Source organism: Spermophilus citellus (assembly GCF_964194105.1).
Source record: "Spermophilus citellus genome assembly, chromosome: 8".
NCBI lineage: Eukaryota > Metazoa > Chordata > Mammalia > Rodentia > Sciuridae > Spermophilus > Spermophilus citellus.
Genome location: NC_138189.1, coordinates 66897559 through 66968280, shown reverse-complemented (window position 1 = coordinate 66968280; position 70722 = coordinate 66897559). Strand labels below are relative to the sequence as shown.

The 70722-nt window shown below is 38.6% G+C and overlaps 2 protein-coding genes and 1 pseudogene across 3 annotated transcripts; all 3 read left to right on the top strand.

The window, feature by feature from the left end:
- The first annotated feature begins 306 nt into the window (after positions 1 to 306).
- HPSE (heparanase) lies at positions 307 to 36412 on the top strand. The gene is made up of 12 exons (XM_081304507.1): positions 307 to 627; positions 7578 to 7723; positions 9859 to 9984; positions 20340 to 20513; positions 21721 to 21889; positions 22422 to 22469; positions 23000 to 23093; positions 23560 to 23666; positions 24768 to 24882; positions 27473 to 27591; positions 28839 to 28985; positions 34529 to 36412. Exons 1-12 carry the CDS (start codon positions 413 to 415, stop codon positions 34686 to 34688), a joined length of 1620 nt encoding a protein of 539 aa, XP_081160633.1. The 5' UTR covers positions 307 to 412; the 3' UTR covers positions 34689 to 36412.
- On the top strand, positions 36120 to 38440 carry LOC308654686 (heterogeneous nuclear ribonucleoprotein A1-like; annotated as a pseudogene). Its single transcript has 2 exons — positions 36120 to 36202; positions 37461 to 38440. The product of its transcript is annotated as a heterogeneous nuclear ribonucleoprotein A1-like (transcript).
- A 13698-nt stretch (positions 38441 to 52138) lies between these two features.
- COQ2 (coenzyme Q2, polyprenyltransferase) lies at positions 52139 to 70466 on the top strand. Its single transcript, XM_081304267.1, has 7 exons — positions 52139 to 52434; positions 57834 to 58000; positions 60711 to 60832; positions 62172 to 62257; positions 64269 to 64402; positions 66724 to 66912; positions 68970 to 70466. Exons 1-7 carry the CDS (start codon positions 52182 to 52184, stop codon positions 69132 to 69134), a joined length of 1116 nt encoding a protein of 371 aa, XP_081160393.1. The 5' UTR covers positions 52139 to 52181; the 3' UTR covers positions 69135 to 70466.
- Positions 70467 to 70722: the final 256 nt, after the last annotated feature.

Genomic DNA, 70722 nt, shown 5'->3' with positions numbered 1-70722 from the left:
ACCCTGTTTCCCCCACAGGGCGCAGAATATTGTCCCTAAGGGAGCTCAGCTCCAGATGCTCAGCACTCCTTCCCGGGCGCTCCCTCCTAGCCATCTAGGCGCTTGGATCCTAGCCATCTGCGCACCCTTCAGGATGAGTGTGGGTGATTTCGTAAGTGGACGTGACCGCCACCGAGGGGAGAGCCTGCAAGGAAATGGGAGTGACCGGGGAAGGCAGGGCGGAGAGAAGAGGGAGCAGTGGGAGGGATGCAGGGGAGGAGTGGGAGGGATGTAGGGCGCAGTGGGAGGGGGGAGGGCGTGAGACGGTGGAGAAAAGAAGAAAAGGGTGCGGTGGCCAGGCGGGAGGAAGTGGGCGAACTGTCGACTCTCGCTGCGCAGCCGCTTGCGGGTGGAGCACCCAGGTGAGCCCGAGATGCTGCTGCGCTCCGAGCAGGGGCTGCTCCTGCTGCTCCTGGGGCCGCTCGGTCCTCTCTCCCAGGACGCCCTGGCGGGACCCTGGCAGGCCAAGGACATCGTGGAGCTGGACTTCTCCACTGAGCGGCCACTGCACCTAGTGAGTCCCGCGTTCCTGTCCTTCACCATCGACGCCAACCTGGCCACCGACCCGCGGTTCCTCACCTTCCTGGGGTAAGCGCCAGCCTCCTGGTCCTGTCCCCTCTCCTGGCCTCCCGACACACCCGCCAGTCGGGCCAGCCACTCTCCTCTCTTCTGCGGTGAAACAACTTTACATTTGGTCTTGAGAACACCCTCCCCCACGACACACACACACCCTCTCCAGCCGGTTGCAGACAGCTTTCGCATTTTTACTTCATTCATTCAGCACGTGTTGGCTGAACGCCAACCAAGCACAAGTATTATGGAAAATTTTGGAAAAGAAACTACCCACCTGCCTTAGCACCCCCGCTAGCTGGAGGGGACAGAAACAAGTGACCCTGGAGGGCTGTTTGAATTTTCTGTGCAGTATACAAAAAATAAATAAATAAATAAATAAATAATAAGCTCGTGGATCAGGTTTTGTGGTCCTTTAAAAACTGTTAGGAAGATTTTGTTTTTAAAAAATATTTTTTTAAAAAAAAATCAGACGGAAAAGACCTCAAAGGAGAATATGTGTTACTTATTTCTTTTAAAAATTTAAATGTTAGATAAGTGAGTCCTCGGAGACTACTGCAGCGACTCAGAGCCCTAATAAAAGGATGTCTCTCCAAAATGAAACTGCAAAATGTGGTGCTGCTTTAACAGTTGTGAATGGTTTGTTTGTTTATTTCCTCCTCACCTGTGGAAATGCACCTGTTGCAGGTTTACTGCCTTTGCCTCAGTCTGATCACAAGATGAACAGCTACAAGGACAGTCCTAGGTCATCTAGGCCATAGGAGCTTCCAGAGATGACCACATCTTGACCAGTCCATCATCTCACCATTGTCAAAGGCCTAGACTTGCCCTTCCTGAGCCCACACTGTTAGGCCATTGTTAATTTCACAGGTGGTCTAGTTAGTGGTTAAAAGATTGACAGGCAGAACACCTTGTCTTGACTCCCAACTGTGTAAAACAAGGAGACCCGGTTTTTATGGGCAGCTTGGCCACTCCAAATCTTTGCTTCTTTATCTGTAGAATAGATTTTCTAGAGCCTGCCTCATAGAATTATTATGAAAATTTGTTAATATGATAAGTAATTGGCACAATGTTTGACTTGGAGTATTTAAATTCCTTGTTTCTTCCTGGGAAATAGTGTCTGCTTAGCCATTCAGCAGTTTTCTGTGTCTCTTTTCCCCTTTGTGGGGAGGAGGGGCCCCGTTTTTTGCCCTTCCCCTTAAGGATAGAAAGTTGACACCTGGCTGCAGCTGGATGGAGGATGGGAAGAATACTCTGGAGAAATGCTGAACACAGGCCTCTGGATTTAAAGACCCCAAGCCTGGTGGGGGGTGGGGGAGCTCACTGAAAACATGATGAAGTAGGTGTCCATTTACTTAAAAGTGAGGACTGTAGTCCTCTTCTGCCACAGCTAGCAGATACCACGCTCCCTCTCCAGGAATGGGCAGGTAGGGATCCCCTTTGGAGAAACAGGTCCAAAAGAAAAAACTTATGGTATAACTTTTAGGATCCAGGGTCAAACACTCTGCAGTCAAGTTCACCTCAGTGAACTAGCATTTCCACCCTGAACACAGAACTTCCAGGTTACAATTTAGTAAGAGTGATACCTTTACTCTTCTTAACACATCTCTTAGCTTCCCATAGCACTCTTTCTTCCCTCTTACCCCAATCCCTTTTTGTTGGAGACTAGAGGATAATGAAAATCCAAGAAACAACTTGGTTTGGTGTTTTTATGTTTTGTTTTACATTTTGATTTTGGGTTGTGTTTGTGCGCATTTATAAAACAATTCCTCTCCATACAAGCTTCTTTCCAGATTACTCATCTGCCTGCAGTTCTCATCTGATTAGTAGAGGTAGGAGCGCCTTCTCCTGAGCTCAATCTTCACTGCTAAATCTCCGCAGGGTGGTTAGCATAGGGCCTGGGGTGTCGGACAGTCATCTCAGAAGGTGACACTAAACTTATTGTCTGTTTACAGTTGTAGAGAAGGGTGAGCTGGAAGTTATTTTATCCCAATTCCTTAAAAGTAAAGATGCATGGACAAGACTGGCAAGAGTTGAACAGCTGAAAACTCAGTAAGGAAGGAGAACAGTACAAAGAGCTGACCCCTCCTGAGCGCTGGTCAGTTTCCCAGGCCCTGTTCTAGGCCCTTCCTAATCTGAATTCATTTAGTCTTTCCTGTAGCACTATGAGATGAGTACGATTATCATTCCCATTTTAAGAGTGAAGAATTTCTGATTCGAGGAGATTAAATAATTTGGCCATGATCAGCCAGATAGCAAATGAAAGCAGAGTTTGAAAGTAGACCTTGATCACAGAGACAATAGTACACAAAAAGAAAGCAAAGCAATTTTTATTTTTTAAAGGAAATGGGACAGAACATGTTAGAAAAAGATTGTCCAGAAACAAATTGAGAGATGGAAAAGAAGCACTGACACAAAGATGCTGGGGAATCAGGACTGAAAAACCTCTAATGTCCTGGAAAGCAGAACTAAGTAAATTTCATCAGATGTTGCAGTTCTGGCTTCCCACGATGGCAAACAGGTTCATCTGTGTTCTAATACATGAAACCAAAAAGCTAATGATAGAAACAATTTAGAATTGAAAAACAGTAGTTATAATTTCTTCTCCCAGAGGCAATTAATCAACAAACCAGAATATTTTCTCAGCCTGACTTGGCACAGAACTCCAAAAAGGACCTGGCCCTAGAAATAGTATGTGGAATAGAAATCTAATGTGAGCTTCGTGTTGCAAGGCATTTATGGAATTTAAAATTTTCTAGTAGTCATATTTTAAAAAGTAAGAAGAGGTCTGGGATGTAGCTGCTATGTAAAACACTTGCCTCGCATATGAAATGCCTTGGGTTTGATTCCCCAGTTCCAAAAAAAAAAAAAAAAAAAAAAGGAAAAGACAAAAATAAATGAAGTAAAAAGAAACAGGTGAAATTAATTTTAATAATTATGTTATTGATTTGATTATTTTTAACATCATAACTGTAATTGATATAAAATTATTAATGAGGTATTTGACATTTCTTTTCTCAAACCACATCTCCAAAGTCTACATTTTATATGCTTACAGCACTTCTCAATTTAGACTGCTAACATATGTAAAGTGGCTACTGTATTAGAGAGTGCTTACATTTGAGTCAAGACACATGCAGAAGCATAATTCCCTCATGCAAGATAAAACAATACATAGCTGAGTACTGTGCTTCATAAGAAATCATAAGTATTACAAAGCAAAAGTGCTGTTGAATAGGAATAATATTAACATTGCAGATGTGCTTGCTTGTCATAGTAATCTGTTATTTTTCTTCAGCAAAGTTCATCTTTTTTGTTTTTTGCCAGTTTAATAAATATTCATTAATAATAACTTTCAATAATTAGATTTCTGCCGGGCATGGTTGTCCACACCTGTAATTCCAGTGGTTCCAGAGGCTGAGACAGGAGGATTCTGAGTTCAAAGCCACCCTCAGCACCTTAGCAAGGCACTAAGCAACTCAGTGAGACCCTGTTTCTAAACAAAATATAAAAAAAGGGCTGGGGATGTGGCTCAGTGGTTAAGCACTCCCAGATTTAATCGCTGGTATCAAAAAAATAAATCAAAATAAAAACAATTAGATTCCCACATCATTAACAAAGTTGCTTTTTTGTATTTGGAAAAATACTTATCACCGTGAAATGCACATTTTTATAACTGATATATAAAGAGCCACAGATCCTCCATGTGCCAATTGCTGGTGGAAATGACTATGGAAAAAGAGATAGAGCTAAGAACAATGACAGTTCTGATCCCTGAGAAGTGCTGTCCCCCTGAGTGAGCTCTTAGTGTTCCCCTCCTTCCTGAACCTTTCTACTGTGTTCCTTTGCACAGTGACCCCTTTCTGTCCTCAGAATATTCCCTCCACCCCCTTGCCCAACTAAAAACATGGCACTTCCCTGAAGACATTCTCTTCCCCTGTAACCCTTTAGAATTCAGGTTGCACATTCTCCCACTCTCCAGTCCTTTTCCTGTTCCCCCTCACAGCTTCTAGATAACAGCCCACTCGTTTGAACGTAGACTGCTGTAGTTCAAATTCCTTTTGACTTACTCCCTTGGACAAGTTAACTTCATTTCCTCTTGTTCAGGTTCTATATCTACAAAATAAGGATAATAATGGCACCCACCTCATTGGGTTATTTTGAGACTAAGTGAAAAAAAATCTATGCAACATGCTTAAAACACTCAGCTTGGACTAAGCTGACACATAGTAGAGATGATTGTCATGACACCAGTGTGAGGTTCTAGTTCTCATGCAATGCTCCTTGTCATAACACTCTGCTCCCCTCTTATTTCTCCTTATTGATTAAAGACTGGCACTGATCTCCCAGCTTCCTCTCTAACATCAAGTCCCGTCATCATCCTGGGTGCCTTTAAATCCATCTGAATACACTTCTCCCTTGATTTCTTCACCCTACACATTGTTTAATACTCTTCATTCAGTGTGGTAAGCAGCTTGTACCAGCTCACAAAATGAGTTCATTTCTTCTCAACTCTGCATTCACTGACATCATACTGCTGTCTTGAAATGGTGGGGATTTTTACATCACTGTGGTATAAACATCATGGTGGAAATTGCAAACAGTGAAAATCAGGGCACTTTCCTGAGAGCTGGCCTGGCAGCACACACTGATTCACACCACTTCATCTAGTGAATTCCATGAGCACACCTCAATGCTCTTCATCACTATTGATCTTCCAACATCCAGAAACTTCAATTCAGATTTCTCAGCTCCATATCCTCTCAGCCCCTTTATTCTATGGTAAAAGTAAGTAAGTTCCCATCATAATTTTTTTTCTTTCTTTTTTTTTTTTTTTTTTTGAAGTACCTCCACTGAACAATTTCCTCCTCTCTCTACTTCTTCCATATTTGATTTGGGCTTCTTTTTAAAAATATTTATTTATTTATTTATTTTAGTTGTAGTTGGATACAATACCTTTATTTTATTTATTTATTTTTATGTGGTGCTGAGGATCGAACCTCCAGGGTCTTGCAACATGCAAGGCGAGCATTCTACTGCTGAACCACAACCCCAGCCCCTGATTTGGGCTTCTTTTTTACTTTTTTTTTTTTTTTTTTTTTTTGGTGTGTGTGTGTGTGTGTACCAGGGACAGAACCCAGGACCTTAACCACAGAATCACATCCCCAGCCCTTTTTGTTTGTTTGTTCTTTATTTGAGGCAGGTTCTCACTAAGTTTCTTAGGGCCTCACTAAGTAACTGGCTCCTGCTTCAGCCTCCCCAGTGTCTGGGATTACAGGCATGCACCACAGCACCTGGCATAGTCCTTCTTGATTTATCACCCAAACTCCTCTTGTGATCGTAATCTCAAATCCTGTGCCATTGTTCTTCCTGATAAAACTCCCAAATCTGACTTGTTCCAACTATATTTTCTCTCTTTGGAATCTACAGTGTGGCCCCTAAATCTGGAAATGGAAAAATATTGCTTAATGTTTGGTGCATATTAATAAACCATCTCTGCTCTTTTTGTCAAAGATATACAACTTATATTTGCACAAAAGCTAAAATAAAAACAACTGCAGACTCTTGGGTTTTCCCCCTAACAAACTGCTCTGGAAACGAAATAGCTGCAGCTGCTTTTATATATTCTTTCATTATTTCCATATCATTGTAGTAGTAGCTATTTTTCCCTTTCCTTTTTTCTACATAAGATTGAAATACTGTACCTTTGATCAATTTTGTTTTTATGGAAAAGTTCTGCAGCTGTATTAAATATGTTTTTTGTCAGAAGGCATCAATATTGTATTCTCAAAACATGGAAATATTCCAGTGCAAAGGAGACTTAATACCAAAACTTTGAAACATGTGATTTCCTTTATGTAGCAACAGCCAAAGCATTGGGTTTTAATTTCATTTTGTTCAGAATATAATCTTTGTTTGGCCTCCTTCCTCTTTTATCAGACTAGCCTCCCTTGTTCTTTCACTTACCACATATTTATTAAGTAGCAGCTGTGTGCCAGACATTTGTCTAAGTACTGGAGAGAGTCTGATAAACCAGACAAACAAGGTCCCCTGCTGTCAGGGAGCTTGCATCAGAAGTGAGGCTGGGCTAGATAGGAAACCAAGGAAATACATGAGGCTGATTTGAGAGAGTGGTGAATGCTGTGAAGGAAATAAGGCAGGGAGATGTAGCGAAGAGCTCCCCAAGGTGATATAGTTCGAACCTCTGTGTACCAGCTCTGGCATTTAGGTATCTGACCCAGACTATCTTTCAATGCCTGGGCTCCTTTCCCAGATGCTAGTTTTTCCTTCCATTTCCCAAAGAGGACCAATCTCTTGTCAAATCTCAATTGCTTACAGATATTAGCTACATGAATCTAAATGAGTTTTTCTATCACCAAATAATCACAATACCAAGAGCTAGAGTCAATGCCTAGCTAAAGGCAGTAATGGTGTCAGTCTTGAGTGACTCTCTCCGAGGAGATTCCTCACATTGGTTTTAAGGCTATGTCTTGGGACCTGTGCACTAGGGGTTATCAGTCACTGATCTTTATACTCACCAATCTATATGCCTAGCCTAGATGTGTCACTTGAATTCCAGACACACTTGGTCAAGGGCTAGATGGAAATAGGGTTTTGGGTGTTACTTCATCATCTAAAATTCTACAAAACTAAACCCTCTCTCTGTTTTCTCCTTCATCCTTATCACCAATCTATTACCAATTCTTTATCTCAACAAATGATATTACCATCTTCCAACTCATTTCCCAAGATAAACCCTTACCTCCTCCTCAACATTGAATTAATAACTAAACTTATAATTTCTATGTATAAATATGTCCTAAATGTATCCACTGCTCTCTATCCCTGAGGCAAGTTACCAAGTTAGAAGTCAGGAAATAAGTCTTTCAAAAGAAAATGAAGTAAAAACATTTGACTAGGTTGTCTTGGAAAAAATAATTATACTTTCTTGCTTGTCTTCATAACAGTTCTCCAAAGCTTCGTACTTTGGCCAGAGGTTTGTCTCCTGCATACTTGAGATTTGGTGGCACCAAGACAGACTTCCTAATTTTTGATCCCAAGAAGGAACCGACCTTTGAAGAAAGAAGTTACTGGCAATCTGAAGTCAACCAGGGTGAAACTTTTTAAAGATTCTATATTTTAATTAACTTGTGTCTGTCATGAGAATACTGGGAGAAAAGTGTAATTGCTCACATATTATAAATTCATAAGAGATTAAGGACCTCAACTGATCTGTGGAGGTGCCTAAATGACAGGAGCAAGCTATGGACAGGTTTCCTCATCTGATCTTTTCATGACTGTGGAACCTTACAGACAAGGTGTGCTGAGCGTAACCGAGAGGGAGTTGTGCTATTAATAGGACAGTTGTTGTAGCCAAAGAACAGGGCTGCTTGGAGGGAGCACATGGGCAAACAGGTGACAACTGAAGAGGATATTTCCAGCTGAATATATCCACACAGCAATAGATTTTTTTAAATTTAGCACATTTATTCTGGAAATAGAATGTGGAAGGAAGATCTAACAAGGGGCATAGAGACACATTCTGCTTCTACAAATGGGTTTCAAAAAACTTTATTTCCTGGGCAATGGTTCTCAACCATTATTGGCTGTTCATATCACTTTCTATGAATCTGAATATTTGGATCTCTGGGCTCCAGCCTTAGAGTCTGAGTTTAGCGAACTAGTGAAGTGATTCTGATATTAGAAGTGTGTGGCTACTGTACAAACGGTGCAACGCTACATCATTTACAACCATAGAAATGTAAAGCTGTGCTGCAATTGTGTACAATGAATCAAAATGCATTCTGTTGTCATAAATACCTAATTAAAATAAATAAATAAGTTAAAAAAAAAAAAGAAGTGTGTGGCTTCACCTGAGAAACCTGCCCAATGGAGTTTTGAGGATTGTCCTGGGGCTTTCAGAAGTGCCACTAGATGTCAAATGGAAGTTAAATCACTGTCTGAGCAATTGATAAATATATCATATACATCAACAAATTATGATAATGTGTATCTAATACCAATATTAATGAGTAATATTTAATTATTTTATGTATTACATATTTTCCTTTTGTTTATTTTCTTCAGCTAGGAAGTAGTTAGAACATTTAATCGGACATTGGACCAAAATTAAGTGAGTAGTAATTAGAAAAAAATAGAAGAAAGGCAGGGGGTTCTCTTTGAATAATGAGTTTTAGAATCCTTTGGATTTGGCCCTTTCCAGCAGTCACATGCCTTCAAAAGCTCTAAACCTTTTTAGGCAGGAAACTGTCCTTTTGTCACCAGTTTTTTTTTTATCTTGAGGGGAGGGTTGTCACTGGGATTATCCCAGTTCCTCTGAAACATCCTTTATGAGTTCAGGGATAGAGGAGGCCCAGTTGCCAGCAAGTCACAATGTGCAGGTTCCCAGAAAGGAAGTGGTTGGCCAGTCAAACGCCCTGGCAGCAAGCACCCAGAGGCCCTGCTGCCTTGTGATAAAGAAACACAGGGTCCCCAGCCTAGTAGCAAGGTTTTCCAAGTACATGGGTTGTGGTCCCAGAAGCTTGGATGGTATCAAATGTAGAGGGGGGGAAAGTCAATAATCTCTATCTTCATTTTTTGGTGGGGGGTGGGTGGGTACCAGAGATTAAATTCAGGGGCACTCAACCACTGAGCCACATCTCCAGCTCTATTTTGCATTTTATTTAGAGACAGGATCTTAACTGAGTTGCCTAGCATGTCGATTTTTCTGAGGCTGGCTTTGAACTCCTGATCCTCCTGCCTCAGCCTCCTGAGCTGCTGGGATTACAGGCATGAGCCACCACACCTGGCCAGGCCTGTCTTCATTATAGCAAGAAGAAATCACTATGAAGTAGATAGAGGCCATGTATAATAAATGTCTACTATATATTTTAAAGTGAACCTTAACAGAACTGAACTAGGTTTTCTGTTAGGGTCCCCTGGTAATTTCACACTTCTGAGCTACCTTTTGAATTATTTAAATAACTTGAAGTCATATCCAGTGTTCTATGATCAGTGTATGTCCAGTGTTTCTTAGGAACATTCTTCTTCGAGTTTTTTTTTTTTTTTTTTTTTTTTGTGGTGGGTGGTAAGCTGGCAAATTTGGCACATATTGTTCTCTGATCTCTTACCCAATAACCTGAAACTTAATGATGCTGCTTTAGTCATGTAATAGCTAACTAAACGTGTGTAGGATTTCAACCTTATTACAACAAACACACATTCTCTAATTCTCTTTTCCACCCACAGATATTTGCAAATCTGGATTGCTCCTTTCTGATGTGGAGAAAAGGTTACAGTTGGAATGGCCCTTCCAGGAGCAGCTGCTACTCAGAGAACAATATCAGAAAAAGTTCAAGAGCAGCACCTACTCAAGTAAGGAACAAAAGTCTCCCGGCAGGTGTACTGGCCACAAAAGTATTTGGTTAGGTTAAATTTGGGTTTGAGTCTAGTAAGCCCCACAACAGTTGTGAAAGCTATACAATATTTAAATGCTATCAAGAGTTCATGGGAGGGGCTGGGGCTGGGAGTGTAGCTCAGTGGTAAAGCACACTCTTAACGTGCATAAGGCCCCAGTTTCAATAACCAGCACCAAAAAGAAAAAGGAAGAGTTAATGGGAAATCTTGAACCCAAAACTTTATTTCTGGCTTTTTCCTTTTTATCTGACTTTGCCTACTAGCCACAGAGTGAGGTTTAGAAATCAAAGATTCATGAACTAATAATGAATGACTTTTACTGCTCTCAAGAGCTAGGGAGATAGGCACAGTGCACACTCATGTAATCCCAGTGGCTTGGGAGTCTGAGGCAGGAGGATCACAAGTTCAAAGCCAGCCTCAGCAAAAGTGAGGCACTAAGCAACTCAGTGAGACTCTGTCTCTAAATAAAATACAAAATAGGGCTGGGGATGTGACTCAGTGGTCAAGTGCCCCTGAGTTCAATACCCCTACCCCCTCAAAAAAACAGAACTAAGGAGACAGGAAGACATGGATATATTCCTCATGTAAAATGTGAAAATCATTCACAACTTGTTCATCTGTTTCCCTTCCCAGAAGTAACTCCTATAGATTGACAATCTCTAATCTGAAAATGCAGACTTCAAACTCCTCCAAAATCCAAAAATTTTTGAATATCAATCAGATTAAGCATTCTCAACTGGTAAAGCCTATGCGAATATTCCAAAATCCAGAAAACTCTAAAATTTGAAACACTTGGTCCCAGGCATTTCAGATAAGGGAGATTCAGTCCATGGGAAGAGATGATATACATCATTAGGCAGGCAATCCTGGCTTGTACCAGTGCTGGCCACTAAGCTACTTTCTCATCTAAGCAGGAATTTATTTCCATTCATTGAAACACTTTTTTTAGTCTTCAAAAGAGGACAACATTACCACATAGGACTTTAAAGCAAATGAAACAAGCTATCTTTAACTATGCAATGTATTTTTATCTGAAATTGATGTTTTCTGATGTCACTCTAAATCTCAATTAAGATAATCATGTGCTCAGATACTCTAAACTGTCTTCTTTTGGCTTTTAAAAATATATATTATCATAACTTTATTTGGTTAGTTAGCATTTCTTAAAATCATAGTCATATTTTATTGCCCTCCACAAATGTTAACTTTAAAAAAAAGTGAAGGTTTGTGACAATCCTGCATCAAGCAAGTCTATTGGCATCATTTTTTCAATAGCACATGCTGATTTAATATCTCTGTGTCACATTTTGGTAAACTTGAAATGTTTTAAAGCTTTATTATTCTTGCTATGGTGATCTGTGATCAGTGATGTTAGTATTTTAATTGTTTTAGGGTGCCATAAACCATACCCATTTAAGATAGCAAAGTTAATTGATAAGTGTTGTGTATGTTTTGACTGTTCTGCTGACTTGCTGTTCCCCCATCTCTCTCCCTCAGCTCAGGCCTCCCTATTCTCTGAAACACAACTATGTTTAAATTAGGCCAATTAATAACTTTACAGAATCCTCTAAATGTTCAAGTGAAAATAAAGCCATGCATCTCCTACTTTAAACCAAAAACTAGAAATGATCAAGCTTAGTGAGAAAGGTCAAAGCTGAGCTAGGCTGAAAGCAGCCAAATTCTGAATGCAATGGAAAACTTACTGTTGTAAATTGAAAGTTCTATTCCAGTGCACACACAAATGATAAGAAAGCAAAACACCTTTATTGCTGATATGAAGAAATGGATAGTTTAGCAGTGTGGGTAGATCAAACCAGCCATAACAGTCCCTTGTGCCAAAGCCTAATCCAGCCTGAACTCTCTTCAGTTTTGTGAAGGCTGAGAGGACTGAGGGAGCTGCAGACAAAAAAAAATTTGAATCTAGCAGAAATTAATTCATGAGATTCAAGGAAAGAAGCATCTCCATAGCATTAAAGTGCACAATGATCAGTAAATGCTGATAGAAGCTTCAGCAAGTTATCCAGAATATCTGCCTAAGATCATTGATGAAGGTGGCTTTGCTAAACCTCAGGTTTTTATTGTAGACAAAAGAGCCCTCTATACTTAAAGAAAATAGTTGGGCTGGGGATGTGGCTCAAGCGGTAGCGCACTCGCCTGGCATGCGTGCGGCCCGGGTTCGATCCTCAGCACCACATACAAACAAAGATGTTGTGTCCGCCGATAACTAAAAAATAAATATTAAAATTCTCTCTCTCTCCCTCTCTCTCTCTCACTCTCTCTAAAAAAAATAAATAAATAAAATTTTTTTAAAAAATTAAAAAGAAAATAGTCATCTAGGACTTTCATAGCTAGAGAGGAAAAGTCAATGCTTGGCTTCAAAACTTCAGAGGAGCGTGGCTCTCTTGAAGGAGAGTGATACAAAAAGTGACTTTAAGGTGAAGCCAAGGCTCATTCACTATTTCACAAAATCCTAGGCCCCTGAAGAATTATACTAAATCTATCTTGCTTATGCTCTATAAGTGAAATAGCTCAACATAAGCGCTATTGCTTGGCCTATTGCTCAAGAAAAAAAGATTTGTCTTACTGAGTGTGATAGTGCACACCTGTAATCCCAGCTATTTGAGGGGCTTAGGCAGGAGAATCACATGGCAAGCCTAGGCAACTTTGCAAGACTCTGTCTTAAAATAAAGCATAAAGAAGGGCTGAGGATGTATCTCAGTAGTATAGCACCTATGGGTTCAATCCCCAGAGCCACACACACAAAAAAGAGCTTTCTCCTAAAATATTATGGCTCATTGACAATGCACCTGGTCACTCATAGTGCTATCAAACAACATTGTGTGTCTCAAATAAATTTTTCATGCAAGAAAGAGTCAGTTATGTGACAGACTTCACCTGGTCAAGAGCTGTGATGTGGATGTATACATAATGAGATTAATGTTTTCATGCTTGCTAATATAACATCCATTCAAGATACCATTAAGAATATTCATGATTCATGGAAGGAAGTCAAAATAGCAACATAATAGGAGTTTGAAAGAAGTCTATTTCAAACTTCATGGATGACTTTGAGGGGTTCAAGATTTCAGTGGAGGAAGTAACTGCCAATGTGGTGAAAAGAATTAGAAGTAGAGTCAGGAAATGTGATGTGATTTCTGTGATCTCATAATAAAACTTCAACAAATAAAGAATTATTTCTTATGAGCAAAAGAAAGTGATTTCTTAAGATGGAATCTTAATCTTACTAAAGATGATGCTGTTAACATTGTGTTGAACAAAGGATTTAGAATATTACATTAACTTGATTAAAAAGGCAGCAGGAGCCAGGTAGGGTGGCTGGTGGCACATACTGGTAACTCCAGCAATTTGGGAGGCTGAGGCAGGAGGATCATAAGTTCAAGATCAGCCTCAGCAACTAATTGAGACCCTTTCTCAAAAATAAAAATATAAAAAGGGGCAGGAATGTAGCTCTGTGGTTGAGAGCTCCTGGGTTTAACTTCTAGTAACACACACATGAAATCAGCAAGGTGAGAGAGGATTGACTTCAATCCTGAAAGAGGGTCCTCCCTGGGGAAAATGCTATCAAACAACACTGTGTGCCTCAGATAAATTTTTTATGTAAAGAAGAGTTAATCGATGTGGCAGCCTTCATTTTTGTTTTAGTTTAAGGAATTGTCACAACCACCCCAGCTTTCAGCAACCACCGCCCTAACCAGTTAGCAGCCATCAACATCAATGTAAATCCTCCACCTGCAAAAAGGACTTGCTGTTGGCTCAGATGGTCATTAGCATTTTTAATAATAAAGTATTTTTTAGAATATTTTTAGTTGTAGATGAACATCATACCTCTATTTTATTATTATTTTTTTAATGTAGTGCTGAGGATCGAACCCAGTGCCTCACATGTGCTAGGCAAGCGCTCTACTACTGAGCTACAACTCCAGCCCCAAAATAAAGCATTTTTAATTAAAGTATGTACATTTTAATGCTATTGAACACTTAATAGACTACAGCATAGCATACACATAACTTCTATATGTACTGGGAGACCTCAAAAATGTGTGTGACTCACTTTATTGTGATATTTGCTTTATTGCAATAATCCAGAACCAAATGCTCAATATCTTCAAGATAGGCCTGTACCTTACTTAAAATAGATTATTTATGTTTGTCAGATTTACTGTGTACTACATTTAAATACACACATACACACACACACACATCTCAGAAAATAGTTTATGTGCTAATAGCTAGTGTTCTCTAAACATTTTTGTGTATTCTTAAGAGGAGAGGAAACTACTCTGAAATTTTAATAAGCATGATTTGTTGTTGAATTCAACACAAAGCAGAGCTATCTCAGGTACCATTAAAGGAATAATAAACTACCAGGAATCTACAGTAGTAAGTTCTCTTTTTTATTTTATTTTTTTATTATTATTAGTTGTTCAAAACATTACAAAGCTCTTGACATATCATATTTCATACATTTGACTCAAGCACATTATGAACTCCCATTTTTACCCCATATACAGATTGCAGAATCACATCGGTTACACATCCACGTTTTTACATACTGCCATACTAGTGTCTGTTGTATTCTGCTGCCTTTCCTATCCTCTACTATCCCCCCTCCCCTCCCCTCCCCTCCCCTCCCATCTTCTCTCTCTACCCCATCTACTGTAATTCATTTCTCTCTTGTTTTTTTTCCCCTTTCCTCTCACTTCCTCTTATGTGTAATTTTGTATAACAATGAGGGTCTCCTTCCTTTACCATGCAATTTCCCTTCTCTCTTCCTTTCCCTCCCACCTCTCGTCCCTGTTTAATGGTGATCTTCTTCTCATGCTTTTCCTCCCTACTCTGTTCTTCGTTGCCCTCCTTATATCAAAGAAGACATTTGGCATTTGTTTTTTAGGGATTGGCTAGCTTCACTTAGCATAATCTGCTCTAATGCCATCCATTTCCCTGCAAATGCCATGATTTTGTCATTTTTTAGTGCTGAGTAATACTCCATTGTGTATAAATGCCACATTTTTTTTATCCATTCATCTATTGAAGGGCATCTAGATTGGTTCCACAGTCTAGCTATTGTGAATTGTGCTGTTATGAACATCAATGTAGCAGTATCCCTATAGTACGCTCTTTTAAGGAATAGTCCAAGAAGGGGAATAGCTGGGTCAAATGGTGGTTCCATTCCCAGCTTTCCCAGGAATCTCCATACTGCTGTCCAAATTGGCCGCACCAATTTACAGTCCCACCAGCAGTGTACAAGTGTACCCTTTTCCCCACATCCTCGCTAGCACTTGTTGTTGTTTGACTTCATAATGGCTGCCAATCTTACTGGAGTGAGATGGTATCTTAGGGTGGTTTTGATTTGCATTTCTCTGCTCTTTTATTTGTTGTTGTTTGTTTGTTTAGGGGGAATACTGAGGATTGAACCCAGAGGCACTTGACTATTGAGATACATTCCCAGCCCTTTTTATTTTTTACTTTAAGTCAGGGTCTCACTAAGTTGCTTAGGACCTCACTAAGGCTGGTCTTGAACTTGAAATCCTCCTGGTAAGGTATCATTTGTAATAAATCCTGATATAGGCCTGCTAGGAGAAGATCCCATGGTATTAAGTAATTTGGATTCCCAATTGCAGGAGAGTCATATTAAACATTTTACTGGTTTATTTTCATTTTCTAAAAAAGCTTCCTTCACTCCCATTATCTTGGTCTTATCAAGGTGTTAGGTATCTAACATTTTTACCTGCCTTGGTACTTGGACCTTTATAGTTCCTACAGCAACTGAATATACTTCCTTTGCTAACTATGCAACTGGGTTAGCATAACTCCAGCCATCATGCTGGCAATGCTAAAATGGATAACCAATACAGATATTCCATTTGCTTTGAGAAATATTTGACCTCTTTTTGAAATTCTCAATTTTAGTCTCCATGTCATGGAAACATAGATAGAAACCTACCATGTTTAATCTGGGCAGCTACTCATTATAATGACAAATATCTTAGAAGCCAATAAGTGTTTCCACACATTGTTCTGGATCCATGGCTTGGATTGGAAATGGTTAGTGGCTTGGGGGACATCATGCAATGGAAGGGATTGTGCAAGTCTGTTGTGGCAAGGGTGTGTTAATTGCTTGGTCAGTAGCCTGTATCCTAAGACAGATGTTCTAGAAGATACAGGTAAGTTTTCTAATACAGGTGGTCTCAGATGGTGTGTTCTTTTTAAGTAGAAGATGTTGAAAACATTATGATATAATATAGACTCACACTGTAAACCTGTTTGGGCAGGAAAGAGCAGCAGCATTACAGATGTAATTCTAGGTGTGACTACAGAAAAAAATTATTACACTCATCATACTTATGATCTCATTCATTGCTTTCCTTTTTCTCCGCCTCTCTTCCTCATCACTCCACTCCTCCACCCCAACGCCCCCTCCCATGCTGGATGTTAGACGCCTTCCTGTGAACTTATGTGGTACACTGCAAGGGAAAGAGTCAATTCCATTTTTTTTAAGTGTCTTTTAGGTTATCTTCATCCCAGGGATTTTTCCACTCTCCCGTATAGTAAGAGATAAGAGTTTAGAAAATAATTGATAATAAGATAATTAGTTGTGAGTTTTCTTACTGTATTTTCTATTTGGGGGAGGAAGTGGTGAGCTGGGTATTTTTTTCTTTTTCCTTTTTATTTGAAGAATGAATTTGAATCCAGAAATATAGACTTTGTTCTAGAATATGTAACTGTTCATTATCTTATAGGGAGATGTATAATAGAATTTCTTTTTTTATATAGTTTAATTTTATTTTTTATTGGTTGTTCACAACATTACAAAGCTCTTGACATATCATATTTCATACATTAGAATTTCACACCACGTAAATTCCAAGTTCATTTAGAAGAATGAAGAAATAGTGGGAGGATAGAGTAGGAATTGGATAAATTCTCTAAAATGCAAGAAGTTCAGGCCTTTTGAAATGCCATAATCTTTGGAGGCTAGGCAATAGTGTCCTTCATATCTGTAAGGGTATTTTATGATTTAAGAACAATTTTCACATGTGTTTCTTCAACCTTGGTTTTATCGGGCAGGCATGAGATGGTGCTTGTTCCAGGACTGTCAATCCACAGCAAGCGGTTCTATGGGATAAAGATATTGGCCCAATCATGCTGTAGTCTATAGGTGGGAGAGCTGGACCTGGGTCTTAGGTCTTGCAATTCCTGTAAAAAAATACCTGAGAAAACTAACTTATAAAGAGGAAAGCTTTATTTTGACTCAGGGTTCTAGTCCCTGATTAGGTGGACACATTGCTTTCAGGTTTCTGATGGGGGTGCCTATGGCAATGTCAAGGAATTTGTGGTAGAGCAAAATTGTCTACCTCATGGACAGGAAGTAAAAAAGAGAAAGAGGAAGAGACTGGGGTCTCACAGCTCCCTTCAAGATGTAATGTTAAAGTGTTATGTGTGTTTGCAGCTCCCAAATTTGGCAGGTCAGATCTAATAATTAATAAAGACAGTCTCTTTATGCAAGATAGCATTTATTTTAGCAATAACATGAAAGGTAAGAGAGAAAGAGAAGAAAATATATCATCATATTGGGGAAACACCAACACTTGAAGTCATGTAGCTGGAGAACCCCAGAGCAGTTTTACATAGCCCCAACTATAGTAATAGTTGGCCTGAAGTCTTATTCCAAGTGGGGCTTTTTAAATACAAGTTAGAATGAAGAAATCTCCTTTATAACAGCCTGCATGACCTAGTGATCCCCTCAAGGACACTTCATCTCCCCAAGGGCTGGCCCGATCCCAGAAGGGAAGGAGTGTTTGCCTTGAGATAAGTGAATGTCTCTGAGTTCCTCTGAGTGAGTCAAACTCATCAAGAAGTCTGCATTCTTTAGATTTGCATGGTAGGTACAAGAACCAGAAAGATCTCTTAATATTTTCCTTAGCCCTTTATAAAGAGAATGCACCCAATGACCTAAAGACCTTCTACTTGGTCCCACCTCCTAATAGCACCACCCTGGAGACCAAGTCTTTAACAGAGGAGCCTTTGAGATACATTTAAGATTCAAATGATAGCACGGATCCAGGGCACTTTCTACAACATGATTTTTATTATTTATTTATTGTGGGGCTGGGTTTGAACCCAGAGCCTTGTTCATGCGAGGCAAGCACTCTACCAACTGAGCTATATCCCCAGCCCCACACAATATAAGTGTAAGTAAGACATTTGAGTCACCCTTCTATAATAAATAGTCTCTTTGACATTGGGCAAAGAATTTACCTTGTTTGAATCTTGGTTTTCTCCTAGAAAAATGAGAATGAAGGTTTGTAGTAGGTTCTGTAATTCCAAGTTTCGTGTTGTCTTAAACTATGACCCTAAGATCTAGTAAAGCATTGTGCTACAGGACACGGGAGCATCTCAAACCCTAATGTCTGGCACCACAGTTCTGTGGAAGTGGGCAACACAGCAAATATCACAACACCTATTAATACTGTGATCTGGAATACCTCCCAAAGTCTCATGTGTTGAAGGCTTGACCCCAGCTGTTGGGGCTGAGAGGTGGTGTAAGCTTTAGAAGGTAGGGCCTTGTTGAATTTGGGGTCACTAAGGTGGACCTTTGAAGAGTGCATCTTGCCCTAGGTCTCTTCCTCTTCTCCCTCCGCTGCCTCTCTCTCTCTCTCTCTCTCTCTCTCTTTCTCTCTCTCTCTCTCTCTCTCTCTCCTCTCTTCCTTTGTCCTCTCTCTCCCTCCCTTCTGGCACCTTTGCTCTGCCACACCTACCACAATGTTCTGCTTCACTACAGATTGAAACCCCTGAATCTGAGCCAAAATAAGCATTTCCTCCTTTAGGATGTGTTTTCTCAAGTGTTTTCCACAGTGATAGAAAGGTGACATAGCTTGCAGAGTTGTTCCTGCTCAGCAGCCTTTATCAGCAGTATTTTAAATCTAGGATTTCACTGTTGTAGTTATCCAAGTAACTCAGGCCAAAGACTTAGAAACAAAACAAACACAGTGCCCATTTTAAAGAGAAAGGGTATAAATTTGCCAAATAGATAAAAGATTTTTTAACTAAGGGGTTCAAAAGTGAATTGCTGTATAACAAATGACTTGAAGTATACATGAAAATCCCAAGGACTTATGCATATCATAATTGTTGCCACTCTCAAAAGGTGATTTATAAACTAGCTAATGGGTTAAAAAAAAAAAGCAGAATACAGAAAATCACAAACTTATGGCGTTTATGACTCTAATTTTTTAACAGCATACCTAAGCCACAGAGATACCCTTGCACATGTCAGGCAAGTGTTCTACCATTGAACTATATCCTCAATCCCCTTTTTTTTGTTCTTGAGACAGAATCTAAGTTGCCCAGGCTGGTTTCGAACTTGTTAACCTCTTGCCTCAGTCTCCTGAGAAGTTAGAATTTTGTGCATGTATTACTGTGCCCAGCAATATACCTAAGTTTTGATTATTCAATTGCTAGTTCAAAACAACCTAATAGTAATAACTTTTATTATGTTTTGTTATGTTGATGTTTTCCCCTTGTAAGCTTAGAGTTTCTGCAGTTCCCCTGTGAATAGAATAGCCTGGTTAGATTTGAATTTTGGAAAAATAACAATAATTCTTTTTCTTTTTTAGCATGAATTATTTTTATCTATTACATGGGACATGTAATGAAAATTGTTCATTACTCATCGAAGATCAAAACTAAACTAGGTGTCCTGTACTTTTATTTGCTACATCTTAGATGCATACCCATGGATTTGCTATGACTCTTTAGGGCATCTTGACACATAATTTGGAAACCATAGCCCTATAGCCCTAGGCCATTTTTTTAATGTAAAACTGTACTTATTTTAAGTTAATAAGTCATCCAGGAATTTAAAAAATGTTTTAAATATAATTAAAGTACCCAAATATTTTGTATTCAGTTTGAGTAGAGATGTTCAGATTATGAAAATGGGGTTTATACTAACTGATAATGGTCCAGCCTGTGTACACTGAGCATTGAGCATTGAGTCATAAATTGTGGTGTCCCCAATTTACCTGCTGTCACTTGAGCAAAACCTTACTGCCAGAGCAGAACTTCTTGTATCTTCCAAGGACTTCCAACAGCTGAAGCAAATGAAGTAAGATTTTTTTTTCAATTTTCCTGTCCAATTTTGTTGTAACATAGACAAAATTATAGTCATTTATTGGTAATGGAATTCCTTTAATTTGATAACAAATAATACTCATTATGAAGATCAGATCTGGAGGTATTCTTCATTATGTTGCTGATCTAACCATTAAACCATAATATTTTTCTTTTAGGAAGCTCAGTGGATATGCTGTATAGTTTTGCAAATTGCTCAGGACTGAACTTGATCTTTGGTCTAAATGCATTACTAAGAACAGCAGATTTGCGGTGGAATAGTTCTAATGCTCAGTTGCTCCTGGACTACTGCTCTTCCAAGAATTACAACATTTCTTGGGAACTAGGCAATGGTGAGTACCCCTGGAAACTTTTAGTAAGGAGATTCCCCTTTGGCATTATTTGTTCCTATTTATGACATTCTTTTGAATATTAGCACATTCTTGCAGGTTTTCAACAATGCAACTTTTGGGAGCTAGGCACAATGATGCGTGTCTATAATTCCAGCTAGTTGAGAGGCTGAGGCAGGAGGATTGCAAGTTTGAGGCCAGCCTGGGCAACTTAGTGAGACCCTGTCTCAAAATAAAAAATAAAAAGTGCAAGAGATGTAGCTCAGTAGCTCAGTGTTAGTACACCACTGTGGTCAATTCCCAGTATGGGGGGTAGGGGTGGGCAATGCAACTTTTGAAGCTATATATGGGAGAAAAGTCTTATATATTCCAGAATACATTATTAGTCCCAGTTTATGCTATATTTGAGGTGAGGCAAACTATTAAAGCCAGCAACCTTCCCAGCTCCAGGTTCCCTTGAGATTTTCAGAGTCTATTAGACCTATTATGCTTGGCAGGCTGGACTCAGCAAAACTGTGAAGTAGGCCATTTGTTTTCACTCCCCCGCCCCTCCTTTCTCTGTTTTTCCATTTGTCAGTTAATCTCAGCAACCCTGTCCTAATTTTCATTACTTGCTCAAGATGACTAAAAGTTGCCAGCATAAAATATTACCCAAATCAAGCTCCTGAATGTCTCCTTCTTCACTCTTTTGCAAGGAACTTATAAATTCCAACTAAAGTGTTAATGATTAGTTCTATTTTTTTTCAAAATATAGTACTTTTCTATGCATTACCCAATGAAACTGATTATAAAATGGAAAATGAAATGTAACATAGTGAGCACATGCTCCGTGGTAGGTATTGTGCTAAGCATTTGATCTCTTCTCTCTGCCTCAAATTTTCCTCCTCCTCCTCTTCCTCTTCCTTCTTATTTAATACTGGATACAGACTATTTTCCAAATATTCATTGGTTTAATATTATTAACTTCAAGTTGTTCAATACCCTCCTCATACTTCATTTATGCAATTAACATTTTATTTTTATGGAAAAACATCTTTTTTATAACTGTGATTTTACTTTTCTTCACTTTGAATTGTAAGTTTTTGCAATTTGGAAAAATGTTTATTGAATTTATATGCTGCTGTGTTTTTGCTTTTAAAGCAAATTCTAGCTTTTAAAGTTAGGAAAAATGTCTAGATAGGTGAATAGTTTGACAATTGCTGTCTTTCAGAACCTAACAGTTTCTGGAAGAAGTCTGGGATTTACATTGATGGATTACAGTTAGGAGAAGATTTTATTGAGCTGCACAAACTTCTTAGAAATTCCACTTTCAAAAATGCAAAACTCTATGGTCCTGATGTGGGTCAGCCTCGAGGAAATACAGTTAAAATGCTAAGGAGGTAAGACCTAGAGAATGCAGAACCACTTTTCTTAACAATAGCCAGGTGTGGTGCCACATGCCTGTAATCCCCCACAGCTCAGGAGGCTGAGGCAGGAGGATCACAAGTTCAAAGCCAGCCTCAGCAACTTAGTAAGGCCCTAAGCAACTTAGAGAGATCCTGTCTCAAAATAAAACATAAAAAAGGTTGGGGATGTGGCTCAGTTTTTAAGGGCCCCTGGGTTCAATCCCTGATATCTCTCACTTCCCCACACAAAAAAATCTTCTGGGGATAATCCCCAACAGACCACCTGTTATTACACAATTTGCTGCCTGCCTACATGGTTTATTAAAAGAGGAAATATTGGCTTAGAATACCAAGAATTCTGGCACCTAGTTGGCACCTATAAAAAAAATTTGTTGTCAGAATTAGGTAGTTTTTGTGTTTGTCTGAATCTAACATCATAACAAGCCATTTCTATGGAATAAAACCCCTGTGTAAACATTGTACATCTATATGAGGAAGTGAGAGCATAATAGAATTTTTGTTCTAGTTTCCTGAAGGCTGGTGGAGAAGTGATTGATTCGGTTACGTGGCATCAGTAAGTATATCTTCTATTCTTAATACTAGGAAAATAATGCTACTTTTACTTACTGCCAGTTTTCAAAAAAATTATCTCCACTTAACTGTTAACTAGCTTTATAGTTCAGATAAGAAACAAATAGTATCTCAAGCAGTGTACTAGAATTTTAAGACGAATAAAACAAAAATGTAATGTTATTTTAAATAATATGGTATCTTTAAAGATCAAGGTATACTGTCAACTAACACATACAATATAAAAGTAGCTAAAACCAATTGCTTGCCAAAAACCAGGAAACCCAGAAGTACCTGTACTTGTGACTGTATCCTTTTAAGACAAAGGAACTGATTTCTAGTTTTTTGATAGACTGGTCTCTTCCTCTTGTTCCCTTTTCATCTTGGTCCTTTCTTTATAGCATCTCTGCCTTTTAAAAAAAAAATTTTAACAATGGGGATGAGCAAGATAGGAAGGAGAACAAGGTTGGCAATTGACTTAGAGCAGAAGGTAAAGTTTGTTATTTTTCTTTGAATATTTTCTGAATAATTTAGCTACTATTTGAATGGACGCATTGCTACCGAAGAAGATTTTCTAAACCCTGATGTGCTGGACACTTTTATTTTATCCGTGCAAAAAATTTTCCAGGTAATAGTCTTTTTAAGTTTTTTATATAAAACCAGAGTTCTTCTTTTGTAGTCTAGTTAGTTCTAAATTTCATAGGTATATATATTCACATGTTTTCTTTTCTAATTTTGGAGAATAAGCACTGTTTTATTCAGCCTTTGGTTTCTTCCCCAGCATTGGATCTTACTCATTTATATTTATTAGAAATGAAAAATACTATAACTAAAAAGAACAAATTTAAAAAAACTTCCAATAGTCTTAAGTATAATTAACTACCATAGACTATAATACTGAATATTTATATTCCTTCCATACCCTAGTATTCCAATAAAAGAAAATTGTTTAAGACCTAAATGACCATGAACTATTTTGTAACTGTGTAGGACAGATGGGTCTGGAAATACAAGGTTTTGGATGCTGTTAATCTTCAACACCACAGTTGGTCAGCTTGTCTGCAATTACCATGGAGACTCTCCTGTTCCCATAGGTGGTTAAGGAGACCAGGCCTAGCAAGAAGGTCTGGTTAGGAGAAACGAGCTCTGCGTATGGGGGAGGTGCACCCTTGCTGTCCAACACCTTTGCGGCTGGCTTTATGTGAGTGAAACTGCACTGGCCTCAGGGATCCAATTGCAGCCATTCTCCATCCTGTTAGTGTCAGCCAAAACCAGAACAAAGACAGTTTTTGTGGCTGAAGCACCAAAATTTGTGCCAGATAGTGCAAGAAAATCACTTGTTAAAGCTTGTTGGACCTCTTTAACAAATGTCCCAAATTAATCATTAAAAGAATGAGTGGTTTTAGACATTATATTCCTTAATTGTGGCCTAGAAATATGTCACAGGAATCCTTCATGTAAAAACGCTCCCTGTAAATCAATGCATCGGGAGTGCTGGCTCTGAGAAGCATGCTTAGAGTATCCAGCTGTATTATAGATTCCCAAGTAGTTTAGAATCTAAAATATAAGGTCACAGCACAGGGCTATCAGTGAAGTTAAAGATTTACTGAATCACCTCATTAGCCAACACCAGAAACTTGATTGCTTTAAACCATGGTGTATTTACATTCAGTACGTTACTTCCTGAGTATGCTTATCTATAGTTCTGTGTCCTCATAGAGATTTTTTCTCTTTCCTCTCCTGTCCTACCTCTCCCTACCCACTTCTTTCTTCATGGTTCTAATCTTATGATATAATATAAGAATGGAGAGAAGAACGGAGGCATTGGTTTTACCATTAATGAAAGACTTGGGTTGTAGATGGTGGGGGTACAGACAGGGTATGATAGGAGATGTCCTAAGAGTTTAATTGTGATTCTACTTGTTCTCCATCTTTATCTCTGCTGGCTACAACCTTTTCTTCAGCCCTCTCACAGTGTGTATATAGGGGTCAGGCACAGGATGAGGAATTGTCTCTTGGGGTGGGAATTTGTCTACTCTGCTTTGTAGAAGTTGCCTTGTCCTGAAAGGGACTCCTGGCAAGTTAGTGGCCTTCAAGGATGTGTCATCTTGCCGGTGTAGGGAGACGTGAGGGAGGATGTGCTGCTGCACACAGTTCATTTCATTGGAATGGCTTCTGTATAATTAATGCCACTCATCTAAGTTCCCATTAATAGACAAATAATAAATCATGATTGTGTGTAGTTAGAATTGAGGGATTTTGTTTTCAAACCTAAACAAAGCTGAATGTTTCTCTGCCCCAGGTGGCTGGATAAACTAGGCCTGTCAGCCCAGATGGGCATAGAAGTGGTGATGAGGCAGGTTCTCTTTGGAGCTGGAAACTACCACCTAGTAGATGAAAACTTCGAACCTTTGCCTGTAAGTGACCATTATTTTTCTACTTTTATGAGAAGATAAAAGTATGCTCAGAGCCCTTCTTAATTTGTTGAACAATACTAACCCCTTATATTTATAGACAGTCCTCACAATAAATAATCAAATCGTGGGATGATGAGTTGAAAGGAACCTAGAGTGACTAGAGAAGAAATCAGGAACCAGAATTAACTCTTTTTAATGCAGGCCATTTGAAGCACAGAGTACATACACTTTTTTTTTCCCTTCAGCACTAGGGATTGAATCCAGGGGTGCTCAACCACTGAGCCACAGCCCCAGTCCTTTTTATTTTTTATTTTGAGACAGGGCCTCACTAAGTTGCAGAGACTGGCCTTGAACTTGTGATCCTCTTGCCTCAGCTTCCCAAGTTGCTGAGAGTATAGGCGTGTACCACCACACCTGGCCAAGGATATGCTTTTTTTTTTTTTTAGTTGCAGAGGAACACAATACCTTTATTTTATTTATTTATTTTTATGTGGTACTGAGGATCAAACCCAGTACCTCGTATATGCTAGGCAAGCATTCTTACCGCTGAGCCACAACCACAGCCCCTGGATATGCTTTTTAAAAAGGGTCATTTCAAATTTTTATGACTCATCTCACAAGATAACAAACTTTTATCTTGCAAATTGTTTTGCAAGACTCGGGTTGTAGATCAGTAGTAGAGCACTTGCCGTGCATGTAAAAGACCACAGGTTCAAACCCCAGCACTGCCCTTCCCCCCCCCAAAAAAAAAAGTTTGTGAAACAAATCAAAGTTAAAATTTCTATAGTGCCCAAAGCTTCACAAAATTTTTATATCATGAAATCATATTTTATTTAGTTTTAAAATGAGCCAGTGCCATATATTTCTTTTAAAAAACTTACTCTAAGAATTGAATATTTGTTAATCAGCTTCAAGATATTTATGAATGAAGTCTCATTTTCATCCTATCTCTAACTGTATCTGTTGCCAAGTGAAGAAACATAGCTTTGTTTATCCAAAGTGCCACCTGTAAGATATATATATATATATATATATATATATATATATATATATATATATATAGTGCTAATTTATATAGATGTATATTTACCTAATTTATATACATACATATTATCCTAGTTTTTATTTATATACATCTTATACATCTGTTATCCTAATTTATATGTACATATTTATATATGTACATATTTATATACATATAAATTAGGGTAATAGAAATGTAACCCTGAGGGCTGGGGATGTGGCTCAAGCGGTAGCGCGCTCGCTTGGCATGCGTGCGGCCCGGGTTCGATCCTCAGCACCACATACCAACAGAGATGTTGTGTCCGCCGAGAACTAAAAAATAAATATTAAAAAAAAATTAAAAAAAAAAAAAAAAAAAGAAATGTAACCCTGAGAAGTATGACTTTGATTTCTATCATCTAAAATGGATTTGAGGATTTCTGTTTTCTAAGAAAAATTCTTGAGGGAGTTAAAATTCTATTTAATCAGTGTTTCACATTTTCCTTATTGTCTAAAATATTACTAATAGTTTATTATTCAAACCAGAATCCAAACAAGGTCTGCCTAATGCATTTGGTTGATATGTCTCTATGTTTGTTCAGCTTTAGTTCTCTTTTCTCTCTTTTGTCCATGTAATTTATCAATTAAAGAAACTAGGTGGGTTATTTTAAAAGTGTTTCCCACATTCTGGATTTTAATAAATTTATTCCTGTCATATCATTTAGCATATTTGTTGCTCCCATTTCCTGTAAACTGTTAGCTATACCTAGAAACGTGAGCTTATTCAAGCTCTGTTTTGAGGGAGCAAGAATTCCTCACAGATGATGTCGTGTTCTTCTGTCTGGAAGTACTTAATGTTTCTCTCTTCTTTTGATCTTGATAGATAATGATTATTGCTTAAACCATCGTTTTATTAGGAGGGTTATCAGATTTTAAAGGAAATTATTTTTGTCTTAGAAGTTTTATTTCAAAAAATCATCTTTGTGTATGTGTGTATTTGTGGATGTGTATGTCTTAAATTTCTGGTTTAAGCTGAGTGTGGTGGTACACACCGGTAATCCCAACAATTTGAGAGGCTGAAGCAGGAAGATTACAAGTTTGAGGCCAGTCTCAGTAACTTAGCTAGACCTTGTCTTGAAATAAAAAATTTAAAGGACTGAGGATATAGCTAAATGGTAAAGCACCCCTGAATTCAATCCCCAGTCTACCCCACTGTCCCGAAAAAAAGTTCTGGTTTGAGCTTTACCTTGAATTCTTGGATGAAAAACAACCAAGAATATTTAAACTTCCTGAGCAATTGATTGCATTCTTGAAATATGTCTTCCTGTGGCTCTGACTCTCTGAATTTTGGAAGTCCTCTAGAGACACAAAGCTGCAAATAATGTATTTCCCTCAGATTCAAGGTGATCATATAGAAGGAAGGGGAGGATCACATGGGAGGAAGGGAGGAAAGAAATAATCCTATTTACATATATGCAGGATAAGAGTCCTACTCTTTGTAGGATAGCTATTTGCTTGCCACTAGTTTTGTTAATAAAATAAGTAAAGTTTTATTTTTGACCCTGCCCTCCCCAACCACCACAACTAGGATTATTGGCTGTCTCTCCTGTTCAAAAAATTGGTTGGCACCAGTGTGTTCATGGCAAGTGTGAAAGGCCCAGACAGAAGCAAAGTTCGAGTGTACCTTCACTGCACAAACGCCAACCAGTAAGTGTGAAGCATGCTGTTAGCCAACCTACAAGGTTTAATCCATAAGCACATAACATCCTATACTAACACCCTGTTGCTATCTGTCTACACAGAGGGTCTAAGCTGTGTCATTGGTCATTTTCATTCTTTGTTTTTTTTTTTACATTCATGGTGATATGATATCAGAATCTAACTTCAAAAAATTGCTTAAATGTAGGCATTTACAGTCAATAAAAATTTAGATAATGATTTTAATTGTCATAATCAATAATGGAAATATACCAAGTTTTAATATATAAGGATAGTAAAAATATAAGAAAATATAAATACTTTTGTGTAAGCATTAATTCATTAAAGGAGTATGAGCATAAATATAAGTGAGAATTAATATGAATAAACAATTTTAATGTATTTATCTCCTGTCATACCTAAGAAACACAAAGGAAGAAGAAGAAAAATAATCAAAAGAAAGGGAACAATAAAAATAACAATCTTAATTTCAAAAGTTGCCATCATAGTTTCTAGAGTTGAGAGGCCCTAGAGAGACTTTTATAGTCCTGCAATGTGGCTTTAGGTAGCAAACAATATTCCTAAATCCCAGGGATTTTCTCTTCTCAGTTTCAATCTATCATCCTGATAGAAAGGTACTTTAATACTAATTCTAGCAAAAAAATCCACCTGCCATTTCCATTTTCTGTGACTGGAAATACTATGGAGGGTAGAGACCCCACTAGGAAGTAATAAGGGAATGGTTTGAATGGATGAATTCTGAAATGAGTCCATGTTTCCTGTTCATTTCATTCTTTTCATAGAGATAGGAAGAGATGCTATTTATATAGTTTGTAATTTGAATTCATATGAACTCATGAAATTTACTTTTTTATCATTTAGCCTTCTTATACTTAAAAATGGGTGGTCTATCTGGCTTTCCAACAACTTAGTCTGACAAATTAGTAAAGATTTTAGAGGTCTGGCTCCAAAAATTGTAGTATAAAGAGCAATATTTTTTCTGTTTTTGTTCTGTCCAAGGGATCAAACCCAATGCCTCACACATGCTACTCCCCCAGCTCCTAAGAGCAATATTTTTAATTATGTTTTCAGAATAGGACCACATGTGTAGTCTAATATTATAAAAAGAAGATGCTAATAGTCCCATCATCATTATGGATGCTGATACTTAGTATCCATGATCATATTTGTAATCAAGTTCTTAATTGCTTAAATAAGATAAATATTTTTATTAAATTAACCTATTTGCTTTTTAGCCCAAGGTATAAAGAAGGAGATTTAACTCTCTATGCCTTAAACCTCTATAACGTCACCAAGCGCTTGCAGTTACCATATAACTTATTTAACAAACAAGTGGATAAGTACCTTGTAAAACCTTCAGGACCTGATGGATTACTTTCCAAGTGAGTGATTTTCCTTGTTCATTTCACACTTTTAATGAACTTGATGGTGTTTATCAGAATAGAGAGTTTTGAGAGGGGGCAAAAAATAAAAAGTCAACTATTTCAAATTCTAACTGTTCTTAATATTCAGGGATACTTATGAATACAAGCGTAACTTACTCAGAGAGTCCAAAGTGAAAGATTTGAACACAAACCAGCAGTATCTTAGAGGATAGTTTGTATTTCAGAATAACTTGATAATCATAGTCGACTCAATGCATTTAGATTATTTCCTCTGAAATGACATAATTCTTGGTAACACAGTCTCTAAAGCAAAACATACCTATATATAATTGTTATTAAGTATGTGTGGGTTGCTACAAAATATCATACCATTCCATGTGAGCTGGGTGTGATTCTCTTACAGCATTAAAACAATTTTTTGTTGGTTAGAGTAAGACAAAATGGCTAGAAATGTATTGCTAATCAGATTACTTGAAGTTGGTTTTAAAACCCAATCACTGAATACATTTTATAAAAGCACATATTCAACAGAGTACCAAAGAATGGCTGAGTCTTGCAGAGCTGGGTATACAAACATTTTAAGATTCTGTCTTGTATGTGTTGGAAGGATCTCTTTTCATAGTGACTATTCTCATAGTGGAGAACAAAAAAAATGAACAGTTTGTAATATTACCATCATCTCCCATCTTCACAAATGCTATCTGTGTGATGGTTTCAGTGAGTATTAGCAATGGAACATGAGAAAGTACAGTAAGCCTGCTTTCTCCAAAGTCCTATCCTTCACAAACAAGCAGTATTTACATTGGGTACCATGCATTCCATTATTTTCCTCAGTGCTTCTTTTAAAAAAAGTATTTTTAGTTGTAGGTGGACATGATACCTTTATTTTGTTTATTTATTTTTATGTGGTGCTGGGGACTGAACCCAGTGCCTCAAATGTGCTACGCAAGTGCTCTTACTGCTGAGCTACAACCCCAGCCGCACAATGCCTTTGTAAATACTATAATTATATAACCTCTCACAGGAAAAAAGAGGATCTATAAGATCTACAGGTTTTCCCATATCCGTGTTTGTGTGTGTGTGTGTGTGTGTGTGTGTTATACTGGGAATTGAAGCCCTACCACTGAGCTATGTCCCTAGCCCTTTTTATTTTTTATTTGAGCCAAGGCTGGCCTTGAGCTTCCATCCTCTTTAGTTGCTGGGATTATAGGTGCTTATCATTGCACCCAGCTCCCAAGTCCCTTTCTACATGGTTTTTGTAGATATATTTAATGGGTTGCATGTTTTACAAAATACCATGGTTTACTTGACCATTTTCCTACTGTTCAAACCATTTCCCCCAATAATAAATAATGCATACTTTTCTCTATTTGCATTTAGATGCTTTCAAAATGAGTCCTTTTTAGCATATTCATGTCTGATGCTGATAAGGAAAAAGCTTTCTGAAATAACTAATGGTTGTAGAGGTGGAAGTGTCTTAGGAGACTCATCCAAGGCCATTCAGCTCAGTTTGGTTATTTGAGTTCAGTTGGAACCCACAACCTCCCAAAGGCAGCTGTGTTCTGTATCTTTACTTTGCTCTTAATTCTATTCCCTAGAACAGAGGTTGGAAAATCTACTTTATGCCTGTAGAGGATTCCCACATATGCAACCATTTTCTGGTAGGGGAGGTTGGCATGCACTCTATTAATTTTTGTTTTTACATTAATTGCCAACATTTATTAATTGACAATTACTAAAATATATCAATTTCTAGCTTGTGTGTGTGTGTGTGTGTTTGTACACACACACAAGTATGTGAATGCTGGGGATAGAACCCAGAGCCTTGTGCATGCTAAGCAAGTACAGTACTCCTGAGCTACATTCCCTCTAGCTTTTCTTTTAAAATGGATACTTGTGGGGCACCGTGGTGCACGCCTGTAATCCCAGCAGCTGGGGAGGTTGAGGGAAGAGGATCATGAGTTCAAAGGCAGCCTCAGCAATGGCAAAGCACTAAGCAACTCAGTGAGACCCTGTCTCTAAATAAAATACAAAATAGAGCTGGGGATATGGCTCAGTGGTTGAGTACCTCTGAGTTTAATCCCTGGTACTCCCCACCCCCCAAAAAATGAATACTCCAGCAACTCTGGGTTAGTTTTCTCCCTTAGCTGGAGTTGGATTAGAGTTGTCTATTTAGGTGGATCATTTAGTTGTCTATTTTTGGCTTTTTAGTTCTGCATTATCCCTTCCTGACTCTGTTGCCCTATGCCTGTCCTGCTGGTCTTGAATATATACTCTCCTTGGCCCCGGGCTCATTTGAGTTTGTCAGCCATAATCTGGGGTGATGCTAAATATCTAATGTTCCCCAGGTTAACTCTCACACATTTGAAGGATGATTGGATTGTCGTCTCTCCAAGCTAAATATGCCCAATTTCTTAAGTGATTTTTTGTTGTTGTTGTTGTATTTAGCAGACTCTGTTGCATTCTGATCACATATTTCATGCTTTTTAATTGGAAAACTGGTAAAATTATGGAAAATTTTTTGTTCTCCTCACTTTAATGAATACATATTACTTCCACTTTTCTTTGTTTATATTTTACAAGAAGAATCCCAGAGCTGGTGCATTGTGTAATCTCATCTATTTGGGAAACTGAAGCAGGAGGATCACAAGTTTGAGATCAGCCTGGGGAATTTTGCAAGATCCTGACTCAAAATAAAATTTAAAAATGAATGGTACAGACCCTGGGTTTGACCACAAGTACCACAAAAAGAAAAAGAAAAAACAAAGTATACCCCAGATAAGTTTGATGCGTATGCAGTATATTTGCTCATATTAATGACCTCAGAGACCTAAACAATGACAACCCTAAAAAATAATTTTTTTAATTGAACAACCTTTGTATAGTTCCTATTGAGAGTCCTGACTTATAAGTATTTAATTAATATTTGAGTGAATATATTTTTAATATAAAAGCAGTATTTTATATTTATCTCATATTTTTTTTCTGTTATCCCCAATTTTGTCAAATCTGTTGCTTGCTCATTCCCTACTTTATTTTTCCTGAAACTTTACAAATATGTCTTCTATTACCTTATCTTCATGTTACCATCCTCAAAATATGAAACAAGAGCTGGGGATGTGGCTCAGTGGTAAAGAGCTTGTCTGGCATGCATGAGGTCCTGGGTTCAAATCCCCAAGCACCAAAAAACAAATAAATAAATAAATAAATAAATAAATAAAAATGAATGAGCATACGAAACAAGCTGCTATCCTCAAATAAATACCTACTCTCCTTGCCCAGCCTGATGTGGAAATAATCAGCATACTTTAGGCTTACACTGAGTATACTTACAGCATCTTTTAGATATATGTATAATTAATTAAACAATATAACCTGATGGTATAAGTATCTTGCTATGTTCCTCAACTTCTAGCAATATTAATTCACAATGATCAGGTTAACCTTTAAGCGGAGGTAGTAAACTACCTTCACCAAAAGCACGTCTAGAATAACCAAAAGCATTTCTGGAACATTTGTGAGTAGGCATGCCAGGACCTTCATTTCATGCAGAACAGACTCTTAACTTCTATCATTTAGAGATATTTTTTAAGACCTATTTTTATCTGTGGTTTCCTGATGATGGTCATGAAATTTCCTCTCCTACCCCCATCTAAAAATTGTTATGATATAGATGTTAAAAAACAAAAACTGACACCTGTGAACTGACTTCAACTACAATGCAGGCTTGTTAGTCTTGGGCACAATCCTGAGTGTGTTACTGATGTGTATTAAATTACTGAATCCAGAGCTAAGCATCTAACCAGGTTATATAGAAACCATTTTTTCTTCTCCTTGGTCCTTAGTAATGACAAGGAGTGAGAGATCTTTAATAATGAAAAATATATAGTAATACTACTTGGAAACAGGAAAATATATATCAGTAGAGGATTAAGTAAATAAATTAATGTACTAATATCATGGAATCCTGTGTATCCAATAAAATGAGTGAATGAATGTTAAAATTTTCAACAAATATGAGGATGGATGAAGGGGAAAAGAATCAAGTTTTAAGAAAATATGTATACTATATCCATTTTTATTTATGTAAAATATGTCAGAATATACAAACAGAAATATGGAATAAATATACATCAAAATATTAAAAGTACATTTTAGCAAGTTACTTTTGCTATATTTATTTATCTGAATAATGATCATATATAATAATTTTATAGTGCTCATTGTATACAAGATATAGTTATAAGTGTTCTAGGTACATTACATACATTACATTTATGTTATAGATGTAATTCTGACATTAGTCTTCTAAGTTTTCAACAATAAAAAGTGCTAACTTGAGCTAGAATGTGACTCAGTGATAGAGTGCTTACCTAGCATGAGCAAGGCCCTGTGTTCAATCCTCAGCACAGCAAAAATAAATAAATAGTGCTAATTTTTTTCTAATAAAAAAGCATTTAAAAAAGATACAGATATAAGCATAATTTAGAATTATGAAAGTAACTATAAGTAGAACTAAAGTAGACTAAATTTTTATTCATTAATACTGTATGGCCAGGTGCCATGGTGCATGCCTGAAATCCCAATGGCTAGCTAATGCAGGAGGATCTCAAGTTCAAAGCTAACCTCATCAATTTAACAATGCACTAAGCAACTTAGAGAGACCCTGTCTCAAAATTAAAAAAAGAAAGTGCTGGAGATGTGGCTCAGTTTTAAATTTTAATGCCAATAGTAAAATACACAGAAAACATAAATCTTACTGTGGGTTAGCCAAATAAAATTGATTTTGTTCCACTATAGCAGAATACATTCTACCTGACTACCTAAGAAAATGAATGTATCCTTCCTGGGGAGAGAAGGGAATTATACAGTTAAATGAAAGTTACAAGTAGGAAATTTTATTGACTGTCATTTTTTATGTGGCTCACACCTGCAATCCCAGTGGTCCAGGAGGCTGAGGCAAGAGGATGGTGAGTTCAAAGCCAGCCTCAGCAATGGTGAAGCACTAAGCAACTCAGTGAGACCCTGTCTCTAAATAAAATACAAAATAGGGCTGAGGATGTGGCTCAGTAATTAAGTACTCTGAGTTCAAATCCTGGTACCCAAAATATGTGTGTGTGTGTGTGTATGTAAATATATACATATATGTTTACATATGTAAAGTATACACACACATATATATAAAAAATAAATTATTTTCCATCAGATACAATTGCCACAACTCCAGAAATGATGTCATATTTTTTCTTTTTATCCCTCCATTTTATTTCCTAGTATAGATTTGTATGTTTCATTTTCTGGAAAGGGACAGATGGCATTTCAGGCTTTATAGATCATATGGTCTTTGTTCCAACTACTCTTCTCTACCACTATGGTTAAAAGATAGATCACACCTCACTGACATAGTGTTGAAATACAAGTTATTTAACATAAGCTGCCACAAACAAAAAAAATTGTCTAAAAAAGATTGTACAAGTTTTGAAGGGGGTTACAGGGCATGCACAGCTTGGGTAACTCGGGTATATCTTTCCTCTTTGCAGAACTGTTGAACTCAATGGTCAAACTCTGAAGATGGTGGATGCGCAAACGCTGCCAGCTCTGACAGAAAAACCTCTCCGCCCAGGAAGTTCCCTAGGCTTGCCACCTTTCTCATATGGGTTTTTTGTGATAAGAAATGCTAAAGTGGCTGCTTGTATATAAAAAAGAAAAGCTGATTCTAGGCCTGAGATTAAATATTTCAAGTGTAATTGATAAGGGCTGGGGGTGTAGCTCAGTAGTAGCTCAGTAGAGCACTTGCCTAGCATGCACAAATTCCAGGACCAAAAACCAAAACAACAAACAAAAAATCAAGTGCATTGATGAATAAAGCGAAGCTCAAACTGTAGGAAGCAAGAAGATTCATTACAATTCAACTAGTGGGAGCTCCAAAGACACTGGGACACTATGCTACATTTAGCATAATATTTTGATCTCTAAGTAGAGCACTGCTAATAATAATAGCTAATGATACCATGTGCCAAACACTATATTTAGCACACTGCATGCACTATTTTTAAGTTTATTAAAAAATGTAGCCAGGTGTGGTGGCACACACCTATAACTTTAGCTGTGCAGTAGGATCACGAGTTCAAAGCCAACCTCAGCAAAAGCAAGGCAGTAAGCAACTCAGTGAGACCCTGTCTCTAAATAAAATTCAAAATAGGTCTGGTGATGTGGCTCAGTGGTCGAGTGCCTCCTGAGTTCAATCCCTTTTAACCCCCAACCCCAGTGTATATGAATGTTCCTAATATGGCCAAGAGACAAATAAGTGAAGGATGTATTATTAATTTTAAGAAAGTGTTAACTTGTTTTTATTTTTAAAGACTGTTAAAAGATTGTCACATTCTTTCCTTCATGTGCCATCTCTGTGGGCTCCCATGGGGAAGAGTTTCCTGCCACAACCTTGCAGTCATCTGTAAAATAGAAACTACCTATTTGCACCTTAACAAGAGATAGATTCAGCTGCTACTCTTTTTCTCTTCTGTTTGCCTTTGTCAGCAATCATTTGTGAGAGGACAGATTGTCAGATGTGAGTGTCAAAGTATGAACAATACAGAGGTTAAGGGATTATGTAAACTTCCAATGAAGTTTTAAAATGACTGTAAATGAGATTGATTTTCCAAAAGGAAAAATTTTAGATAACATCCAATACATCATAACCATTTGTTAATTTTTATTTTTTCTCAGCTGTTTTTGTTTCAGTTGGGAGACTTTGAGCTGCAAGTAACAGAGAAACCATGATTCAAATGGCTTAGATAATAAGGAAATTGACAATTCCATACAACAGCAAGTTCAAGTAGGGAAGAGTCTGTCTGGAATCCAGGTCCTTTCCCTCTCTCTGTTGTGCCATCTTTAGTGTTAGCTTTGTTCCTGGGCTTATAGCACGATGTCTCTAGCTCCTCCATGGATCCATTCAGATCTGGTAGCAACCAGAGGAAGAAAAACTGTTTTTTTCTGTAAAGAGTTGAAGAACTCTTTCTCAGAGGTTCTCCCAGTAAACTTTTCCTTGTGTCTGCTAATGTCTTATTGGTCAGGAATAGGTCATGTGGCCATTTCTCCCAGTCACTGGTAATAACCATGAATTGACTCTGCATGGTCCTCTTTGCAGTGGAGAAGGTTGTAAGAGTCCACAGTACTGCACAAAATAGTTGTGTGCTTTTTATCAATGGCAAAATGTATTATTTTCCCCTGTATTTTAATCCTCTTAAGGATTACTATTCTTTATATTTATGTCTATGAATGTTGCCTCAATAAAGTTTAAGTAAATTTATAAAGCTAGAACTTAAAAAGTTTGGATGCTTCAATACTCTTAAATTTTATATGTAAGTGGTTTTTATATTTTCACCTTTGAAATAAAGTAATTTTTATAATCTTAATATTCTTTAAATAAAGCTAAAGCCTACAGATTCCTATATTTGAAAATCTTGTTTTCTTCATCATTGTCTTTATAACTCCTGCCTTTATTAGTCCTTTCACATTTCCCAACACCAAAGTACTTGACTTTGAAAAAAAGGGCCCATCAGATCTCATCATATGTATTTAATCATGATCAAAGCCCTGTCTTGTCTCTTTTTTTATTTTTATTTTTTCCACTAATGATTGAACCCTAGGGCTCTCTATCACTGAGTTACATCCCCAGTCATTTTTATTTTTTGTTTTGAGGCAGAGTCTTGTTTCTTTTCCTTGTCCCCTCTTCCACTTCATAATACAAGTGTAAAATTAGGCCTTGAATTTATTCTAGGAATTACCTAGTTATTCACCCTGACCTAAAATTCTTAAATGGCTCCCCATTTCTTATACGCACATAAGATACTCCATAACCTGGCACCTGCCTATTTCTTCAGTCCTAACACTTGTCACTCTCCTCATGAATTCTGTTCTCCAAGCAGATATGAGTTGAGAAGTCTGAACCCACATACTCTTGCATATTTGCTCCCAGATCATTTATGCTGTTCTTTCTCTCTTCCTAACTATTCTAATGTCCTCTCCAGGTAGTGAACATTCATATTTATGAAGACCAGCTCAGACATCAATTTCAATACCTCAGTCATTCAGGTAGCTTTCATTTTTCTTTGCTTTCACAGCATTTTATATACTTACTCTGGCACTTATGATGCATTTTAATTGTATCCATAAGTCCGTCTCATTTGACTTGAAGCTTAGAAGAAACAGTTATAGTATCTTCATCATCTTTGCATTTCCTGTGCTTAGCACATTGTCCAGCACACAGTAACCAATCAGATGACTTCTTCATGACATAAAAGAGCATTCAAGTTTGAAACGAAGCTATGGTATTTTGATTTGGAATATTCAGGAAAATTTAACATTTCAAACCTAAGAAGGTGGTGTTTACTACTTCTTTAAAATTCTTTTAGGGATATGTTTGTTAGCTTACTCCTTTCTGCCCAGGGATAACACCAAGCCTCATTAAAGTCTCATATCTAAATCAGAGTCACCTAAAGAGCCTGAACAGCTGCAGGTGCTATTCATCAGAGGGCAGAGCTTCAAAACAACTGATGAGAACTGAGAAGCCATTTTGAGGCATGGGGAACACTCACGGACTGTGTGGTAATGAGACCCAAACACCTAGTGCTCCAGGGGCTTTGGGTTTGTCACTGTGGAGGAAGTGCATGCAACCATGAATGTAGGACCACACAAGGTGATGGAAGAGTTGTAAAGCCAAAGAGAGCTGTCTCGAGATTTCCAAAGACTGGGGCCCACTTAACTGTGAAAAAGATCTTTTTGTTGGTGGCATTAAAGAAGACACTGAAAAACATCACTTACGAGATTCTTTTGAACAGCTTGGGAAAATAGGAGTTTCTGAAATCATGACTTACCAAGGCAGCGGAAAGAAGCGGGGCTTTGCTTTAGTAACTTTTGATGACCATGGCTCTGTGGATGAGATTGTCATTCAGAAATACCATACTGTGAATGGCCACAACTGTGAAGTGAGGAAAGCCCTGTCAAAGCAAGACATGGCTAGTGTTTCATCTAGCCAAAGAGATCAAAGTGGTCCTGAAAACTTTGGTGGTGGTCTTGGAGGTGGTTTTGGTGGAAATGATAATTTGGGTTATGGAGTAAACTTCAGTGGTCATGGTAGATATGGTGGCAGCAGCAATGGCTACAATGGATTTGGTAAAGATGGAAGCAATTTTGGAAGTGGTGGAAGCAACAAAGATTTTGACAATTACAACAGTCATAAAATTTTGGACCCAAGAAGGGTGGAAACTTTGGAGGCAGAAACTCTGGACCTTATGGTGGTGGAGTCCAATACTTTGCTAAATTACAAAACCAATGTGGCTATGCAGATTCCAGCAGCAGCAGTAGCTGTGGCAGTGGCAGAAGGTTTTAATACTGCTAGGAAACAAAGATTAGCAAGAGAGAAGAGCCCGGTAAATGACAGGAAGATATAGGTCATAACAAATTTGTGAAATCAGCCAAGCATAGTGGTGTCTGGGATTCTGTGCTACAAAGAAGACATGAGTTAGACAATGCTCATGTGTATGGGCAAAAAACTCGAGGACTGTATTTGTAACTAATTGTATAGCAGGTTATTTCAGTTTCTGTTCTGTGGAAAGTGTTGTATTCTAACAAAAGGTTTTAATGTAGAATTCATTTTTTTTTTGCACCCATACTGTTGATTGCTAAATGTAATAGTGTGGTGAGCCGTTTCTTCGGACTGTGGTCGCCATTACAAGATGGCGCTGGCTCCGCTGTGGTCTGTGACAAACAACTCCTTATTTGGGAGAGTTGGCACGTGATCTTTTAACACCCTATGAGAAAGCTCCACGTAGCAGCTTTGCATTGGGGCTTGGGATGCTTTATTAAGGCTGGGAGGGGCGTCCGAGAGAGAGAAGAAGAAACATCAGGGGCCTGAATAAACGGCTGAAAGAAGATTCCTGTTGTTGCGTCTTCCTTGCGGGCAAGGGGTCGCGACAAGTGGTGCCGAAACCCGGGAACCAGAACTTTCAGCCGTCAGGGGTGGTGCACCGGTTAGTCCCAGGTAAGTGGGATCCGCGACCAAAGCGGGGATAGTCCCAGTAAGTGGGATCCGCGATCAAAGCAGGGTCAGCTCCTCTACAAAGAAAGAGAGAGCTTTATATTTTATTGCAGCTGCACTGTGTACTTTCACTTTTGTTTTCTGTGTTTCTTTTGTTGCTGTGTCATGGGTGCCGCATCTTCAAGTCCGCTTCTTCTGGCCCTAGACGGCCTGTTACGTTCCAAGGGCCTGGAAGTGAAACATAGAACTTTACAAAGATTTTTACAGAAGTTGGATATTGCTGCACCGTGGTTTGCATTTTCGGGCAGTCTTACTATACCTAGTTGGGATAAATTAGGCAAAGATCTTGACTTTGCTTCTGAGCAGGGCATATTAGAGGGCGGGGTGATACCCCTTTGGAAAATGGTCCGTAGTTGCCTCACAGATGGCAGATGTCAGGAAGCACTTACTAAAGGACAGGAAGTTCTAGAACAATTACATGAGGAGAAATCGGAGACGGCAGGAAGTGAGGTATCTCGGGAGGATGGAAGTGTGCGGAGCGTGAAACAGGGGAAGAGACGATTGTATCCAGATCTCAGTGCGCTGCGCACACCCCCATGTGAAAGTGGGTCAGAGGAAGAGGAGGATGAGGAGGAGGAGCTTGGGAGGCTGTCTCGCCAGCTAGGGAGTTTAGCTATAGGAGAAGGGAACAAAAATAAACAGGAGCTCAAGAAATGTGATCCTCCGGATCCACCGCCGTATGGCGGGGGTGTTTCGGGGAGAGCTTTCCATGCTCAAACATGGAGGGCTGTTAACGCTGAGATGGGTCTTGCTTATCCAGTTTTTCAGGATGATAATAGGGGAAGATTCCATGAGCCTTTAGATTTCAAAATTGTGAAGACTCTGGCGGAGTCTGTGCGCACTTATGGGGTGGATGCCGCCTTCACACTAACTCAGGTGGAGAGTCTGTCTAGATACTGTATGACTCCCTCTGATTGGGCTAGCCTTGTTCGGGCTTGTGTTTCCCCAGGTAAATATTTGGACTGGAGAGCATTTGTGCTAGAGGGCGCAATAGAGCAGGCCGCCCAAAACCATGCGGCGGGACACCCTCATTGGGATAAGGACATGCTTTTGGGGCAAGGTAGATTTGCTAATCAACAGACGGGATTCCCTCTTGAGGTATATGATCAAATTAATAACATTTGCATTCGGGCATGGAAGTCACTTCCAAATAGAGGAGAGGTATCTGGTAATTTGACTAAGATTATACAAGGCCCTACAGAACCCTTTTCAGACTTTGTAGCAAGGATGGTGGACGCTGCTGGAAAGATTTTTGGGGATCCTGATAGAGCCATGCCCCTTGTCAAGCAATTGGTCTTTGAGCAATGCACCAAGGAATGTAAAGCAGCAATCGCTCCTTATAAGAACAAAGGCATAGAAGCATGGATGAAGGTGTGTAGAGAGATTGGAGGACCTTTAACTAATGCAGGTCTTGCAGCTGCTGTCCTTCGGATTACAAAAGGGGGCGGTCCTGCCGCCGGAACATGCTTCCATTGTGGTCAACCCGGTCATGTTAGACGTGAATGTCCCAAAAAAGACAATTCCAAAAAAGACAATTTTACTGGACCTTCTCACGGTGGCCTTTCCAATGGCCTTCGTCTAGCGGGGTTGTGTCCAAGATGCAAAAAGGGGAAGCATTGGGCAAGAGAGTGTAGATCAGTGAGGGACATCCATGGACAGCCTATTTCAGCTGGGCCAAAAAACGGCCGACGGGGCCCTCGACCCCAGGGCCCACAAATATATGGGGCAGTGGAGAATGTCACACCCGAACCCGAGACATGGCCATCTCTACGCCATCCCATGAAACGCGGAGAGCCACTACAGGTGCCGCGGGATTGGACCTCTGTTCCACCTCCAGACTCGTATTAACACCTAAGATGGGAGTCCAATTGGTGGAAACTGAGTTTACAGGGCCTCTACCACCTGGCACTGTAGGTTTGCTAATTGGACGTGCATCCTCTATTTTACAAGGTCTTCATGTTTTCCCCGGAGTCATAAGTCCTGATACTGTAGGGATAATAAAGGTTATGGTGGAAGCTCCAAGGGGCATTGTGTCCATCTCCCCAGGGGATCGGATTGCTCAATTGCTAATTTTGCCTAGCTTACATAATCACTTCCCTGCTGATTCAAGGTCACGGACAGGGAATGAGATTGGTACCACCGGAGGGAATTGTGCCTATTTGTCACTAGATATGAGCAATCGCCCCACTTTGGAATTAAGCATAGAAGGTAAATCTATTGTGGGATTACTGGATACCGGAGCAGACCGTAGTATTATAGCACTTAGGGACTGGTCTAAGGGATGGCCAGTGCAGACTTCTGATCAATCCTTGAGAGGACTTGGATATGCCCAGGCCCCTCAGATCAGCTGTAGACATCTAGTCTGGAAGGATCCAGAAGGACATAATGGTACCTTTCAGCCTTATGTACTTGATTTACCTATCTCTCTATGGGGCCGTGATCTGATGAAAGACATGGGGTTCACTCTTAGTAATGACTATTCCCCAGTGTCTCAACAGATTATGCAAAATATGGGGTATAGGCCAGGTCTAGGACTAGGAAAACATTTACAGGGACGTAAGCATCCTGTACAAGGTCATCGAAAGCTTGACAGATTTGGTCTGGGTTTTTCCTAGGGGCCGCTGGGGCTCAAATACCCATAACATGGCTCACCGAGGAGCCTGTTTGGGTGCCTCAGTGGCCTCTTCCCTCGGTTAAATTGGCAGCAGCTCATGCTCTAGTTAAAGAACAACTTGACTTGGGTCACATCCAGCCTTCTACTTCTCCATGGAATACTCCCATATTTGTCATTAAGAAAAAATCAGGGAAGTGGCGCCTACTGCATGATCTACGAGCAGTTAATGCTCAAATGCAACTTATGGGGCCCATTCAAAGAGGGCTGCCTCTGCTCTCCTCGGTTCCTCAGGGTTGGCACATTATTGTTATTGACATTAAAGACTGTTTCTTTTCTATTCCTTTGCATCCTAAAGACTCGCAGCGTTTTGCCTTCACCCTTCCCTCGTGTAACCACGAGGAACCAGATCAAAGGTTTGAGTGGGTAGTGTTGCCGCAGGGAATGGCTAATAGTCCCACGATGTGTCAGATGTATGTGGGGAAGACACTCGCACCTCTCAGACAAAAGTATTCCTCCATCAAGATCATTCATTATATGGATGATGTATTATTGGCTGCTAAATCAGAGCAGACAGTTCATGAGGCCTATAAAGACCTAGTGAAGTTGTTAGCTCAATATGGACTGCATATCGCACCTGAAAAGATTCAAACAGGGGATTCTATTAAGTATTTGGGAGCAACAATTGGGTGTGACAAATTATGACCACAGAAAATCACCATACGAGCTCAGGATCTCCAAACTCTAAATGATTTTCAAAAACTGCTGGGAGATATTAATTGGATACGAGGATATTTACATATTTCTAATATTATGCTACAGCCTTTGTATACTACTCTTAGGGGTGATCCAGATCTTACTTCCCCTCGTAGCCTCACCAAAGAGGCTAGAGCGGCCCTTATGACAGTAAAAAAAGCTATACAACATGCTACTTTATACAGACTCCAGAGTGATAAACCTTTCCAGTTATGTGTGCTTGCCACTATGCGACAGCCTACTGGAATACTTACTCATGGTTTCCCTTACAATCCTCAAGGGCAAGGCATTGTTGAGCGTGCTCATCGCACCTTAAAGGAAACTTTACATAAACAAAAGGGGGGAATAGGTGCTGAACATACTCCTAAAGAACGCCTGTCCTTAGCTCTCTTTACCATTAATTTTTTGAATTTGGATATTCATGATCGCTCTGCGGCCGATAGACATGTGTCCCCTCAGCCCTCTGTGATTGGCTATGTTAAGTGGAAAGATGTTCTTACGGGCCAATGGAACGGCCCCGACCCCGTGCTGACATGGGCACGAGGATCTGTATGTGTTTTTCCCCAGGATCGCACGGAACCGTTGTGGGTCCCTGAACGCCTGACAAGAAGAGTCTTGACGTCGGCTAACCAGCAACAGGAAATACCACAGCAATCCCGTGATGAGGATCTTCATTCTGCTAAGTGCTCTGGCTCTGGTGCTGATGCCGATGACACAGATGACACCAATGCAGTGGTGGGCAGTGGCACGGGCTTGGCCAATGCCAATGCCGGTTCATGGTAATTCCAGTGTCCTCCCCACTCTTTTCTCTACCTCATGTGAGATGTCTGCTCCCTGTGCCTCTCCTAGAGGGGACGTGGATAGCATTTTTAATCAATCTCAAGTTAATCTCACAGGAGTTTTTTGTTTCAGCCTTGGGAACACTCATTGTATTAGTCTTAAGACCAAGAATTTGACTAACTGGGAGGACCCATTGCGGTCCAGTCAGGTTTCGGGGAGCATTCTCAGTGCTGTGCTGAGCCAAGTAGTCTCAGGGGAACAAACAGGCTCAAGAACCCCCGCAAATAGCTCTGCTTTAAACACAACTACCTTGGCTATTATCTCCGAGGTACTAATCCCAGTGCCTCCTTCTTCTAATAGTCTTTATAATGCCACCCATTTTAAGGCCTCTCCTTACTGTACCCCTAATCTTGGTTTCCCCCCAACATTTACGCCTTGTCAGGATCATTCTTGGGAGCAACGTCAAGTTGCTAAAGGTTTCTCCCTTTCCCCCTCTCTTAAGAGGTATGTTTATAACTTTAACAACAGTGTCAACTCCTCTACAGGAGTGGGTTGGTCCTGGTTTCAATGGCTGATCTCCAATGAAAAGGGGGCTTCAGCTGATATTTCTGCACTGGCTCAATTGCTGGGAGCCAAGAGTTGGCTGGCTAATGTTTCTGGCACTGTTAGGGAGAGTGAACGAGGTAAAAGACTCACATCTGTTTCGTTCAACTCTCTGTTATATAATGCCGCATTGCCCCCTGCAATGGTCTGTGTCCAATCCCCGTTCTTACTCCTTTTGGCTAATGACACCTCGTCAGAAATGCTGGATTGTTCTAATGTTACCTGTCTCTTATCTGAGTGTTGGAATGGTTCTTGGACTGTAGCGGTGGTTATGAAAATTCCAACTTTTGTCCCTATCCCAGTCACTGCGGACCCTGACGAATTCCCCATTGTTGAGCTACTTAGAGTCCGCAGGGATTTTGGAGTCACAGCTGCTATAGTGACAGCCGTGGCGGTATCTGCTGCTGCAGCGGTCACGGCCGGAGTGGCCATGGCCAGTCAAGTGCAGACTGCTGCCACCATTAATCAAGTTGTTCAACAAACTTCCACCATACTTGAATCCCAGAATACAATTAATCAACATATTTTGTCAGGGATTTTAGCTGCCAACCAAAGAATAGATTTACTCCAAGCTCAGGTAGAAGAATTGGCTGATTTGGTGCTTTTGGGCTGTGTTGACCAACGTGCACATTTATGTATAACCTCTGTCAGATTTAATGATTCCAGGAATGCCTCCCGTATCATTGGCGAATACTTGGCCGGAAATTGGTCCATGGCAGCGGAAGACATGATCCAGTCTCAACTAACCCAGATAGCTGTCTTGAACAGTACCCATGTCGATCCCGTAACTTTGGGTCAATTCACCGATTGGATATCCTCTGCCTTTTCCTTTTTTAAAGAGTGGGTGGGGGTAGGCATTTTTGGTGCAATGTGTTGCTTCGGTATGGTTCTCTGCTTGTGGTTTCTCTGTCGCCTCAAGGCCCGCAATGCTCACGATAAAGCTATGATCATACAAGCTCTTGCAGCTTTAGAAAATGGCAACTCACCTCAAGTTTGGCTTGCGCAAATTAAACAGTAAATCTTTGACATGGTCGTCGCACCCCAAGTCTTACGGACATTGCACTGGGATCGACATGTCTTTCCTTGTTATTCTCTTAGTGTTGGAAAGCCCTTGCACTCTGCCGGCTTTCCTACCATTGCACGCAGATGGGTTTCCACACTAGTGCTTTTCTATCGCCTTAAGACCCGTGCCTTTCTTTTAGGGTGTTATCAACTTGCTTATCGTTGTATTTCTATACAGCCACAGTTCAGCCTTAGCTATCCCCCTTCGTCCACCATCGTCACGATACAGGATGCGAGGCAAGGCACTGCACTTGAGTGATCCTTGAAGTGGACCTCAAGGAGAGCATGTCCTATTGTATGCGGGTTAGACGCGTCCACGCCCCGTCCCACGGAGAAAAGCGTCGGCTGATATGGCCTCAGATCTGGGGAAGGCGCCTCCTTGGGGCTGAGCCATACTATGCAGCCACTTCTGCACAGTGGGATAGGACCTCTACTCTCTCCTGTGTTGTTCTTAGAAAACAAAAGGGGGAACTGTGGTGAGCCGTTTCTTCGGACTGTGGTCGCCATTACAAGATGGCGCTGGCTCCGCTGTGGTCTGTGACAAACAACTCCTTATTTGGGAGAGTTGGCACGTGATCTTTTAACACCCTATGAGAAAGCTCCACGTAGCAGCTTCGCATTGGGGCTTGGGATGCTTTATTAAGGCTGGGAGGGGCGTCCGAGAGAGAGAAGAAGAAACATCAGGGGCCTGAATAAACGGCTGAAAGAAGATTCCTGTTGTTGCGTCTTCCTTGCGGGCAAGGGGTCGCGACATAATAGTCTAATTATGATGTTGAATAAATGTGTCTATTTTAAAAATAAAATAAGTAAAAGTTATAAGAATTATTGTTGAGCAAGCTATTACCAATGGTGGATAGTTTTATAAATAAATAAATTCTTACAGTTATTAATGAATATTAAATGTAATGATATTAAAGTTTCCTTAAACTTTAATGGTTCCTCAGGGGAACCATTTGTCTCATGTCAGTGAGACTTTTTTTTTTTTTTTTGTAGTTGTAGATGGACAGCATACCTTTATTTAATTTTTATGTGGTGCTGAGGATTGAACCCAGTGCTTCACACGTGGTAGGCAAGCGCTCTGCCACTGAGCTATAGCCCCAGCCCCCCAGTAAGACTTTTTGAGCCTACACCCTTCTGTTTCTGTTTAACCAATCCTATACATTTATTTTCTGCAAAAATCATATAGGCTCAAAATTATTCTGTCTTTTAGCTCCGTGAAAATGAGAATTCCCAAATCCAGTTATGAAATTTTGTGTGTTTAGAGCTTGTCGATTTTGTAGTTGCACTCATTTTTCTTTTTTAAAAAATTACCTGACCAGTCCTGTCTTTGGATGCTGTCTACACAGTGAGTTACTGGACCTTTGTGTCTATGGTTCACATCCAGCCAGTGTACCCAGCATCTATTTGCTCTGCCAGATTTACCTCTGATTTCATGCTCTGTCAGTTTTTAAAACATCTCTGTGGCTTTCTTATGGCGCTTTGAACTCTTTTACCAAGGCACTATAGTTTAGGGCATTCTTAAAGCTTTTATGAAAGTCAGCCATACAATTGAGTAGAAACAAATATTTGATGCTATATTTAGGAATATAGCCCAAGGCAATAGTGTGATTGGACAGTTACTTATGAAAATAATCAGAGGGAAAAGTTATCTATAGTAGTAAAAGATGAAAATCATCTAAATGCCTGAGTATTAAGGAAAAAAATGGTTAAATAATCATGGTACATTCAAATAAAGGACTATTTTGCAGCCAATAACATCCATTTTTTGGAAGAAAACATAGTGACAGAGAAAATGTTCATAATATATCAAGTGAAGAGAGCTGGGAAAGCTTCCTATATAAAGGCTCTACTCACTAGTCATGGGAAAAATTCAGGTTCATAGAATATGTAATACATATTTACAATGGTGTGGATAACGATTAAAATTCAGATGTTCATAATTCTGGCCTTGTTCTCTCAACTTGAATAAATGAGTCGACTCTTACCTTGTGAAAGGCCCTGTGCCAGCTGCTGCTAGACATCCCAGTGCAGATATGCTCTGTGGTTACTTTTCAATTCTTATCTTTGACACTGTTGACCACTTTCCCTTCTTGAAATCATCTTCTCACTTGGCTTCCTTGATACAGCCTCTCCCAGTTTTCTACTTCTCTCTCTGGCTGTCCCTTCTCTGTATTTCTTTGCCTATCCTTACATGATGGATTTCTTATGAGACACTCGCAATCTTCCTGTGTCTTGCTCCTCAACACTCTTCTTGAAATATACCTGCAGGATGGGCATGGTGGTGCACACCTGTAATCCCAGTGGCTCTGGAGGCAGGAGGATTGTGAGTTCAAAGCCATCCTCAGCAATTTAGCAAGGCCCTAAGCATCTCAGTGAGATCCTATCTCTAAATAAAATATAAAAATGGGCTGGGAATGTGGCTCAGTGGTTAAATGCCCCTGGTTCAATCCCCACTACAAAAAAAAGGAAAAAACATCATTGTGGGAAGCCACCTGTGAATTACTCAAGGGTCTTCTCTTCATGGCAGCCAGGGATATTTTAGGGATAACTTTGGTAATTATTCATGATTCTCCCATGCAAGAGATTGCCAAAGGCACATGATCTTTATCTTCACTTTACTAGGAAGATCCTTCATAGTAGCTCTGGAGATGTTGGGAACTGGACAGCCCATCTTTAACCTTTTTTGGTGAAGAACATTCTATGGGAGGGCTTTGATGTTCCCTGACATATAAATAAAGTAAGCACAGGCTCCATTTTGCCATTTATTCTAGAAGCTCAATTGGTGTGGTCGGCTTCCCTGTCCTGCCCCCACTTTTTGAAAGTATTTTCTGTGTGCTGTGGTTTTTTTATTCCATTTTTCTTATCTTTTATTTCGCAGCCAATCATTCCACTGAGGGGAACCCCATTCTCACCTCCTGCGCAGGACGTGGGCGAGAGATCATAACTATGGGTCTAAGAATAGGCCATGCTTTTGTTCTCTCTTACATTTTAAATATTTATTAATTTTAGCCTGAGTGTAAATATGACATGTTTAGATGAGACAGATTTATTATTTACATTAGAAAGCAAGTACTGCTTGTATGATTCCCCATACCATATTTCTCACTCCTGGAGCAATGCAGTCAAAACCAGGTTGAATGTTATATCTGTACAAATTTGAAAGTCTTTTCCACAGGTGAGGAGAGGAGAAATATGATGTTCTCTGCTTGCATGCAGGAAAAAGAGGTAGCTGTCTTCCCACACCTCACAAAAAGGGAAAGTCCTTTGCTTGTTGGAGATGTGATCCAAAGAATTCTGGGCTCTCAAAGCTAACTTTTTAGGAATAAAAATAAAATCTCTTTAGGGCAAGATAGACTTCCATTTGTGTCCAGCTTTTGTGATCTAGAGATACTTGCATGCTTCTGAGTCTCACCCCTCCTTGAAATATAAATACTTACGGAGCTAGTGCTCCAGTCTTCCTGGTACCTTGGGAGTTGTGGATGAATGAATGAATGGATAGATGGAAATATTCAAAACACACACACATGTATATATATTTGGGGCAGGAGCAGTATTTGTCTCTTATTCCTTGCTTAGAGCTTTATAAATCCTTGGAATATCCCCAGTGATCAGAAAGTCTTTATTATTTATAAGGAGCTCTTTTCTACCATACCTGAGTTTATGTGAATAAGGTTACCAAGATGCATCCTGCTTGGTCATCCTCAAAATTAGAGGCTTAAAAATTTCAATCCCACCCCTCATTTTCAAGGTGGAGATTAGAAATTGAATTCAATCACCAGTGGCTATTGGTTTAATCAAGCATACCTATATAATACAGCGCCAATAAAAAAATGTTTGAATAATGAGGCTAGGAGAACTTCATGGATGGTGACCATATTTATGTACCAGGAAGCTTGTATACTCTGATTTCTTGGGGACAGAAGTTCCTGTGCTTGGGTCCTTCTGAACCTTTCCCTATGTACTTCTTTATCTGTCTGTTAATTTGTATCCTTCATAGTAAACTATAATCATAAATGTACTTGCTACATAAATGTAGTACTTTCTAGAGAATTATCAAACCTTGAGTGAGGGTCACAGGAACCCCAAATTTGTAGTTGGCCAGGCAGAAGTGCAGGTAACATAGGGACCCATTTTGTGGCTGGGGTCTGAAGTAAGGGATGGTCTTGTAGAATTGAAACTTAATAACTCTGGGCAGTTAGTGTCTAAATTAAATTGGAGGACAGCCAGCTGGTAACAGATAATCAAAGAATTGAGAATATTGTTGGCAAAACAATGTTTTCCTCTCTAGTCTTTGTGCTCCTTGAGACTCATTCTCTATATAATAAACACAATGCTTTCATAAAATAAGAATGCTCTGAATATTTTATTATATTTAGTTATTTACAGTCCCTGGCTTTAAGAATTTGACAATCAAAATGAGAAAAGCATATTATAAATTACTAAAATACAAAAGGAAAATTACTTAAAATTCCATTAAATAAAGTTTTATAAGTATTTTGAGAAAAAAATGTTTTATAGTTGAAGGGCTTTATTTACAATCTCAAAGGCCCATGAAGTGGGAATGGGAAGATGCTGCTCTTGCATGTAAATTTCAGTGGTACAGTGTAATCACACAAAATAGCAAACTCAGAAACTCAACCACCACCTCAATCCTCCAAGATCATCCAACTCTAGGGGCTTACCAAACACAGAAGCCACTCTGATGGCAAGTGTAAAGACTGTGCTAAAGATAAGGCAGACTTACTCTCTCTCCCTCTCTCTCTCTCTCTCTCTCTCTCTCTCTCTCTTCTAAGACTGTGCTAAAGATAAGGCAGACTCTCTCTCTCCTCTCTCTCTCTCTCTCTCTCTCTCTCTCACACACACACACACACACACACACAGGTTAGGTCAGTGGTGGCGACTTAGTGTCGATTTAGTGGTGACTTAGAACAAAGCAGCCCACGGGGAAAAGAACGTCAATCAGGTGCCGCGGAAACACCTGTCAATCAGCAGGACCCCCTGGCCAATCCTAACCAACTCCAATGGGACAAAGGACCCTAAAAACACCTTTTCCTGTCCCAAGCCCTTCCCTTCCTGCAGTAAGCCCCATAAAAGTCCAGTCTGGTCGAGCTTCCACCACGGTTTCTCCTCATACCCTTCCCCTGTCCACTCTGTGGGTCTGATCAAGTTCCGCAGGGGAGTGAGTCTCAATAAAGCCTCGTTCAGCTGCCCTTTTAAATCTGCCTCCTTTGGTCGCTGCCCGCCTCGCCTGTTCTGACAACACACACACACACACACACACACACACACACACACACAATAAAGCAGTCACTTAGGCTGGATATGGTGGTACCGCCTATAATCCCAGTGACTCAGGGGGCTGAGGTAGGAGGATTTCAAGTTCAAAGCCAATCTAAGCAATTTAGTGAGGCCCTAAGTAACTCAGTGAGACCCTGTCTCTAAATAAATACAAAAAGGGCTGGGATGTGGCTCAGTAGTTAAGTGCCCCTCAGTTCAACCCCTGGTACCCCACAAAAATAAGATAAAATAAGGCAGTCACCAAGGAAACCAAAGAGGCTTAGCCCCATGTAAGGACATTCCTGTTGACTGGAACTGGGACCAGCATTTCTGCATCAAGCTGAAGGACAAAGCCTAGCCACTCTAGAAGTCCTTATTTCCTCCTATCTTCTCCAGTTTCAACTCACCAGTGACAGGACAACAGACAGCAACCTCATTCCAAATATCAATTGCCTAAAAATGATGAAAAAGAAAGGAAAAGGTGAACCCTTTGCCCTAAATCTGTGAAAATACACAATGGGAGGCTTTGAAGAAGCTTAACTAGAATCACATTACATGGATATTTCCCACATTTGGGGATCATCTAAGTGCTGTTGGACTAACAGAAAGAATATGTTACCAAAGGCCAAGAATTACCAAAGGCAAGAATGTTTCCAAAGGCCAAGGCAACATCTTCATTGAGTTTGAGAAGCCATTTGAAGGGGCTGGGGATGTGGCTCAAGCGGTAGCGCACTTGCCTGGCATGCCCGGGTTCGATCCTCAGCACCACATACAAACAAAGATGTTGTGTCCCTTGAAAACTAAAAAATAAATGTCAATATTTCTTTCTCTTAAAAAAAAGAAATAAAAAAAAAATAGAAGCCATTTGAAGAAGGCACTGGGGATATATCTTAGTTGATAGAATGCTTGTCTTGCATGTACAAGGCCCTGGGTTCAAACCCCAGCACCAAAAGAAAAAAAAAGAGGAGGAGGAGGAGGAGGAATTTAAACACATGGATGAGAGTGGATGGCTAGTCAGGTGGTATCCCCCAGCACTGCTGGTCCTTGTCCCCCAAGCCCACAGGATTCCCCATGAAGACTCAAATCCCCAAAGAATACTCTCATCTCAGGGCCAGTGCAGCCTCAGGAGCTCCAGATATTTCCTAGTAAGATTGGGCTACAGAAACTCCTATGCCTCCATGGCAAAGGCTTCCAGCAAAACACTGATTTTTACGTGGTGCAGGAGAGGTAGAAAAGGCCTACACCCTGCAAGGGCTGACATTTTAGAGCTTTCCTCGTTCCTGGAGTTTGGCATTTTAGCATTGACGGTATTATAAAAATATAACTGTTTTATCACATTTTCCCCCCAAAGATGGAAAGAGCATTCATGACGCTTCTTGAATTTTAAATCAAGAGAGACCCTGGTGCAAATTCCAGACAATGGGAAATTCCAGATAAGTGACTTGACTAGGGTCACTCAATGAGGGATTAAATGGGATCACACGTGAACTGTCTTGCATCCATCAGTGTAGAAGACTACACAATTAAGTGTGCCGACCAGATGTTCTAGCTTCAGAGTCTTGGAATTACACACTTTCGCTACTTCCCCATTATAGGAGCTCTTTTGGACGACTGTCAAATTTAAGGTTTTCGCTATTGGAATGAACGTTCCTTGACCTTGACTACAGTTTCAATTTACATTCTTGGATTTATTTGGCTACTTGCCATTTAGATTTAAAAGGGAAGAACCTGGATGCAAACCAAAATTTCAAGTTTGGTAAGTTTTTTCTCAACTTTTCTCTGGGTGCAACTGTTCCATGTGAATGAACACTTTCCTTTCACATCCATTGAGAAAACTGATAACAGGAATGTACCCCCACACACCCCTTCACAAGGTAAAGCGACCCTGAAGGCCACCCACCTGCCTCAGGCGGGTCGGTCATTTTCCCTGACGCCACCACGCATGCCTGCCCACAAGCCGACGCTGGAAGATGACGTCGCCCGGCGTCGCGGCCTCCCTAGCGCCATGCTGGGCTTTCGGGGAGTAGTACTTGCACGGGGCCTGCGGGCCGTGGCGTCTGCATGGCTGCGGGACTCGAGTTGCCGTGCGCTGGCCGTGGCGCACACAGCAGGCGCGCCCCGCGCAGGGGAATGGCTGTCCCCAGCCCCACCGCAGCTAAACCGGCGCCCGCTCAGCCTTTCGGCCGCGGCGGTCGTGAGCTCGGCGCCCCGCCCTGTGCAGCCCTATCTGCGCCTCATGCGGTTGGACAAGCCCATTGGTGAGTGCGGGCGGGCGGAGCGGCCCGGGGCTCTGCGGGCCTCGGGCCTCCGAGTGTACCCCTTGGAACTATCCGCGGTGGCCCGCCCGGGCGTATTGAAAATGAGCACCAGAAAGCCGGCTTGGCGCCTCTGTGTCGTGTGTTCTAGGAGGGGTCACCTCGTTATAGGATCGGGACGGTCCCCGGAGGGACCGGCCGACTTTCACCCTGAGTCCTGAGTCCCAGAGGCAGGCAAGAAGAAAAAAATCCCACTGGTGTAAATGGTGAATCTCCTGAAGCATTGCCTTCTCGTGGCCCCGCATTTGCAACCTTTCAGTGTTGAAGCACTTCTACAGTTACTAGAGGGATGGATCCTCTCCACAATCCTGTGAGGCAAATACTAAAGACAGGACACTGAAGAAACTAAGGGTCCTCATCAGACCCAGACCAGAACCTAGCGGTTCAGTGCTGAGCTCGCCCCTCCCCCCGCCCAATCATGCGTAACACGAAGATTTAGTACATTTGAAGGCAGTTGGTACATCCCTTCTGGACCTTATAATCGCCCGCTGAGAGGATTTCCCAGACGTCCTATTCAACACCTACCACCTCACTCTCTACCTCTTTTTTTTTTTTCCATAGCATTCACCATTAACTATCTCTATGCACTTTTTTTATTGACTCCTCTAATGCAATGTAAACTCCGTATACCTGGGACTTAACTCTGTCTACTCTCTAGAACATTGTTTGGCAATAGTATTAACTGAATTAATAAGTTCTTATCACATCGCCCTAGCCATAGGGATAGAAAGAGCTATGGAAACTCCCTGCTTTCGAGGATATCTGGTATGTCTGGAAAAGATAGTTGATGAAATGGGAAGAATGGGATCAAATAGGAGTAGTACAGTGCTGCAGAAAAAAATAGAGAAATTACTTTGGGTCTCAAAAAAAAAGAAAAAAAGAAACTTCAAAAGTTTTAAGAAGAAATTGTACTCCAAAGAATATTTTAATTTTTCAGAGAAGGAAAAAGGTCTTGGTGGGGGAAATATTTTTGCGAAGATCCAAGGGTGGAGTGTTGGAGCAGTAAGAGTATGAGCCTCACCTGCAACTCCCAAGAGAGTATAGAAAATTGCAGGAGACAAGGCTGGACTAAAGAAGATGAATAACAAGGAGAAAGGATAAGGCTGTATTCTAGCTAATGTGGATGTTGACATTTGCCATATCAGGGTATGGAAACACATTTGAATGCCTAGATGTATTCACTTGGCCTTTGTCCATTCAAGACCCCCAATTAGGGCTTGTTTTGTCTAGATTTGTACTCCTATTTGGAATCCGAGAACTGAGTCATAACAGTTAGCAATTAAAGTAAAAAATATATTAAATAATAGGTATAGCCTTGTCATTGTTGGAATGACCCCCTTGCATTTGGGGGCCAGATTCAGGTTTATAGGCATAAATTTCTAAGCCCAGTTCTAATCTAAAGCTTCACTGTTAGTTCTGTTCTTGGATTCTACATCACAGAACTATATAAGAGATTTACAGACATTCTAAAAAGACCAATAGCTGCCATTATTACTATTTCCATAATTAAACCTCTGGCTTCTATCTTACTGACTGAACATTTTGCCATGTAACCAGAGGCTATAAACAATTTATAAGCAAGTTTTGGAGCCAGATCTCTTAGATTTGGATCTCTACATCACACATTTGAGGGACCTTAGTTAAACTATTTCACCTCTTTGGGCTTGATTTCTTAACTATAAAGTGAAGATACTAATAACAATTTCATAAGGTTATCAGGAAGTGCCTGGCATATAACAAGGACTCAAGAAATACAAGCCAGAAGTAATTATTAGAGAAAGTTGTGTTTATAGTCATGTACGTTAAGATACCATCCTTAAGATACATCTTTTGAGTCCAAATAAAATGATTACAGAATTTTTCAGGAAACTTAAAAAGAGTTTAGTCAACAAAACATTTTTGAGCCCTTACATATGCAGGGACAATAATTGAAAGAATTCCTGGTTTAATATTTATTTATTTAAGTTATCCTGTAAGGTAATTTTGTATGCATTATTTTACTTTTTAGAGCTACATTTTGATACTGTCATAAAGCAGTAGATTTCATTGTTTTTGAAGACATAATAACTTCTTTAAAATGGGTCAATCAACATTTTTCAGTTGGTGGCGCTCTTTCAACAGAAGTTTCAGTAGGTGGCTCTCTTTCCACTAAATTGGCAGTATAATTTTTTTTTGTTTTACTGCATTTATGGGTGATTAAGTTTTCTTAAAGTTAATCCACAAGTAGTGAATGAATATTAGGCTCACTTTTTACAGGCACTTTGGTCTGCCCATCTCTTCTCAGACCTGATCTCTATTTTTTTTCTTTTTATTAGAAACTTCAGTTCTACTTGCACCAGTAAATAATAGCTGTGAAGTAATTATTTCTTCTCTAGGCTAAGATGATAGTGTCAGCAATCTCTCTATTCCTTGCAAATTCTACTGGTGGCTCCAAGGTAAAGGAAGTAGTCAAACCTATTATCTTTTACTTAACCTCTGTTTTCCTGTTGTATCATCTGTAAGATAGGGTTACTAATAGAACCTATTTTATGAGGATGTTATTGAGGTTTGGATGAGTTTATGTATAAAAAATATTTGAAACACTGCCTGACATTTTGTGAACATTCAGTAAATATTAATGTTATTATTTTAGGTGGGATACACTAAATATGAATCTCTCCAGGACAATCTGAATTCAGGTACTGGACTGGGCATGTCGCAAGATTTAGCTTGAGGCCTCTCCTTGACTTTTCTGCTCTGAGTTTAAGCACCTACTAGAAAAGATTCCCTGATTCTTCTTCACTTCCTCCCCAAATAACTTGGGTAGTTCTATTTTATCCCTTTATAGCACCTTGTTCCTGTATAGTTGTTCAATTAGTCCTTCATTATTATCGCTCATTTAACTAATTTCTTACTTTTGATTTATAAGCATGAAGGTAGAAAGCAGCTCTTTCTTGGTCACCATTGTATTCCTGTTTCCTAACACAAGTGTGTGCTTCATAAATATTTATAAATGAATAAATTTACATTCATAAATGATTATGGGAACATTGGTCATTTGGCCATTTTTTTTTTTTTTTTGCAGGATTTTATCTTCATTTATCCCAGAATCCTTTTTCTCTTGTTCCTGAATAAGGGAAGAAAACTCAGAGTTTTACCTAATTGGCACCATATCCAAACATTAGTTGACAGGCTTTCTTTTTAAAGTAGAATATCTATTGAAGTTCATGTGTAAAGTCTTATCTGTATAATCTATTTGCTTAATTTCTTTTTTTATTCTTTTTAAATAAATGACAGTGGAATGCATTACAATTCTTGTTACACATATACAGCACAATTTTTCATATCTCTGGTTGTATATAAAGTATGTTCACACAAATTCGTGTCTTCATACATGTACTTTGGATAATGATGTCCATCACATTCCACCATCCTTGTTAACCCCCTGCCCTTTCCCTTCCCCTCCCACCCCTCTGCCCTATCTAGAGTTCATCTATTTCTCCCATGCTCCCTCTCCCTACTCCACTATGAGTCAGTCACCTTATATGGAGAAAACATTCAACATTTGTTTTTTTAGGATTGGCTAACTTCACTTAGCATTATCTTCTCCAATGCGATCCATTTACCTGCAAATGCCATGATTTTATTCTCTTTTATTGCTGAGTAATAATCCATTGTGTATATATGCCACATTTTTCTTTATCCGTTCATCAACTGAAGAGTATCTAGGTTGGTTCCACAGTTTAGCTATTGTGAATTATGCCACTACAAACATTGATGTCGCTGTGTCCCTGTAGTATGCGTTTTTTAAGTCCTTTAGGTATAGACCGAGGAGAGGGATAGCTGGGTCAAATGGTGGTTCCATTCCCAGTTTTCCAAGGAATTTCCATACTGCTTTCCATAATGGCTGCACCAATTTGCAGTCTCATTAGCAATGTGTGAGTGTACCTTTTTCCCCACATCTTCACCAACACTTACTGTTGTTTGTCTTCATAATAGCAGCCATTCTGACTGGAGTGAGATGATATCTTAGAGTAGTTGATTTGCATTTCTCTAATTGCTAGAGATGATGAACATTTTTTCATATATTTGTCGATTGACTGTATATCCTCTTCTTCAACAAATAGTGCTGGGGAAACTGGAAATCCATTTGCAACAAAATGAAATTAAACCCCTATCTCTCACCATGCATAAAACTCAACTCCAAGTGGATCAAGGACCTAGGAATTAAACCAGAGACTCCGCATCTAATAGAAGAAAAAGTAGGCCCTAATCTTCATCATGTCAGATTAGGCCCCAACTTCCTTAATAAGACTCCTATAGCATAAGAATTAAAACCAAGAATCAATAAGTGGGATGAATTCAAACTAAAAAGCTTCTTCTCAGCAAAAGAAACAGTGAGGTGAATAGAGAGCCTACATCTCGGAAGCAAATTTTTACCCCTCACACATCAAGTAGAGCACTATCTCTAGGGTATATAAAGAACTCGAAAGCTATACACCAAAAAACAAATGACCCAATCTATTTGCTTAATTTCATCTAGTTTGTGGGTTAAATACTAAGAATTAACTCTGTTTGTACATGTAGTTGTAACATATGTTACAAATAACAAATAGCTGTATGCTAATGACTCCTCTCCTCCAAGACCATCTCAGTGTATTGTACTAACTTTAAAGGAGGTTTCTGTTAACTTTTTTTGAGCAGCTATTATGTGCAAATGATACAGAATTCAGAAGTTGCCAGGCTAGAGTGAAAAATAAGTTTTCTACCCTTCTTATTCATGCAGTTCCCCTTTCCAGAAGCAATTATTATGTTTCTAATGTGCCCCTACTGACATAGTATGTGAACATACTAAAACATACATGTATTTGTTTTATACATAGATGTGTTTTATACAAATTCATAGCATAACAGTTTTTAAGTTATCCTCTATAAGGGTAGGACCATTTTATAACCTCATCAGAAATACATGAGTGTGTAACTCCCAGGGTATGTCATCAGACTTTGGGTTTTGCCAGTCTTACAGGTGGAAAATGTTGTCTCAATGTAGTTTTAATGTGTTTCTCAAAGTTGAGTGTCTCTTCTTGTGAATAAGAGCCATTTGTATATCTTTTTGTGCAAACTTTTATTACATCTTTTATTCATTTTTAGTTGGACTACTGATCTCTTTCTTCTTCATTTCTAGGGGCTCTTTACATATTAGGGAGAACAATCCTTTGTAATATTTGTTTTCCCAGTTCTGTCATGTATTTTTTTACTTTGCTTATAGTGCTCCTTACTTCAGTAGCATGTAGCATTTAAACAAATAAAAACAGTTAACTGATGAGTGTTTGTACCTGTTTTGTCTTTATATTTTTGCTTAGGAACCTGGCTACTGTATTTGCCATGTACCTGGAGCATTGGTTTGGCAGCTGAACCAGGTTGTTTTCCAGATTGGTACATGTTATCCCTCTTTGGCACTGGAGCTATTCTGATGCGTGGAGCAGGCTGTACTATTAATGACATGTGGGACCATGACTACGATAAAAAGGTAGTTTTATCCTGAAAAATAACAGAGTGGCTTCTCTCAATTCTACAGAATAACATGGTAGCATTACTTTTGAATGCCATAAAAAGCAACAGGATCAATTAGTGTCCTCACTAAAAGCCAGCATGAGAAATGTCAGTGTCACTTGAAAAGTTGGTATTGCAAAGTGCAGTTTACTTTCTTCCTCAACACAAGAGTAGCATGGGGCAAACTGTACGTCATTTTACAAAAAAAAAAAAGTTTTTAGTTGTAGGTGGACACAATACTTTTATTTTATTTATTTATTTTGTATATAGTGCTAAGAATTGAACCCAGTGCTTCTCACTTGCTTGACAAGCACTTACCACTAAGCCATAACCCCAGCCCATGCACTTCATTTTGGCAAAGCTAATTCACAAGAATTTGGGAGACTGAGGGTAAAGGAGATAAAGGGTAGGAGTAAAAGTGAAAAATCCCTCCTGAACCTTTTAGTGTCCAAAAGATCTGCTGTCCCTTTCATTGAGATGTATGTGGTGCCCTAACTATGCTTACTTATCAAATGTTAATTTAAATAAACAAAGACAGTCCTGTAAGCATTGGTTATACAGGAGTTCCCTTTATCCTTGGTTTTGCCTTTTGAGGTTTAAATTATCCAACGTCAAGTACAACATTAAATGGAAAATCACAGAAATAAACAATTTGTAAGTTTTATATTGTGCACCATTCTGAGTAGAATGGTGAACTCTCTTTTATTAAGGTGTATTGTTATGATTTTATTTCATTTTTAATTGTTGTAGTTAATGTCCTACTGTGTCTAATCTGTCAATTAACTACCTTCAGTATGTACATAAAGGAATATTATAAGCATAGTATACTTAGGGTTTGGTATTCTCTGCTGTTTCAGGCATCCAATGAAGTTCAAAATTCAGAATCTAGGATCTGAGAACCCAGTATTTGAATTCATCACTTACTGGCTGGGTGAATTTTGGCAAATTACTTAAGCTTTTCTAGTTGGTTACTTAAGCTCTTCATGTTCTGGTTTCATAGAATATATATTTGACCAATGTGTCATATCATCTCTATTCTTGATGGAGTCTTGTTTATTTGAAGCTTTCAAATTTAGTTAGGTAATTCTGTACTACTGTATCTAGTGGTTAGTGATGTGGTTATTAGGATGGACTGACTGCTATCCTTTAGCATCTGTGACCTTGGAAAGTTACAAAGCCTCTTCCTCAGTTTCATTAACATTAGTAGTTTCAAGAACTTGTGAATGACTATGAGGATTGAGTGAAAGGATGCAATTATGGCTCTTGGAATAGTAACACATTGTGAACACTCATTAACTTGTTAGAATAATGATAATATCTTGAAATAAATACAAAAACAAATACTATTTCCAATTTTAAACTTTAGAACCATATCAGGGATAAAGATCCAATTCTGGTACTCTAACTAAGATGTATCTTTACAGTTTTGGATGAGTCGCTTTATTGCATAATGAAACATGATATAAATCTAATTGGCAGACTTTTTCTATAAAGAACCAGTTAGTAAATACTTGAGGCTTTGTAGGCCAAGTTGCCTTGTTGCAAATAATCAATTCTTTGTTAGAGTGTGAAAGCATACATATATAATATATAAAAAAGTATGGCTGTGTTTCTCAATAAAACTTTATTTATAGACATTGAGGTTTGAATTTCATGTTATTTTAATGTTTACATTACTTTTTAAAAAAAAAAATTATTTCCAGCCATTTAAAAAATGTTAAAAACCATTCTTAGCTCATTGGCTGCACAGAGGTAGGTAGTAGACTGTATTTGCCCTACAAAACATAACCTTTGATATCAGTCATTAAAAAATATGTTGTTAACAATAGGTAATATTTATTGCATACTTACATGCCTCAGTGCATTTACTCTATAAGGTGGTGCTATTATTATTTCTTCCTATTTTTCCTTTAATAGATAAGTAAACCTAAGGCTAGAAGAGCTTAAGTCATTTGCCAGAATTCACCCAGCCAGTAAGTGATGGATTCAAATGCTGAGTTCTTAGATCCCGGATTCTGAATTTTTAACTTCTGGCAATTTTGAAATTTTTGGTTACATTCTTTATTTGTGGTTGAATTTAAGATAATCACATTTCCTGAAGGAAAAGAACAGTTAGTATATATAATTTGTCTATTTAACAGCTCTGTCTGTTCACATTCTTCAGAGTGGTTTTGCCCTTAGCATTTGGGTATAGTTGATTGAATGTATAGACACATTCTTAAGTAACCTGCCAAAAGCACCCCCCTTACAAGCCCAGATATATGTCTTCTTTCTCATGTCTGAATTCTGAGGGTAATGCGTCCTGTGCTCAAAACATTCATGTGGTATTAACCTCTCTAATATCTCTTGCCGTTTCCTCTTTCCTGAGAATTCTCATTAGTATTGTGCATCTTTTTTTTTTTAATGGAAATTAAATTTGTGTATTTGTTATGCTGAGTAGCTAAAAAAAATAAAGAAGTTGCTTTGATTGGTTTGGTGAAGATGGAAATGGGAAATAGGGGATGGGAATCTTGAGCTCTTTTCAAAGCTGTTTCAAGTTGCAGTTCTAATTCTTGGCAGTATTTCAAATGTTGTTTTCTTTCTATTTATATTTGTACTTGGTGCCTACCATAGGCCAAACATTTGATTAAGTATTTAAATAAATGAGTCATTAAATGAGGCTAACATATCTATTTTTATGTGTTAAGGTTACAAGAACAGCAAATCGTCCAATAGCTGCTGGAGACATTTCAATTTTTCAATCCTTTGTTTTTCTTGGAGGACAGCTGACCTTGGCACTGGGTATTCTTCTGTGTTTGAATTACTACAGGTATATTAAATGTGTTTTCATAATCATGTATAAAAATCTCTTCTTTGAAATGAAAAAAGTAAGAAAAAAGTAAAATAGAAATAGTTTTATCACAAAGTTGCTTATTGGCTACCTGACAAGCATCTGTAAGTTAGCAAGCATAAATACAGTAAACCACCACACATTTTAAAATCTGCTTCAAGGATGCTCTCAGCCAAAGGAGTTAAGAGATCATCATTTAATTTGTTCTGAACCACCTTCATTGTTTGTACAACGTGTTCCCAGAGGAACACAAGGTACTTTGTTGGGTTTTATAAGTGTGTATACACCCACATGTATATGTAGTTTGATTTATGCTGATAATTTTATCTGAAGTACATGGAAGCAGGAATGATTAGAATCATTTTCAGTAAGAGGAACTGTGTCTTTCCCAGATTCATGTAACTAATGAATGACAGAAGAAATAAGTGGGAGGACTCCTAGATCTCTTAAACTGAGACACAATGTGTGTATAAGAAGACTGTTACAGAATACCTCAAGGCTGTGAGAGAGAGAGAGAGTGTGTGTGTGTGTGTGTGTGTGTGTGTGTGTGTTGGGGTTGGAGAGGTTTCAGCATATAAATATTACTTTATAGAAACTGGACTTAGTTACATGTCTTGCCCTGATAGCATAAAAGCACTTTTAGAAGGTTATTCCTGGAGGGATGGTGTTAGATGAAATTTGGGTTTTTTTTTGTTTGTTTGTTTTGTTCTGTTTTGGGTGTTTTTTGGTACCGGGGATTGAACTCAAGGGCACTCAACCACTGAGCCACATCCCCAGCCCTATGTTGTATTTTCTTTAGAGACGGGGTCTCACTGAATTGCTTAACGCCTCCCTGTTGCTGAGGCTGGCTTTGAACTTGTGGTCCTCCTGCCTCAGCCTCCCGAGCTGCTGGGATTACAGGTGTGTGCCACCATGCCCAGCTGAAATTTGGGTATTTAAGAACATCTTATGGTTCCATAGTTGCCTTCTTTTTCCTGAGAAGTAACAGTTTTCTCATCTGTAAAAAGGAATGAGAATAAAGCCTCCTGCCTCCTGGGGTCATTGTGAAGATTCTCATGACTTAACAAATGTAAAGTACCTAAAATAGTGCCCAGTATAAGAGTACTATGTGTGTTAGTTGTTATTTTGTTGGGGTTTTGTAATAACACTTAAAATATTTTTCCAGTTAGTCCTTTAATAGAAAAAGTCAAAGTTTAGGAAGAAAATTTTACATAGCAGAAAATATTACTTAAGATAAAAATATCTTCCACTTAGTATTACTAATGCGTTAAAATACTTAGTTGTTTCTAATGATTAATCCTGTTTTTCCTGTTTTCAGTATAGCTCTGGGAGCAGCATCCTTACTTCTTGTCATCACCTACCCACTAATGAAGAGAATTACATACTGGCCTCAGTTAGCCTTGGGTGAGCTTGGAATAGCTAAGTATTTCCTTTGATACTCCATCTATATATATATATATATATATATATATATATAGAGAGAGAGAGAGAGAGAGAGAGAGACAGAGATTAAATATCAAGTCAGTTATGAATTTTCCAAACCAAATTAATTTTTATATTATAAAGAGGGCATTTATTCATTCTTATTGACTAAGAAAATCTTGCATATTTATTTAATTATCATCCCCATCCTCATCATCATTATTTTCTGGTATCTTTTTAAAAAGCCTGCCCTTGTTCCAGACCCTGTGACATATACCTGTAATCCCAGCTACACTGGAGGCTGAGGAGGAGGATTGCAAGTTCAAGGTCACTTAGCCAGACCCTGTCTCAAAAAGGGCTGAGGATATAGCTTCATAGTAGAGTGCCCCTGGGTACAGTACTCAGTAACACCACCACCCCACCCCCCACCCCCCCCACCCCCCTGGCAAATCTAGGCTTGTTGTGAAAAGATGATTGATATGGGTACCCTAAAAAATTTGGGGAATGAGATAGGAAGCATTCTAGAAGAACAAGGATTAAAAGTATGTGTGATAGCTTAGATAGTAGCCATTCTGTGAAGCTTTCTTAGACTTCCCAAGAAGGCATTAGTCTCTGGACTTCCATAGCCCTCTACTGTGGCATTTACTCATTTTAACATTAATTCAACAAAAATATATTGACAGCCTCCTATGTTTCCCCATTAATAAATTGTAAGTAACTAAAAGTTAAGGCATTCTTTACATATGGCAACATCTAACATATAGTACTTGGCATAGTGCAGGTTTTCAGTAGATTATTTGTTGGTGAAAAGAGAGAAAGATAGGTATGTTAATAAGTAAGTCAAAATCTATTGCAAAAAAATCTACTCCTAGACTTTTCTATTTTTCTAGAATGTTCTAGACTATTCCAAGAGTGATTCTAGGTTTGGGGACCATTCTTCCAACAAATAAAAGAGCAAAAGGGCACTCCAGCCAATTGATGAAAGCCTGACTTGTGGGAAAGTTGTGATAGAATTATTTATCTTCTTCTAAGATTTCTAATTGAATGCTCTCTTTCTTTTCATTATTAAAAAAAAAAAAAAAAGTAGAAAATTATCTTCTTAACTAACTTGGAGTCTTTTGGTAGAAGGAGCCTAAGCATTTCCTATCCACAAGATAATACTCAAAAGCTGTTGCTTTACTTCTAACATTTATTAAACACTCCTTTTACCTGTGCCAGGAATTATCCTAGGTACTTGGAAGTCAAAAATGATCAAAACACATTTACCATCTTTAAGGAGGTAGAGAAGACGACAAAAGATAAGCAGGTCTTTGTAGTACAGTGTAGCATGTGTGCATACTCTAGGACCACAGTTGAGGACATTTTCTGAATGGAAATAGGCAATAAAAGAGGAGAAAAGGGGTTTCTAAGAAAAAATATTGTTGCATTTAAGGTGTCTGAGAGAGTCACAGGCAGAGGTGTTAAGTAGAATGTTAGTGTCTAGTCTGAAGCTTAGGGAAGTGATCAGACTTACAAATAGAGATTTAGCAGCTGTTATATTCACATTCACCGTGGAGGATGGGCTTGTAGAATAGGTGAGTATTCCCATCTCTACTCTTATTTCTATAATTATGGGAGAAGTTGAGTGGTATTGGAAAGAACTCCGTTTTTCAGGTCTAAGTTCAGACCCCAGTAGTTGCTGCTTACTGACTACACCAGGTTCCTTACTAGGCAGGGTAAATGTTCTCATTAAACCTATTTACCTTATTGGGTGATATTATTCTATTAGCTACGTTATTTTAATTCTTAATTAAATTCTGAGCCTGTTTCCTTTTTGGTAATTTTGAGCTAATAAGTGCCATAGACAGCTGAAAGAATTTAATGAAGGAACACATAGGAGTCTCTTCAGACCCTAAAACAGCAAGCACTTAGTATATACAGATGCCCCTCTCCTTCCATGTGGAATTCTGAAGTACATCTTGACTTTTCCCCCTCTCTGTTTTACCAATCATAGGGCTGACTTTTAATTGGGGAGCATTACTTGGATGGTCTGCTATCAAGGGTTCCTGTGATCCATCTGTGTGCCTGCCTCTTTATTTTTCTGGAGTTATGTGGACACTGATATATGATACTATATATGCTCATCAGGTAACTTTGGTTTATATATTGTTATTTTTAGAGAACCTTAAAATCAGAACCAAATAAGGGAGAAAGTTGGTTTTTTTCCTAAAAAGAAAGGCACAATTCCAAAACTCCAACAAAATACTTGTTTCATATTTATGTATGTTAACCAAAGAGTTTGACTAGTCTATTTTGTTTACAAGAATTTAAGTAATTTTTACTATATTCGAGGACTATTTTCAACACTTTTCAAATACTAGTTTATTGTTCACAATAGCCTGCAAGGAAGGTAATTTTATTATTGTCATTTTACAGATGTAAGAAGTATGTATGAAATAACTTGGCCATGTCACACAGTAGGTGGCAGAGCTGAGATTCAAACTCAGTTTCCAGAATCTGCATTTTTAATGTTATACAATCCTTCTCCTCTATATACCTTTAATCATTGTATTGGTCTTTTTTTTTACTTAGTACAGGTAGTTAGCATTGTCGCACATTTTTATTGATTCTTTGTCATTGTCACTTTAAGACTACATAATATCCATTAACTTGGTATGCCATAGTTATTTTAAATTTAACAGTGTGTCTGTTTTGGCCATTTAAGCTGTTTCTGAGTTTTTACAATTTATAAATAGTATTTATAAATATTATAAATCATTAATAGTTCATGAACATGAGGTCTTCAGGTAAATTTTTATGAATAGTATTACTGAATTATAGGTATACACTTTTATAGCTCTTTTTTATTTTTAAAAATATTTATTTATTTATGTATCTTTAGTTTTAGGTGGACACATTATTTTGTTTTTATGTGGTGCTGAGGATCGAACCCAGTGCTTCATGCATGCCAGGCGAGCACTCTACCACTGAGCCACAACCCCAACCCTTTTTTTATAGCTCTTGATAATGCTTTGTCATAATTTTGATTTTAGAAACTTCTTTTTTTAACATTTTTAATTTATGACCTTGTACATTTATGCTTTTTCTACCTTGAGATGCAGTTGACAAAATATATTTTCAAGATATATAATGTGATAATTTGATATAAATATACATTGTGAAATGATTACCATAATCAAATTAATTGACACACTCATCACTACAATTAATTACCGTTTATGCATGTTGTGAGGGTGTTTATAAACTTAAAAACTTTTTTTTTTTTAAAGAGAGAGTGAGAGAGAGAGAGAGAGAGAATTTTTAATATTTATTTTTTAGTTCTCGGCGGACACAACATCCTTGTTGGTATGTGGTGCTGAGGATCGAACCTGGGCCGCACGCATGCCAGGCGAGCGCGCCACCGCTTGAGCCACATCCCCAGCCCTTAAAAACTTTTTAACAACATTTTTCTTATAAATTATGATTATATATTCTCAATTATTTGCTTAAAGAATATGTCATGATTTAATAAAATTCTTTTTGTAGTATTTCAACCTGGATTTCATCCTTTTTACTTCATTACTGCTACATATGGAGAAGCAGATCTGTAATCAGTCTTATTTCTGAAGTAGTATTTGACTCACAGTTTAGGAGAGATACTAAGCTAGTGATTAGAATAGATTAAATTGACTTCTTTAGTAAAACACCACATACTCATTGAGACTTATGATTCACATAATTAGGCAGTTTTTACCCTGAATGTGATTACAGTATGAAAGAAAAATAAATAGGTTAATCCCATACTTAACTGTAGTTTAGATTTGGTCCCTAAAAGATAGCCTGTCAGGTAGCTGACTGTCTGCAGGTGAGTGTACAGTTCAGCATGCAGCCACTGATACCATGTGACCCTAATTACAACATACAATTACTGGGGGAGACCACACAGCTAGATGTTCGTAAACAGAAAAGACGTGATGGGAAAGGCAAGGAATTGGGCTACAAGTATAGAGGATGGATGTGATTATGTGGTGAGTGAGCATTTCACCCGTATTAAAATACGTAAGAAATTATTGAGATTTGAGAATTTTGAGGTAGAAAGGAGCTATGTGGAGAATTAGAGTTTTAATCGTGATATAGTAATGTGATATAATTTAAATCATTTTATGGTTATAAGAAATAAAATACATGGGAATAGAGCTGGCTGATGATTTTAGTATTGCATGTAACTTTGGTTCAACCTGCGTATTCATTATGATTAGTCTATATTTCTATGTTAGTGTCATCTCTTACAGCTTGTGATATATCAGCATGCTCTTTAAAAGACTTTTCTTCTATAGCTAAAAGGCAGCGATAATTGAATAACCTTGAGAATATATTTTAAACTGCTAAATTATACATTTTGAAATATGAAATTTGTGTATATAGTTAAATCCCCCAAAAAACAATTTCTTATTATTTTCTGATATTAGGACAAAAGAGACGATGCTCTGATTGGTCTTAAGTCCACAGCACTGCGGTTCCAAGAAAACACCAAGCAGTGGCTAACTGGCTTCAGTGTTGCCATGATGGGGGCACTGAGCCTAGTGGGAGTAAATAGTGATCAAACTGTACCATACTATGCTGCTCTGGCCACTGTCGGAGCCCATCTAACTCACCAGGTTTGAACTTTTTCTTTTTCCCTCATTTTTCCTTGGTATAAATTATAAAAATTATTTAAACAAAGTGCCCTCTATGTTTAGCAAGGAACCTTAAACAACCAGTTGATTTGTATTACCTTGAATTGCCCCCTCCCCTGCCCCAAGTTGTCATATTAAATATTTGGCTAAATTATTTTAGAGAAATATTATAAACCTAAGCTTGGATTTTCCCCTTTGATTTTCCTGGAATTACTTCTGATGCATCTGGGAAAATTTCAGCAGTGTGTGAAACTTGTGGATTGAGTTGAATTGCTCTAAAAGCAAACTGATAAACCAAACTTAAAAAAAAAAAAAACAAATCTTAGTTTCTGTTGATGATTAGTAGACTAATCATTCAGAAGTTTGGGTTTCACTGACACTGAGACCAGTGCCAGGTAAGACATGACATGTAAACATGTCTAGGTTCTGCCTAGAAAAAAGGAAATTATAATTTCAAAATATTCACCCAGCACTACACCTCGAGTCCCTACAAGCTTATAGTGAAAGTCTGCATTATTGACTTATAAAATGAATGAACTAAATCTAATTTTAATTTAATAAATTGGCTATTTGTATCAGTGTTCTCTTTTTCTTTCTTTGAATAGAATTAACAAGATGTTGGTGAACCTTTGCTTAGATGATCTATTTTAGGCAGATTGTTATGAGTTACTGGTCAGTGTAGGCAAGACTTGTACAACAAGGAATGGTATGAAGAAAACTGAAATCTAATGTACTGATTTTCCGGCATTGTTTTTCTCATTGTGAAAGCTAAAAGATGTGAATTGGTGATTCTCTAGAATATCACCATTTTCCTCTTTAGAATTTCTCAGCATCCCCTTCTGGCCATAACTCATTTCTATGAGGGCTGTCATCATCAATTGATTATATGGTCTGGATAGTAAATATACATGAATATTTAAGCACCTGGATATTAGATGGAAGAGGAACACAAAAATTACCAGAACAACCACAAATATAAGGAATCTGTGGAACCCACTTTACATTTGCAGCTGCATATGTCTAGTCCTTAATGCAGTGTTCTAAGATGGATATAATCTTCTAGTATTTGAGTAGAAAGGAAACTCATGATGTTAAATCTGTAGACCATATAATAAGGAAGAACTAGTTCCCTATGCCCAGGGAAAACTAAAACAAGAACATGAGACTTTCATGACATATTTGCAGGGCTATCATGGAGGGGAAAGTATGTGTGTTCTAGGTTCTCTATATCCCCTTCTCCATGTAGGGATGGGAAGAATGTTTAGAAATGTATAGGGACATCCCTGGTTCTCTCATACATTTAGTCATTGAGAGCCAAGAGTATTAACTCTTTCAGTGCACCAAACAGCCCTGCACAATAGAATTGTCCTGCCCAAATGTGACTTGTCCTTGGTTGAGAGTAAAGTTTGAACCAGAGGATGGGAGTTGCAAGGAAACCAACTTCAGATCACTCTGTGTAAGGAAGAGCTTTCTGAGTATAGGGAATACTTCTGATCTGAAATGCTTGAGACAAGAAATATTGAGAGTTTTGGAATATTTGCATATCCATATGGGGGATGGGACCCAAATCTAAAAACTAAGTTCATTTTTGTTTCATGTACATCTTATTCACATAACCTGAAGACAATTCTATAAAATGTTTTTAATATGTCTGCATTTTGACTGCAGTCCGTTAAATGAGGCCAAGTGTCGAATTTTCCACTTGTGATGTCAAGTCTGCTGTGGTGTCAGTTTTGGATTTTGGAGCATTTCAGATATTCGGTTTAGGGATGCTCAATCTATAGTCAGAACTAAGAATAATATGAATTACCTCTCAAAGCATTCACACACCCCTTACCAGAAGTTTTTAGGACACAGCTTGGATGATTCTCAGTGAAAAATAATGATAGATTTTTCCACATTGGGAGACAATTTGGGATACAGTATTTCCCATTACTTAAAATTAAGTGACTACTATTTCCTCTGTATTGATTTGTTTCTTTGTTATATTCCAAAGCCCTGACTAGATACCAATGCAGTATTATGTTCTTCTCTTACAGATTTACACCCTAGACATCCACAGACCTGAGGATTGTTGGGATAAATTTACCTCCAACCGAACAATAGGAATAATCATTTTTTTAGGGATTGTCCTTGGGAACTTGTGGAAAGAAAAGAAGATAGATGAAACAAAGACAAATAAAGATAGTAAAATAGAAAATTAGCAAATACAGTTTAGGAATTAGGAAAACAAATTTTGACAAAACACCCTCAGGCCTTGCAAGCACATAATTAGGTAAAATAAGCAATCTGGTGCAATATGTTAAAGAAGTAAGAACCAAAAGATGAAGATTTATATCATATTTACCTGCGTTTTAATTCATCTATTTGCTAGCAGGATTATTCCCCTGTCACAGAAACCAGGGACTCTCTTAAGATTTGAGATGACCTTGATATTTAAGTTGATGCATTCTTCTGCCCATTATAATTCTCATCTGAAGTTATGGAAATCATGAGAGTTTTGGCACTTTAGAAAAACCCTGATGTGTATCTCATCAAAATGAATGTCTCTGTAGGAAAATATAGTTTCTATTTTTTATATTATCTAATTATAATTTATAAAATAGAAACATGTTTGAATGTATCATTCTTCTCAGTACCCCCTTCAGAATGTTTCCAACACAGCAACCAGAGTAATTCTCTTAAGTGACCTAAGTAAGGTCATGTCATTCCTCTGCCCAGAACCCTCCAGGATCTCCCCTGGTCGCTCAGTACAAACTCAGAATCCTGTTACCTGCTAGACTTTCAAGATCTGGCTTCATCTCTCATTACTCTTCATATTCAAACCTGCTCCAGCCATGCTGTGTGCCTTACTGTTCTCAGTCAGTGTAGGCAGACTCCTACCCTAGGGCCTTTTCATATACTATTCATTTTGCTTGAGTGAAAACTAGGTCTTACTCCTTTACTGCAGGTCTTTTTCTCTTCCCCGCTTCCCTCCCCCCTACCCATTCTTTCTTCCTTCTTTTCTCTCACTGAATTGTGATCTTCCTGCATCCACCTCCCAAGTCACTGGAATATAAGCATGCACTACTGCACCTGGCCTCCAGTCTTTTCTTGAACCTCACCTTCTCAAAGAGACTTTTCTTAGTCACTGTTTCTAAAATTTACACAGATATTACCCATACTTCCTGTCTCTAAAAAGCTCTTCATTGCTTTTTTCTTGCAGCACTTATTGTTAACCTAAAATACCTTTTACTTGATTTAAGTGACTATCATGGACAATGAGATGAAGAGGCAATCACTTGTATATGTGGGTTGTGGGCAGCAACAAATGTTAACTTGTATAATATTGATGACAATGACAGTAATGCAACCGACTGAGCACTTACATATTCCCATCACTGATCAATAAGCATAGGAAAAATTGTTTAACTTTTTCCAGCAAATAATGAAACATTGAAAGTGTTAAGACTTAGGACAGAAGTAGCAGCTGTAACTTTGCTATAGTAGCAGTGAATTGAAGGAGGAAGAAGGAGGAACATAGTACCCTACTTTTAATTAAAAGTAGTACCCTACTTTTAATTAAATATGATTGCCTTTAATTTTACCTAATTCTTACACTGATCAAGATAGAATTTAAATCTATTGATTTAATAATATCATGTTATATTTTAAAGTGCTTAACCATCTTAACCCGTTATCATTGACTGAATGGCATTGGTTTCATTTTCCTAAGTTGAAAAAAATTGAAAGAAATTTTGGAATCAATAAAAATCTTGCAGCCTTTTTCGAAGAATCAGGGCAGGAGAAGAG

Bases quoted from the DNA above. Each gene is read 5' to 3' on its own strand.
- HPSE (XM_081304507.1), top strand. From the start codon at position 413: ATGCTGCTGCGCTCCGAGCAGGGGCTGCTCCTGCTGCTCCTGGGGCCG. The intron at 21,890-22,421 runs GTAAGACCTAGA...TTTTTGTTCTAG, and splicing joins ACAGTTAAAATGCTAAGGAG to TTTCCTGAAGGCTGGTGGAG. The intron at 22,470-22,999 runs GTAAGTATATCT...TGAATAATTTAG, and splicing joins GATTCGGTTACGTGGCATCA to CTACTATTTGAATGGACGCA.
- COQ2 (XM_081304267.1), top strand. From the start codon at position 52,182: ATGCTGGGCTTTCGGGGAGTAGTACTTGCACGGGGCCTGCGGGCCGTG. The intron at 62,258-64,268 runs GTGAGCTTGGAA...TACCAATCATAG, and splicing joins CTGGCCTCAGTTAGCCTTGG to GGCTGACTTTTAATTGGGGA. The intron at 66,913-68,969 runs GTTTGAACTTTT...CTTCTCTTACAG, and splicing joins GAGCCCATCTAACTCACCAG to ATTTACACCCTAGACATCCA.